The sequence below is a fragment of the Oreochromis niloticus genome, linkage group LG16 (assembly GCF_001858045.2).
Source record: "Oreochromis niloticus isolate F11D_XX linkage group LG16, O_niloticus_UMD_NMBU, whole genome shotgun sequence".
NCBI lineage: Eukaryota > Metazoa > Chordata > Actinopteri > Cichliformes > Cichlidae > Oreochromis > Oreochromis niloticus.
Window position 1 is genome coordinate 11,207,578 of NC_031987.2, and position 62,671 is coordinate 11,270,248.

At 40.5% G+C, this 62,671-nt stretch overlaps 2 protein-coding genes and 1 long non-coding RNA gene across 8 annotated transcripts; 2 read left to right on the plus strand and 1 right to left on the minus strand.

Annotated features, from left to right (window-relative positions):
- The first annotated feature begins 9,709 nt into the window (after window positions 1–9,709).
- LOC109197534 (uncharacterized) lies at window positions 9,710–11,903 on the plus strand. Its single transcript, XR_002058591.2, has 3 exons — window positions 9,710–9,858; window positions 9,956–10,003; window positions 10,115–11,903. It is a non-coding gene; the product is annotated as an uncharacterized LOC109197534 (long non-coding RNA).
- A 2,359-nt stretch (window positions 11,904–14,262) lies between these two features.
- Window positions 14,263–19,530, plus strand: serp2 (stress-associated endoplasmic reticulum protein family member 2). Its single transcript, XM_003445315.5, has 3 exons — window positions 14,263–14,467; window positions 17,683–17,755; window positions 19,046–19,530. The coding sequence occupies exons 1-3, from the start codon at window positions 14,384–14,386 to the stop codon at window positions 19,084–19,086; spliced, it is 198 nt and encodes a 65-aa protein (XP_003445363.1). The 5' UTR covers window positions 14,263–14,383; the 3' UTR covers window positions 19,087–19,530.
- Window positions 19,531–21,221: 1,691 nt separating this feature from the next.
- Window positions 21,222–59,895, minus strand: LOC100693161 (TSC22 domain family protein 1). 6 transcript variants are annotated; one of them, XM_005451985.4, is made up of 3 exons: window positions 56,490–59,889; window positions 24,949–25,000; window positions 21,222–22,869 (listed from the first exon to the last, which is right to left on the minus strand). In XM_005451985.4, exons 1-3 carry the CDS (start codon window positions 59,102–59,104, stop codon window positions 22,600–22,602), a joined length of 2,937 nt encoding a protein of 978 aa, XP_005452042.1. In that variant the 5' UTR covers window positions 59,105–59,889; the 3' UTR covers window positions 21,222–22,599. The 6 variants fall into 6 exon arrangements, with proteins under 6 accessions (XP_005452042.1, XP_019208680.1, XP_019208679.1 ...); XM_019353135.2 differs by lacking the exon at window positions 56,490–59,889 and adding an exon at window positions 32,624–32,976; XM_019353134.2 differs by lacking the exon at window positions 56,490–59,889 and adding an exon at window positions 25,317–25,607 and having other exon boundaries at window positions 21,223–22,869.
- Between the last annotated feature and the right edge of the window lie 2,776 nt (window positions 59,896–62,671).

A 62,671-nucleotide genomic window follows, 5' to 3' on the forward strand; every position in this document is an offset into this window, starting at 1 on the left:
GAAGGTTTTCCCATTTTTTGGCACTGGTCACAAGGCAGAACCTTAAACATATTATATGTTCTTATTTATATTATCCAACAATCTCAATTAATTAAACAACATAATTACAAATATTCTATAAAAATAATACTTGATCAAGCTACAGTGTTAATTACTGTACGTCATCCTGAAATCTGGGACAGGTCTTCAGGATAACTATGCATTCTTTTTGTGCACTATTAACATACTATACATTTGTTTTAGAAATGACAACTTTGGGAATTGGGTATGTATTTTTAATGTCGACTGACATGCTGTACCAGTAAAATCTGGAACACAATGCAGTTCGGGTCTTGAGTACACCAGTGTGTCCACCAATAGGACTTGAATGAAACTCCTGAAATAGTCCCATGGCTTTTTCTTGTTTTTATCACTTTCCTGTTTCCAAAGAAGGGCTCTCCATCTACATTTAAAAAATGTAAATTAATTATAACATGTATTGAACCAATAATGACATCTAGTTATTATTTACATTAAAATACTGACCCTTCAGCTCAAATTTTGCGGCGTATCTCCTAAGGGTTTGCCTCTGGGTAGGACCCATCAGAAAGAAACGTGAGCAGTTCCTGGTATTTGTTCTCCATAACTAAGGAGAAAATCGGACATTTTCAAAATGGTATCGGAATCCATTATGTAAGCAACGCACATACAGTAAATGACACGATTAAACAACGTTATCACTCAGTTAACAAGTATGTGGTGCAATATTACTTTGTTCGACATGACAACGGAGCATGGTGTCCACTAACTGCAGGAGGACTAAAATTAATTGAGAAGGTTTACGCTGTATGCCAGTTTACAGAAGTTTAGAAGCACTAAATCAAGACTTGGAATATGACTTCGGCTGAGACTCAGAATTGGAGTATTTTTGCACAAAAAACAAAACGCATGTTAGCTTGAAAAGTTAACAAATTGACGACAGCTTAAGGAAAACAATTATCAACTGTAATAAAGAAGTAAAACTTTTAATACAAACCTTTTTTCGCACGCAGAAGATCGGCACGAGATCGGGGTAGGATCAAATAATAGGCGTGTACTATAAACACCAGAAACATGGCCGTTTTGAGTTCTGCGCATGCACAGTAACAAGTAGCACAGCTTGATAGGTAGGGTGTTTTGTCAGAACACGGGGACTCCTTGTACTTTCTTCACATTTGAGAGCATTATCCAGTAAGAATGAACATCTGTAGGTGTGATGTTCTCTTGTAGACACACTGCAGTGTCAATTTTGTACAGGAGAGCTGCCACATGTACACATTTCTCTCCCACACCAGCCATGCATGTGCAATGGGCACTCTCAACCTCCCCATTAGATTTAAGGATAACCCAGGGCTGAAGAGGCTTTTGGCTGAGGCGCATAGAGTGATTTACCTGAAACAGTCAATACAGGAAAAACATGTTTTAGAGGATACACTGTACAATAAATCTGCAGTGATTTATAAACAGTGAATTGTCTTGACAGAGTATTGCATTTTACTTTTATTATTACTATGATACTTTGAAAAAAAAAGAAATACTATTCAGTAAAAAGGACTAGATGTTACAGTCCCTGATAATGCATTGCTTTAGATGGAGAGACTCTTGAGGGATGGCTGTTATGAGGAAAGGCAGCCCAGAAACTTTGCCAGCAGCACACATCATTGTGTGCCTCAACTTTCGGTCTTTTACCCAGGCTAATCTGCCATTTTCCTTCCTTGGTTAGGTTTAGGGATTAGAGATCTAATCTAGCTTATCATTTTAAAATTTGGGACACATCGTCAGTAGTGGACCTGGGATTCATTGGGTGTTTCGGCCATTATCACTAGACACCCTCATCCAAGGAGGCCCTGCCAGGGTTGATCAGGCCCTGGAGTGTGTCACTGGTTTATGTTAACTTGTTATTTCTCTTCTTCTTCTTTCTTTTGTTTAGTTTCCTACAGTTTATTTTCTATTTATTCAATGCAACTGAGAAATAATACTTCGGCTCCATAAATGCTAAAGAGGTAACTTCTTCAAAGGGATAGAAAAGGTGATAGAGAGAAGTAAGTCAAAATGGACAAGATAGGAGAGAGCAGAGAGGAGAGCCGGAAGGTGGGCGGCCGATCTGGCTTCCCACACCACCTGTACGCTCTACCTCCCCTCTGCCCACAGAAAAGGGAAGAAGAGAAGAGCGGAATATTTCTTCTCTCGCGCGGTTAGCTGACTGCCTTAGCTGCCCAGGTGAAGTCAGCCCTTTTTAACCATAGCCAGTGACTGGTCCTCTCAGCAATATTAGCTAGTTCTCTTATAGCCTGCCGTTGCACCTGTCCTCTGATCCCAATCTCTCTAAGCAGTTTTGCTGTTGTACTGGCAACAAAGCCCCTGCACCCCACTTCCACCAGGCGCACCTTAATCTTCCAGCCTTTGTCCTCTGCCTCAGCTGCCAAGTTGGCATACCGCAGCTTCTTACGCTCAAACACTTCCTCAATTGCTTCCTCCCATGGTACCGTCAGCTCAATGACGTATGCAAGTTTTTGGGAGTTAGATTAAAGGACGAGGTCTGGTCGCAGAGTTGTTGTTACGATCTCTGTGGGAAAAATTAGCCTCTGATCCAAGTCCACTTGCATCTGCCAATCCCTGGCAACCTTCAGTGGGCCCAGGTCTGGGTTCGAGGGGCTTGTCCTCGGCTTGTCTCCTTCTCGGACAAATGTTGATGAAAACTGATGCTCCTCTTGGTTCGTGAAAGGTTGAGCGTTGATGGATTTTCTTTTGCACTCAACTTTCTCGGCTAGACACCTGAGAACCCGGTTGTGTCTCCATGTGTATCTGCTCTGAGTAAGGCTAGTCTTATAACCAACCAAGCTGTGCTTGAGTGTTGCTGGGACTGTGCACAGGAGGCAGGATGGGTCCTTTCCAAACCACAGCTGCAGATTTATTGGGGAAGGTAGCACATCATATGTCACTTGGATGATGAGTCTATTAGACTAGTCTAGTCTATTAGACTCCATGCCCCAGATTTCACTCCATGAGAGTTTCCTCTTTTTCCACACTCTCCCAATTCACCCAGCGACCCTGTTTGGGCAGTGCCACGGCTCTGGCATGTCTGGCTGTTTCCTCCTGTCGACACACCTCCTCCGCCACCATTTTTCGACGTTCGGTTACAGATGCCTGTTGTTACTGCGCCAAGACCAAATCCTCCTCTGCCCTGTTGGACGGGACCCACCACGCCACAATGCCGAAGAGCGGATTTCGGCTGTAGCACAGATGTGGCTGGGGTCCACTTCCTCCCCGTTGCTAGGGTGGGAGCAATGCCTCTCACTATGGGGTCCCGGGAGTCTGTGAGTGACATCTCAAGCCTCACTTTTGTACATTTAAACTCCTCAACCAGGCTAGGGATAGGCAATGACAGTATCCCGTCGCTGTAGAGTCCAACGCTGCTGAGGCATTGGGAAGTCCGAGCCACTTCTTAACGTAAGAGCTCACTAGCCTCTCTAGTCGATTGGCATGATTGAGTGAGACCTCGTACATTGTCAATGGCCACAGTAGTCTGGGTAATAACCCAAACTGGAAGCACCAGAGCTTCAGTTTCCCTAGGAGTGCAGTGTTGTTAATCCGCTTGAGGTCATCAGCCAAGTTCTGCCTTAGTTGTTCTAGTTGCCACGTGTCATTGAGGTCTGCATTGTACCACTGTCCCAGGCTCTTTATGGGCTTCTCTAAGACTGTTGGAATTGGTTCTCCACTGATATAGAATTGCTCGGCTGTCAGCTTTCCTTTTATGATGGAGATGCTGTGAGATTTACTTGGCTTAAACTCCATTCTTGCCCATTCTGTGTTTTCCTGGAGCTTCTGTAGCAATCGCCTAGTACATGGTTTTGTTGTTGTAATGATGGTCATGTCATCCATGTAGGCCCTAGTGGGAGGAAGACGAAGGCCACTCTTGAGTCTCTCACCTCCCCCTACCCACCGGGATGTTCGCATGACCAACTCCATTGCCATGACAAATGCCAGAGGGGAAATCGTGCAGCCTGCCATAACTCCAACGTACACTATTATTGTCACTGCTACGTTTTCTTAATTCGGACCAGAAATTTATTCCACCACTAATTAATTTCCATTGACCTTAGAGTACTTATTATTCCACGGTTTTCTAATGGGTATTTATGAAGACAATTTGTGAGACTGGTAAACTTACCTTTGTACGGACGATGGTCTTTTGTTCTACTCGGAACATCTCAAGGTCCTGTACCCATCCGCCGGTAAACTGGACCTGGGCTTGTTGCAGGGATCTGAAGTTACTAAACACTTTATGAGTGTATGAACTCACACTTAGGACAATATAATTATAGATATGAGCATGATGAAAGTTGGGCAGCGTGCTAACGTCTTTAGTCCACTCTGTATGCTCGTATGGGTCTAACCCTTTCACTCCTTTGATTTTATTTTTTCCTCATACCTTTTTTTTTTTTTTTTTTTTGCCTTTTCGTCAAGTCTGTCTTTGTACGGACCTGCCGTGTTCTCCTTTGTTTTATACATCACTTTTTTGGGGGGCAAATAAAATGCAAGTAGGGATTAAAACCGCAGAATGGATGGTTACCGGTGCTGGAAATGCTAGCGCTTGATGCAGTGTTTTGATTTTGCTGCCACTCATACCCACAATGCAACACGTGTAAGTCACATGGTCTGTCAATCTCTATTGCCACGTTAACCTTAGAGCTCCGGCTGTCTCTTGTAAGTATTCAAGTGTTGCTTGTTGTTGGCTATGTTTAGCTCCTATCACATGTAATTTATCGGCTATTGGGTCGCGAGAAATAACAAAATTGAGTCGTTTGGCTAGCACTTTCTTTTCAGGTTCAGTGAGATTCTTGTCTGAAAGGTTATTCACAACCAAAGACAGTCAGGAAAAATGGGTGAAGTATTGTGCCGGTATTGACTGAGAGTACAAGTTTTTATTAGCAAAGTATGGAATTTCCAGTGTTGTCTTTCTTTTCCTTTCGAATGTTGGGCTCACTAAGCCTTGTCCACAAACTTGAAAATTGCATCTAAAATAGGGGAGGGTAGAAGTGTTGAGTTCCTGTAGAGTCTGATTAATCTTGTTTTGGAGTGTATGTATAGTGAAATAGACCTGTCTTATCCTTTCACTTAGAAGTTGATTTTGTGCTCTCCATAGAATCAACTCTGCTCCAAGAGTTTGCGCCTTGTGTCCACGGTCAGGGGACACAGAGCAAAGTCTGCTTTGTCTACATCTTAGGTTGAAGTGATGGTGAAGGAGTATGAAAGGGAATCAAAAAAAAACTAGCAGATTATAGGAACCAACTGGAGAGTGTTCCTCTTATCTGAGAAGCTTCTTCAAATCTGGGACTCTCCACCAATTGCTCTTAGAACTGAAGAAGCTTCTCTGATGAGAGGTGAAATGTCTTCAAGAAACTTATAGTACAGATGCTTTTCTTTCAAAGTGTCACGGTCCTGGGTCGGTGACCCAGCGTTTTCTGGTTTGTATTGTTAATCTTTGATTTCTTGATGTCTTTGTTTGTTCCTAGGTTTTGGTTCTATGTCAGTATCGGGTCTGAGGTTTCTCTTTGTCAGTGTCGTGTCATCTGTGTTGCATCCCTCATGTCAATTCAGTTCTGCCTCCTCACCTGTGTCTGCTCCTGGGTCCACCTCTCTCTCTTTCTCCACTCAGTCTGCCCGCAGACCGTGACACAAAGCTCAGACTACAGTGACCTGGAAAAGCGGTCCGTGAGTCTTTTGGTACCAGGGTGCAAGAGTTGAGGCTCAGGTGTGACATTTATGGTTTACAGGGTTTTTGTCACTTTTTATCGTTTTTTTGTTTGTTTGTTTTTTTTATCGGGGAAAAGACCCCGATTAAAAAACGGGGTCTTTTCCCTGTGTGTAATGAATAAATATTCTCTTTTTGGTACTGGTTTTATTTTGTTGTATTTTTCCATGACACCTTAAAGGCCAGTCCCTGAAAATATTGTTAGACATAGACCGGTCCGTGTTGCAACAAAGGTGGGGACCGCTGACCTGGATGACTGAGAACCATCACAGACATCCCCTTTCTGTTTATTTTTCCTCATCATCTTGAAAGCTGCTGTGGTTCAACAACCACAAGAGTCCTTCCCCTGTAACACTCTCCAGGAAGCAGTTTGAGGCTGAAATTGTCCCTTGGCCATTTCCATCTTCCTGGTCATTCTCCCCTAGTGGAGAAGAAACGTGCTGAGGAGATCCCAATGAGTCACCCAGGTTCATCAAGCAGCCAACGTGCAAAAGCCATAGGGGGCTGAAGTGACAAGCCGGTAGGCTCCGCCAGAGCAGACCAATCCACCAGCAAGTGGCATGGAGTGTGATGGGGTGAGACAGGCCTCCACAGTTGTGGGGGGCCTGAGATTGAGTAGAAGACCCGACCCACAGACACAACGGGCACACACAGAAACAAAAATGCATTCCCAAACTCATGCACACACACAAATTTTTACCGTCTAACTGGTGCCTATTGAGACAGTTGTGCTTAGTTCACAGGACATAAATCCAGGAGCAGACAAATCATATGGATAGGTTAATGGTACATTATCAAATAATGGGCAGTTTAAAAAACTAATGGATTAAGTAGACCATTCCCTATAATGAATAAAGAGCTCTCTGGATGTGAGAATGAGGGTTTTTCCACACTTTAACAACAACTCCGGGATGTCCAATGGCTTGTAACTGTAAGTAAATAATTTAATAAACTTGACTGAAGCAATCCATTACAGCTCTTTTTTCTAAATTGTGCCTCACCACAAAGCGTCAGTGAATTTCTTAGTGGCCAAAGGTCAGTTAATTGCAAATACATTCTCAGGTTTGTTGTTCTTCCTTCTTCAGCCCATGAAAAACATTTGGCTGTGCTGAGAGGAAAAAACGCAGATCCGCATTTTTGCTGTGAGACTGCTTGTGTGGCAGGAAGCGTGTAAATGGTGCTTCACATTCATCGCAGCAGCAGTGAGGGACTCGGAGCGTGAGCAGCTGACTGGAATGAGAATGAACATCACTGTTTGCGGACATGAAATGAACGCACCCTCCAGCAGCTCAGTTATGTTAAGTCTGTTTTTCTGTAGCCAAACTTAAACATGGAGCTCTGTTTGCCTGACAGCATCAAGGCCAGTGGGAGTGGGCCAGCAGGGAGGAGGTAAATGAGCCCAGCATTCAAAAGAAGAGGGTGGACTCGTTTAGGATGTAATGAGCTTCAACCCAGCCTCCTGTCTCTGTGTTTTCATACAGACCTTATTTTGTTAATGTCACACCCTCATATGAGCTGACATTGAATATTTCCTTCCCTCCTCCACCGCTCCAGCTGGCTCTGTCTGTAGCTTAATTCATCTCTCATGTTTCAGGTTTATTTTGCTTGGGTTAACTGCTGTTTACCCTCCTCTCGTGACGACTTGGAAGTACATGTTTGTGCTCTACAGGGTGCTTTTGGACTATAATTAGAGTAGCAGGGTTGAGGTAAACAAGTCTGAATTTAGGTCATATATTCCCAGTGTTATGGGTTAATGTTAGTGGTGCTCTTTTACAACACAGATGCTTTGAAGTGAAAAGAGCTCTGAAATTCTCTGAATTTGGATCCTACTTAACAGAGTCTGTTAAGTTTATACTCCTCAAACAATATCTTTTTCCAAAGTGGGTTAAATGTAAAACTTAGTAGCCCCACTCCCCAGTTGGAGTCACCTTTAGCTGTTTCATCCCACATGCACATGTTAAGTCATCTACCTGCTCTCCCTTAGACTTGGGGATAATTATTGTCTAGGAGTTGTAAACGGTCTCAGCTTCCCTCCTGTCTGCTCTAACAAAGAGCAAGAACTCAGTTTTATCTTTACTCTTTAAAATGTACAAAGTTTGCACAGTTTGGGAATAAATGGAAACTTAATGTTTTCATTTGTGTTGGAAGGACAGAAACATGCAGAAATTCTCCAAGCTGTTTTGACAAAAATGGTGCAGAGGTAGAAGTGAATTTCTGGGCTGTAAACACAAGATGGAAACAGTCTCACTCAATGTGCATGAAAGAGTTTCTTTTAATGTCACAGCTTGCATACACTCACCTCTGTGATTGTTCATGGCGTGGTAAATGGACTGGTTCCTATATCTTGCTTTTCTACTCTCAAAGCACTCTCTTTACATGTTAGAACACACAAAAGTAGTGTTTATATAACATTTACATTTCAATGGATGCATCAGGGTTAGCATCTTAAGGACAAGATTTGACATGTAGGAGCAGCTTGGGATCAAGTTTCCAACTTTCCAATTAGATGACCTGCTCTGCTTTCTGAGCTACAGCCACTCCTTATAGATTCAACAGAATGGCACAGATTCAAAAAGGTGCTGGGACTGTTCCTCAGATATTTTAGTCCATGTTGACATGATGGCATCTGCGTCACTGCAGATTCATCGGCTGCACATCATGATGTGACCCTGTTCCACCGCATATCCCAAAGGTGCGCTGTTGCACTGAGATCAGGTGACTGGAGGTCTTAAGGTTTGATATGAGCTTTATGACATAGAGCTTTATCCTGCTGGAGTCTGTAACCACAGTGTACTCATTTCTGGTGGCTAAGGAATGGATGTGGTCAGCAGCAATAACCAGGTAAGCTGTGGTGTTTTAAATGATGATCACCTGCAGCAGCCTGAACAACTGATACAAGGCAGTATGGATTCATGCTTTCATGCTGTTTATGCCAAATTTTGACCCATAATTTTAAAAGTTGCAGCAGAAATCGGGACTCTTCAGACCAGGCAATGCTTGTTTTTGTCTTTGTTGTTTAGGAGGGTTTTTTTTGTGTTGTTTCTGTTTTTTAAAAATTATCTGGCTAATTTTGGTGAGCCAGTGTCACCTCAGTTTCCCGTTATAGCTGCTGCTTTCCTAGCAGCTCAAAGCAGTCTGGCCAGTCTCCTCTGACCTCTGGCATCAACAAGATGTTTTCACCCAGAGAACTGAATATTTTCTTATTCAGACCATTCTGTTCATAGCATTTCAGAAACTGCTGATCTGCTGGAATTTTCCCACACAATGTTACTTGGATTTACAGTGTCTGGCACCGCCAACAACTACCACCATGTTACATTCAACATCACTTTGCTCGTCTCCTCACATTGCAAAATCTGCCATAAAATCCATTGCAGTATAAAACCATGCATTCTGTAATGTCAGCATTTCATTTTGAAGAAAAGTAGTGATATTTGACATTTCTTTACTGTATTCCACCAGATTCAACTATCTTTTTTTTTTTTGATCAAACATCTTTGAGTGATTTATAAAAAAGGGAGAAAAATATTTTTGTATGAGGATTTTATGGCAGATTCTTAAATGCTGAGGATCCACGAAGGTGTCAAAAGGGTGCAAATGCATCAGAGTGTGGACCACATGTAAGAGTAAAGGACACTGATTTCAAAAATTTGATTTGACGATCATTTTTGGCTGTGTTAAGCTTGTGTCATGGATTTTTGCAGGAAATCTTTTTCATCAAAGGAAAAAGTTGGGGGGAAAAAAGTGTACAAAAATGTCTGAAGAGGGCTTAAGGCAGGGGTAGGGAAGGTTTTAGATCTCACCACACCTGAATCAAATGATTAGTTCATTACCAGGCCTCTGGAGAACTTCAAGACATGTTGAGGAGCTAATTTAGCCATTTAAATCAGCTGTGTTGGATCAAGGACACATCTAAAACCTGCAGGACACCGGCTCTCGAGGCCTGGAGTTCCCTACCCCTGGCTTAAGGGTTAAATGACCTTTCTTCCCCTTTCTGATGATCAGCTTAAAGTTCAGTGGCTTAAATGCTGAGTTATTGCCATGTGACTGGGTGACCAAGTGATTTTGGTGCCTAAAGTTACAAAGTACGGTCACTTAGCAAGAATACTTAAATGACCGTATCATTATATTTATAAAAGACTAAAATGTTTTTAATCTCTCTTAAACCAACCAACTGTTCAGGATGATAATGTTTAGGTAACATTGACCAAATATCACCAAAAGCAGCAGGTTTGTCATTGCAGAAAGGGGGCTTATAATTTCTTCCTTTTCGGCATCCAAATCTGTTGTTTATTCATGCCAATTTTGATTTTGGTTCACCAAAACTGTTCATTCTTTCAGAGATGATGGAGACCTCCCAGGATGGAAAAGAAAGAAGCTTCAAATTCAGGTCTTGCATTGATGCCGACTTTGAACACACCAGGACATTTGATCTGAAGTCACAGCCGCAACCTCTGACTTCCTCACAGCGCTTCTGTTTCACACATGAAGGGAAATGTCAAATGTTTGCATTTTCAGAGGGAGCTGGGTGTTATTTTTCTTGGCAGGCCTGAGCTCAGCAGCTGGAGACTTGCAGTCAGGTCAGAGACGCTGACAAGGTTGCTACAACTGCCCCTGAGGCGAGACGTAAACTAAAACAGCTTTTTTTTTCCTTCTTCTTCTTAAATGGGGTAGCAAAGGAGAAAACGGGAGCCTATCAGGAAAGTCTTTGGTTTTGTAAATTCATAAGTATCAATTATAAATTGAGAGGTGGGTCCACAACTATAAGAATATGGCTGATACACCGAAGCACACAATTCAGCGTCATCTTTGCTTACCTTTATTCTAAACACAGCTCATGCCTCTGCTTTCAGCTACATTAGTGATCAGAGGGGGTTAGTTTAGTTAATTGCTTTTTTTTTTTTTTTTTTTTACTGGAAAAGGCCCATTGAGATCAGTCTTTTATTTTCTTTTTTTAATAAAAGAGACCCAGCAAAAGTTGCACTCTGTCTTCTCTTTTGTTTTGAACATTCTTTAACTTCAAATTTTATAAACTCTGTTTAAAGAATTCAGAGGTCCAGAGGCCCTTACATTCATTAAACAGTGCAACCTTGGGTTATTTGGGTATGGACAAGTGCCATGCATGTTAGTTTTCTTTCTGTACATGTTAAAATAAATGGCCTGCTTACATTTTTTTAAAAATGATATAAGCTGAAAGTATTCCTTTTCTTTGTAATTTCACTGTCTGAAATCAAATGTATGCATTGACTCATACTCCCTTAATGAAGCTTTAAAACGTGCAAAAACTGCAGGTTGTTGAGTTAAAGTAACAAAGTTGGTGACTGCTCTCCTAAAAATTATACGAAATGAATCTGATGGCAGAGGGATCTCTTCTGGAAGAAATAAACATGGTGTCCGATTAGTATTAGATGTGATTATAGGACTGATTCTGCCAACAGTTAAACACTTTTCCGTCGTTAACCTGTCTTGGGGTGCACTACAAAAGTAAAAGCAACATGCTGTATTCTGTATGTATTTCAGACTGTACAGTTGGTCAAGCAGTTGATAATCTAACCATTCGAGGCCCTCTGTACAAACACACTTGTAAGTACACAGTGTTTGGACAACCCATCTGTCTCTTCTTCATTGGTGGAGTCCTCTCCAAGTAAACCCTTTGACTCAGTTGCTAGGAAACCTCTGCTCTGCCTCTGCCCTCCTGACTGCGAGCAGCCGGCTCGCTCCTCCTCGTGATGTAAGGACGCTGTAACAGAAACAAACACATGTCATACTAAGTAAAAGCTGAGCTGTTACTCAGTGCGTTGAGATGGGTTTGATGCTTATATTGGTCATTTTGCTGTTGTCTGTGTAACATGAGAGTGGGTACCTTCTTATCACCCTCACCAGGCACTTGTCGCTCCGCTTTAGTCAGACACACAGGCTGTAATTTAACATGGTCTAAACACTGAGTCTATTGACCCTGATTGTGTAGTGTGGTGTCAAACAAGTACCGCCTTACAGCAATAATCCATTCACTCTGATAAATGTTCACAACAAGACCAGCAGTGCGAGTTTCTTCAAGTAGTGTAAACATCTGCTACTATTGCAGCCAGTTAGTTATTTAAAAAAGGCTCTTAAAGGCTTTAATAATTAGCTGTCAAAATGAACAAAAACCCAGTTTCTGATATCAGCAAACCCACTAATCAGCCAGAAGATTGGCCCTTAAAGCCACTGGCTGACATTTTCAAGTTTAATCAGACTCATGGAAGAATTTTAAAATACATTAAGTATTCTATCTATCAGAGTGAGATTTGGAAAAACTTCAGTTCAGTTTTATTTACATAGCACCAAATCACAACAGTCACCTCAAAACACTTTATATTGTAAGCTAAAGACTCTACAGTAATACACAGAGAACCCAAACAATCAGGCAACTCCAGATTAGCTAGCACTTGTGGCATTGAGAAGGAAAAATTCTCTTTTAACAGGAAGAAACCTCCGGCAGAACTAGGCTCAGGGATGGGAAGCCATCTGCAGCGACTGGTTGGGGGTGAGAGGGGGGACATGGGACAGAAAACACACTGTGGTAGAGAGGCAGAGGTTAAAGTAAATACTAAAAGGTTCACTTAGAGCCTTAAAATAATGACATTAGTGAATCTGCAGCTCTAGCGATTAAGTGGAGCAGAAAGGCAGCACCAAAAATCCAGTTTGGTCATTAATCTTTACCAGGTAGCTTTTACTGGCATGGCACATTGACTGAAAGAGTTTACAAAGTACAACAGCATCCAGGGTGTAGGAGCTACAAAAAAAAACAACCTACCAGCTTAATAATGTGTAGGTCCTCTAATACACCTTTGATCCCATCAGGACTTCATGGACTTCTGAGGACATTATGATGTATAGCACCAGTACATGGGCAGTGGATCTCTTAAATGGATGTAGCTTCCTACAATCAGGCACAGAATTTGAATCTTGAAAGAGTCAAAGGTGGGTTATATCCGGACACTACAACACAGAATGAGCACCATCCCAGACGGACACAGCATAAGGAAGCAGAAGAATATCATTTCAATAAGGCCTTGAGTAAATGTGGTTATCCCAGCTGGATCCAGGAACTGGACCAACTGTTGCTTAAGCGAAAGCCTTTAGTGATCCCTTATGTTTTAGGAGTATTATTGCAGAGATGCATTGTCTAAAAACACTGTCTCTGTGGCTTTCAAATCCCAAAGCACGTTCCCCCCAAGGATCGGGTCTCCATTCACAACAACAGTAATATGGTGTATGACAGGAGGCTTCACGGACGGCACGGCACGGCACGGCACAGAAGAGCTACCTCATCAGACCAGGACTCTGCAGTCTTATTTACACCTACAGGCCAGTGGATGAACAATGAAGAGGATATACACATCCTGGACAGGGAGGAACGCTGGTTTGGTCAGGAATGACCATCTCTGAACCAAGAATCAATGCAGTGCTTGCAGCCATCCCCCAACTATCTGTGAATAGTACTCAGTTTCATGATCACTGATCAATGGCCATGACCCCACGGCCTGTTGTTGGTGCTTCTTTAGGTCATTATGCAAATATATGGTTTTTAAGGGTGTGGAATTTGCAGTCAGTCGAGACTGATTAAGTCACTTAAACGAGTGACAAAATATTTCTCCCACTGAAAAGCTACATCCAGATGAATAAAAGCAACTTTGTGAATGTTAGGCAAAAGCACCTGTCTGGATAGGTGAATGAGACTTGTAGTAAATGCTTTGAAATCTCAAAACAAGTATCCCACAAACTGAAATGGATGCATTGAGGATAACTAAGGGTGAGGTAGCTTGGCCAAGGATACTTTGGCATGCACACTGAAGGAGCTAGGGATCAAACCATTGGCCTTCTGACTGGCAACCATTGGCCTTCTGACTGGCAACCACTGGACCAAAGAAACAAAAACAAAAGACAGAAACATTTCAACCTTCTTCGTTAAGGCATTAAGGCAAACAACAAGGTAACTTTTAGGCTGTCTCAAAACACGCATAGCTATATTTAGGTAGATGACAGACATGTAAACCCACAACCTTGATATGGATGAGCAAAAGAGGATGGATGGATAGAAATTAGATTATTTTTAATCATTTCATAATATTTATTACAAAATACGTGTACAGAAAATGAGTCTTACAGTGACGACTCGTTTTCTATTTCATTTATTTTCAATTATAATCTATTATTCAGTCATCGATAGCTGGAGCGCGCCCCTGAACGCGCCAGGTGCATAGGGATGCTGTTTTTAAGCTCAACAACGTACAACATGCAACATCCTGTAGGGCCCTTCAAAGTAAGAGGCACGGTAAACATTTTGTATAATTTCTTACAACTTAAGTCTTACAACGATTTAAACGTACAGTAAATATATATAGATAGTCACGTGTTGGATTTCTAAACTTCGAATAGCATAAAATAGAGCATAAAAACTTGTTATAATAGCTTCGTGCTCGTATTTTGAACGCTATCGCACTTCGCTTCCGGTTTTTTCTTCGCGGGGTTTTGGTGACTTGACGCAGGCGCCGCTGCTGCTGCTGTCGTCAGCCTGCAGCATCAGAAAACAACAGGCTAAAAACAGACTGGCGTATCCCGGTGAAGATGGTGGCCAAACAGAGGATCCGCATGGCCAACGAGAAGCACAGCAAGAACATCACTCAGAGAGGAAACGTAGCCAAGACGCTGGTGAGCCGCTAACGGACACGCAGAGGGACGCCAGCCTGACACGTTAGCCCAGAGAGGTGACGTTCAGCCCGGCGTGAGCGCAGCGGTGATGGTAATGCTGATGGTGCCAGCTGTCAGTTAAAGGTGTCAGATAGGGTGCTGAGCGTGACTCGGGAGCTTCAGCGTGATATGTGCGGTGTGTTTTGTTTCACACGGAGCGGATCGGGGTGTAATTTATTCAGATTGGACTCACTCCGCTCGTGACCGCCGGACACTGCATGTTGCTGTCCGGGTGAAGAGGCTGCCGTTAGGGCAGGAAAATAGCCGAAACCCGTTAATTCTGACATAAAATCAGAGGTAAACGTGAAAGCACGTGTGAAATGCATTGATTTAAAAACAAATAATTGGTTGTCATCAAGGAAAAGGAAAATAAACCCCAATAAATACATCACTTTGTTTTACTTTACATTGTGGGCCACACACAGTCCACTTTGATCCTAAGAGGGTCGGACCGGTGAAACTTTCTGTCATGGTGAAGAAGTTGAACTACACATGTAATTACTGAGATATCATAAAGTAACAGAAAAGACTATTAAGAAATAAATATATTAAAAAAAACTTACAAAAATGATTATAAGTAATGAAACAAAACAAATGATAAAAAGCTTTTTGGTAAATAAAAGAACGTACGATTTATTTATCAGATTTATTTGGTAATTTTTTAGAGATTTTGTTTTTGTTGTTGTTGTTGTTTGTTTTACTGTGGACCAATTGTTTAAAAAAACAATCCTGGGCCTTATGTTGACACCCTATGTAACCAGCTCCCAGTTTGGATTCAGGAGACGGACTTTAAAACTTTCCTTACTTCATGGATTTCACCTATCACAGGTTATTTTTAGAGCATAACTCCCGCGATAAACGAGGGACCACTCTACATTTTTCCTGCCTCCCATAACCCCCAACCAGCCCCTCACTGAGCCTGGTCCTGCTGGAGGTTTCTTCCTGTTAAAAGTGAGGTTTTCCTCTCCACTGTCGCCAAGTCCACTATTGTAGAGTGGTTACCTTACAATATGAAGTGCCTTGAGGCAACAGTTTTTGTGATTTGGCACTATGTAAATAAAGTTGAGTTGAACTGAAAAAACGTGCAATTTCTGCATGCTAGAAAACATTTCTTTCACTTACTACAGCATCAAAACCATTTGGGCTTAAATTGTAAGAAAGAAATTTGCAAAACAATTGTAAAAACAATTTTTGTTAAGTCCAAAATTAAAAGACAAAAAAGAACCAACTGGAGCTTTTCTCTCATTTAATTGTTTTTGAATCAATTAATGTGGTGTAGTATGAATGTAGCAAAAGCTGTAAAATCTAAGAAAAAACAGTTAATGCCAAAATATGTGGCCTGAAGTGGAGTCTTTGCCCTTTTGACATCCCTGCTACTCAACATGTTTGTCTCATCTGCTCCCACCTTTCACTGAGGTCAGTGCAGGTGAATGGCGAGCTGATAATAGACAGAAAATATCACAAAGCAAAACCCCCAAAAATCACTGAATTAAAAAAGTGAAAATAGATGTTAGATGGCTGGTGTGTACACTAAGGGCACCAATAAAATATGAAGAAATTTAAAAGTAGTAATAAAATAGAGGACATGTACTAGGTACTCAGTTTGTTAACTTGATCATTAAATAGTTTGATTATTTTATTTGACATAAGAGCAAAAAACAGAAATAAAATAATGTATTTAATGTTTTTTCCATTATCTGCTCTTCTTGGATTAATCAAATTACACCGCAGCGCTTATGAGTCTATTAGTTACTGTTAATTACTTTTAATAAATGACTGTGGAACTTTTTAAAATATCTTTAATATGTCCTTCACATTTTCATTTTTCTCTGCACTCTTTTCCACTGCTGTGGATTTAAACATTTAGTAACTTTAGTATCTGTTCTCAAGGTCGGTAAAGAGATCGTGGAGGGTTGTCTTCTCCACAGGTTTTCTCTTTTCATTTCTGTCAGTCTCAGTAACTCTATTCAGTGATGTCAACATTAGTTTTCTTCACATATCCTCCTCCTCCTCACACGTTTCACATCCCAACAGCTGACATGTAACACAGCAGTGTCAAACATGCGGTCTGGGGGAGCCACGTCCAGCCATCCAGAGGGTCAGCTTGGTTTCACCTTTTGTAATGGCTTTGTAAATTTTGCTCTAGTTTTCCAATAAAGTTCCCTGATAATCCTTCTCTGGTGATCTCCATGGTACTACACCGGGAGTGGAAGGATTTCTAGACGAAGATGAGCTAAAGACAAGAAGGTTTTGTCTTTTTGCACTGTGACGCCAGCTATAAATTACAATGTACAGACACACTGGCCAATTTATTAGGAAGGCGTTGCAAGAACCGTTGATGAAAGTCAGGATGGAATCATGCTTTCATGTTATTTACACCAAATTTGGATCCTGCCATCTATAGCTGCAGAAATTGAGTTTCATAGACCAGGCCTCGTTTTTCTAATTTTCCAATGATTCTTGTTCTTAGCGGACAGGAGTTTAACCCAGTGTGGTCTTCTGCTGCTGTAGCCCATCTGCTTCTAGGCTCGATGTGTCATGGGTTCATAGATGCTTCTCTGTATGCTTTGGTTGTAATTATCAGGGTTTCTGCTGCTAAGTCCTCGAGCTGGTTGCTGGTGTCTGAATATTTCAGGAACTGCAGATCTGCTGGGATTGGCTGATTAAGATATTTACACGTTGTATGTTTTTTTTTGTTTTTTTTGTTTTTTTTAAAGAATGAATGTCTCATTAAATAAGAAAATAATTTGGAAAGGAATAATTTTTTTTTTAAGTCAAAGTTTTCAGACTATAGAGGTATTTTTAGATATAAACATACAAATTCTCTCCCTTCTTTTAGTTACTGGCAAAGCTTTTACAGGTTGAGCCCACTTGAGATCAAATCAAGCTGCATGTGGCCCATAAAGTCCAGGTTTAACACCTCCAGATGAGCTCATCACGGCTGCTCTCTAAACCTTTGACTGATGAGCCATCGTGTAAGGAGGGAGAGAAAAGTGCTGACCCTGCACCTTTCAGTGTATAATTAGACTCTGAGGTTTATCGCTGCAAACACAGTTGTTGAAGTTTAAGAAACACAGTGACCAGGACAAGGAGCAGGGGAGCTCAGGGAAGCCTCTCTGTGTTTGCTCTGCAGCACGTTTTTGCTGACGTACATGATGTGTGTTTCTCCTCCACAGCGGCCACAAGAAGAGAAATATCCTGTGGGTCCCTGGCTGCTCGCTCTCTTTGTATTTGTTGTGTGTGGATCAGGTACGGACCTTTTCTTTTTTTTTTTAAGTATCTACAGAAGAAAGTGGTTTAAACTGGTCAATGATGCTGGATTTTAAGGACCTAAAGTCCGCTTAGTAACTTAGGATAAAAGGAGAATTACCAGATAAAGATCTCCTAAATTTAAAGTACAGTTATGAGTTTCTTAAGAGCCTCTGATGTATCAGTCTGTGACCTTGGTCAATACCCAGCAGCTCTTTAATGCTTTGATTATCTCACTCGGATGACTGGACCTTCAGTAACTGTTAAATTAAGTGTTTTATATACACATATAAGGCTTATTTCATTTATAAAGGCTCACTCAAATGTTAATTAATTATGCAGTTGACCATTGGAGCTCCACATCCCCTCTCCAGTAGATTTATTAAGCACTCACATTTAATCAGCCTCATTGGAGCAGGGGTGTGTTCACAGGGGGGTGTAGGGTGTCTATTGATGCTTTAAGACTAGAGTGCTGTGAAGTATGAAGTCTCACATCATGTTACTCGTCTCTTTTTGGTAAAACAAAGGTTGAACCGTATTAAGCTCCTCCTCCATTTCTGATGACGGTGGCATCAGAAGATAATTCAGTCTACGGGAGAATCTCAGACGATGGAGGGTGCAGGGTGGAGTAAATTTTTCTCCAAAGTTGAAACAGCATCTTGATTTGCATCACCTTCACATCACGTCATTGGAGCTCGCACCATGTAGCTGTGCCACATGACAACTTCACCAGAAGTCTTACAAATCGCTTAAAATACGCAGTTATTAGATTTACATTTTAACCCCGATCCCATCCATGCTGTCTTCTAAGTACTTTGTGTATTTTGATGGTAAAGCATTTGTGCTACCACTTGAGTATGATTAAGCCCTAAATACTTCTGTTGTCACAATAACGATGAAAAATTTTGGAAACGTCACAAAATTAAAAAGGTCTTGTAAATACTCAGTCACATTCAATTCAAGACTATGAGATTTTCAATGTGTTTCAGTGAGCGACCCACAAACTGATATACTCGGACTTTTTTCGTGTAATGGCAGCGTCATGAAACATTACAGGGACACACACCTGCTGCGTTTTTAAAAAGTGTCACAGAGTTGACAGGACTTCGTGTAATGTTATGTTCTCCATTTGAAAAAAAAAAAAAAAAAGAGAGAGCTGCTGATTGGAGCAGGAAATCGGACACAGGAACGGGATAGAGAATCTAGATGAGAAATGATGTCATGGCTGTTTACTACGCCGTTTTATTTCCCATCAGGGCTTTGACGTCATGTCTCACTGTGTGCTCTCAGCCATATTTCAGATCATCCAGAGCATCCGTATGGGGATGTGATGAAGGAGAAGACTCTGGACCCCTGCCCTCTACCCCCCCACCCTCCTCATGCCCTCACAGAGCCTGGCTAACCCTCACCTGTGCACCCTCCAGAGGTCCAGAGATGAATACCACTCCTTGGAGAGAGAGAGAGAGAGAGAGAAAGGGAGAGAAGCGTCCATAACCAGAGCCTACACCGTCCCGCCGAAGCTGACCCTAAAGACACCACCCTGCCCCGGATCAGCGTTTACAGTGTTGCAGTCTGTGGTACTGACAGCTTTTCTATGGACAGTCTGAGACCACGCCGGCTGGAGATTGTGATTCATTGTGTGTGTGTGTGAGAGCGAGAGAGGTGGTGTGTGACTGTGCGACCAGTGATTCCTGCTAACAATGTGCCATACTTGTGTAATTCACTGTCAGTCTATGAAGAATGTTTTTTCAAATAAATGTTGAGCATTTAGAAAACGTCCACGTTTAATTCTGCTGTCGTAGACTCGGTTTTACCAGAGCACGATACTCACTCCACCCGTCAGAGGTTTCATGTTGTAGGTGGCAGCAGGATGGAGCTAAATGCTTTAAATGTCACCCGGGATACGCATACGGCTCATTTGTAAAGTAGCTATCAGAAGTTTGTGTACATAATCTTGCATTTCCAGTTTAAATATGGTTTCCCTCTAAACAGAGATGGTGGGTATTTTCAGTAATGAGTGGGATCAGGGGGTGATTTAGAAGTTTGAGAATGACAAACAGAAACACTGCTTTGCTCTTTCTATATTTAAGGTTCAGTTCAGCCACCTAAAGGAAACAAATGAGATCCCAGTGCATTAAACCAGTGTGAATATCACCTTGCTTAACTGTGTTACTGCTCTGTGGTTATAATACATATTTTTTGTAATCTGTTAGATTGACCTACTGTGGTAAGTATATGACTTAATTTTATCTTAGCAACAGAAATTATGTGATATGTAAACACTGAATTTAATTACATCTGCAAGTTGATCCAAATTACATATTTATGAGTTTTTTCTAATTTTCAGGAGCTTAAATGCATTTGTTTGGGTTTTTTCTTTTTTTATTAGCGTCACCTTAATGGAAATCTGTAAAATTCCCTGACTCTTAAATACATGCAGAGCCCATTGTGGTTATATGTAATTGCTCATAGGAGGCAGTTTCATATAAAGAAAGAAAGCCATGAGAGGTCTGGCCTCTTTGGATAGTTTTCCCTCCACAGCAACTGAGGAAGGTGAGTTTATTTTATAAGTCATTCACCTGGATATTGGAGATCTTAGAGATTTAAATGGCCTCTCTAACTAATGCTACAGTCACAATGTGCAGCGGTCTCATTCATTTTGTAACAGTTGGAGACGGGCACCTGCAACTACTTGTTTCAAAACGACTTTGTTGTGTAAAGATGGGCATAAAACAGCGAGATGGGCTGCCATCAGGGACAAATGGGCAGTTATGAGCAATCTGTGATAATACTGTGATTAGATGTGAAGTGGCTGGTGAAAATCGCTTCTGTTTGCATATACATACACAGAAATTTACATAAACTCCTTTTTGAGTCCAGTCAGAATTTCAGATGTTAAACTAATATTGATGCAGTTGTCACGCTCCATTCTTCTTTAAAAAAATATATACATATATGTATACACACACAGCTGCCAACCAGCTGAGTCAACTCCCTTACTGCAAAGAGCCGAGTTGCACTAATTGTCTAATGGTTGTCAGTTTAACATTACACTAGTTCCCAGGTTTTTTCAACTGTAGCTCCGAACAGAGAGACCAACCTAACCTAACCTCTTTCATTTGACTTTGTTTTTAATTTAATGCAATTTCAGTTGCTTTGTCTTTTTCATTGTTACTATATGGAGGGGATACGTCGGAGGCAAGTTTTAAGTTAACCAATACTGTGTCACAGTATTGTAGACATGCAGAGCGTCAATCTCTTGTCTTTCAATCACAGAAACATTTTACCAAATTAATCCTAAAATTAAAGCAATTTCCTCTAGTTAGTTTATTTCAAGTTCACAAAATCAGTTTTATTTTAGTTAATGCTCCACTCTTGTCCAAATGTGGTCGATGTCATTCTTTTCATTCATGAGTGCACCGATTGGACAGAAAGACCAGGGGGGAAGGAAAAAAAAAAGGAGTCATTTCTTCCTTAAGCATGTTTATTGAAAGTTGTGAAGTGCAGCTGTCAAGTGCAATTGTGGTATGTATGTTACAATATCTCATCCGGTCATTGCGGAAACATGCACAGAACATGAGCATACAACTGATACACAGAATGAAAAAGAACATCTCTAGAGTTTGTATTTTCCTTTTTTTTTTTTTAAGTTGAACTTTAAGATATTGTTCATCCAAAAGTATTTCACTGTCAAATAAAAAATAAAAAGTGCAAAACTCCAGAAAGAAAAAGAGAACCAAGTGGAAATGGTTTTACAGTCAAGAGTTAATGTTGCAGTAAGGGTTATGGACAACACAGTCAGGCTGCTTGTTGTCAGTTAAATATCCTAAACTCCTCGTCCATCCACAGTCCTGAAAATACAGCATTAAAAATAGATGACACAGGCTGGGCAAGACTCATCTGCATCAATCTGTGTGACCTAGATAGCATCTGTTGTTTTTCTTCACCACCACCTCCTCTCTATTTTACATGATACTTACACTATACAGAAATATACATCATCCTCTGCCCTCTCGAATCTTTTAGGAAAACAAAGAAAAGGGGAAAAAATGCAGCTTAGCCCAAAAGAAGTCTCAAACCTGTCTGATAAGGTTTAAATTACATGCCACTGCGGGGCTGAGAAAACTGCAACGAGGAGCTTTGAGGGCAAAAACGAGGAGGTTGAAATACTGAAAATAGAATATCATCATCTCCATAAGAAACCACGGTTTGTTCATCCCATCAACCCACAGCTAAAAGATCATACCATCATCATCAATGCTGCAACATGCTGCTGTAAAGAACCTCCCCTCCCACCCCAAACTCCCCCATTCCAGATGGGGGAGTCTGTGATGATTCCTCACATTCTTCATTTGTCATTTGGAGAAAGCGTTGTCCTCTTGAGTCCGTCAACCTGGAAACTTCCGAGAGGGAACATCTTTTATTTACATCATTCTGCAAAACAGGAAACTGCCAATCCTGCTGCTCCACCCACTGGTGTAGTCGACATCACTCAGGCACAGTGATTTTTTTTTTTCTTCTTCTATTTAAATCTAAGCATTGCTCCCACTGATGAGCTGTTCCTCTGTAAGACATTCTAGTTGATGACAAGAGGGGGACTTTTTTTTGGCAAATGTTCAAAACAACTTCATGTACAGCATCTCAAGATTGTCGCCCTCCCCCCGCGCCTCCGAGCGCAGCCCGCGCTCGTCCCTCTGTCTGCATCCTTCTGAGATAAAATGTGCAAATTCTCATCTTAACGGCGTAGCCTCCTGCTGTGGAAGGCAAAGTTTGGCTCGGCAGCTGTGCCAGAGCTCAAAAAACAACACAAACAAAAAAAAGTCAAGTTCTCCACCTGGGCCAGGCTACGCCGAGGGGCCGGAGCTGTGTGTGGCGGGCTGGGAGAGGGTGGTGGCGCTTGTGGGTCCCGGCGTGGCGGCCGTTTGAGGGGTAGGTGGCGAGCCGGTCTGAACCTGGGCCTGGAACTGGGCCATCTGTTCGGGGCTTGCCAGCGTCTTCAGTAGCGTGTTCTCCTGCTCCAGCTGGGAGTTGCGCTCGATCAGCTCCTTGATCTGCTCCTTCAGCACCTCCACCTCCTCACGCACGGCGTACATCAGGTGACTCTTCACCAGGTCCTGAAAAAGACAGGAGGTAGAGGTTTAAGACAGGAATCCACAAACATCAGGTAAATCAAGTTGTGCCTTTAGACAAAAATCATTATTGTAACCGTTTGATGTGAATTTAAATTTAAGGATGAGGTTGATAAGGAGAAGGATAAAATAACAGGTAGCATCTGTTAAACCAAATGGAAATTATACATTTTTACATTTAACAGGTATGCACCAATTTGAAACACAGCACCATTACAATACCAATGTTTACTAAATAAGCTGTAGTCCTCACTGTAAGGAAGACACTGGACAAGAGTCACAGGATAATACACACTGTTGTTATTCAGTCCCGCTAAACTCTGAGTACCTTCTTTTGCTGCTTTGCACACACTGAAGTCAGGAGTGAAATTACATTGAATCAAGTTGGTGACGACACATTATGTTAACCTAAAATTAAATTAAATCTGCCAGAGGCTTCTTCCTGTTAATAGGGAGTTTGTCCTTCCTACTGTCAGCAAGTGCTTGCTCACAGGGGTGGGGTGGGGGGGTCGTCTGATTGTTGATGTTTCCTCTATATTATTGGAAGGTCTCTACCTTACCTTACAATATAAAGCACTTTGCAAGGGTTGATCTCCTCAGGGAGGCGAATTTAAGGAAGGAAATGTGATACAGCTATTGCCTTATACAAATAATAATAATAATAACAATAATGATGATAATAATGGATTGCATTTATATAGCGCTTTTCGAGACCCTCAAAGCGCTTTACAATTCCACTATTCATTCACTCTCACATTCACACACTGGTGGAGGCAAGCTACAGTTGTAGCCACAGCTGCCCTGGGAAAATTAAAAACAACTCAAAATTGTGAGTATTTATTTAAAATTTCCTTTTAATTTTATCAATCTTGTTGTGACTAATTAGAAAGTAACATTCTGGATCAGACTTTTAATTTATTATCCTCTTCAGTTGCTTTCTGATTTCCATAAATCAAATGTTCTTAACATTAAGGGGCATTTATTAAAATCTAACTAGACTTTGAAAATGAGCTGGATGTCCTTAATCTCAAACACCAGCTAAAGAAAAAGCTACCTGTCTTATGTCTTCACCTGGACCAGATGCTGATGGCCTTAAGGTGTGACTATTGTGCATCATGAGACTGTACACTGAAAATACTGTTGATCATAGTTTTAATGATCTGGGAAAACAAACATTTAAAGCTGACCTATTTTATTCGGAAAAAGTCAGGAACTTTCATTCAAGCTTAAAGTATCCCTAAATTGAAGCTGTGTGTTATCTTTTCATGGAAAAGCACTGCCAGCCTTAATTATACTGGATTACCTTATGCAAAAACTAATGTGTTTAAAAAAAAAAAAAACCTGCTATAATAACAAGACAACAACAAAATGACAGTTACCTAAAATATTAAACTAACAGTTCATGAAGGTGTAAGCGGAAAGAGATCTTTAGAAGCGAGTCTCTATGTAATCTAATCTGGGATAATACAATAAGAAGATGATAAAAGGAGAAGCGTGAGAGGGAATATTCCCAAGGTGCTACGTCAGCAAGCCGGCCCACGTTTAAGTGCTAGCCAATCAGATGCCGAGATATTTATAACCAGGCTGCCAGCCTTCCAGTTTGCCTAGCAACAAGAACTGACAGCAGGGACAACAGAGACGTTAGATTTTTCTGGAAATAAAGGGCTCGATTTTTTTCACTTTGATTATGTTTTGATCGGTTGTTGTGCTTATAATTTTATATTTATTTTATATTTGAAATCATCGGGATGTTCTTTCAACTTGGAACCAGCGGTTAGTTTTGAGTTAGCTAAACTACTTTCACCTTTACGTCGGTCACTCGTCAGTTCTGAAGTCTCACACTATTGCACTCTATTCTCCGAGTATTAGCGGTTTTATTTCACAATTTGTTAGCATTTTTTCCCCCAGAGATTCAAATAAACACTTAAGTACACTGGGATGACGAATCTCCAGATATAGGTGATTTAAAGAAGTAAAATACATTTAAAAAAAAAAAAAAAAAGGAATACCCTATTAAGACAGCTTATAGCAATTCGAAGACAATAAATGAAAGGAAAAACTCACCATCGCTTGCTCTATCTTGTTGTCTATGGCCACGACGCTGGCTCCGGATGAACTGCAAGAGAAAAGAGAAATAAATCAATTTTAAGCCAAACTGTGCTGCAATGGGAGGGAAAAAAAGAAAAGCAGCAAATAAGATGGATGGAGAGAAATGCAGAGAATAGAGGAGAGCGAACCGCAGAGCCTGAGGAGCTCCCTCTATAGAAATGTAGGTCGCTACTAGAAGTATCTGGAATTTTCTATAAAAGCAGGAACTCTTTATGCTCTTTTTCCCCTTCACAGTGAGCGTTTACAGTCAGCTAAGCTGGATGATACACAGGCATGAGGAAAAGGCACAGCGCTGCAGGTGAAGCAGCTGACGGAGCATTCACCTATTATCGAGCTGGACGTGCGAGCTCTCCGCGCTCAGCAGCGACGACAGGAACGATATGGAAAAATTCCTCAGCTGGCACACGCCTAGATCCATAGCCATGGTGTAGCACGGAGCATTCATGCTGTTCATGATTTACAGGCTCTGCGTAGCACATCCACGCGCTTCTTTCCCTGTGTGTTTTTTTCCCCCTTTCCTTTTATTGTTGTTGGTCCTCTCTCCGGTAAAGCTCGCGCACTGACTGCAGCGGTACGGATGTAAGCCAAGGTCAGTTCATCACAGCGACGCGCATACACACAGATCTGCAGCTCAGGACGAGGCTGGATGATTTATCCACACACGCGCAGAGAGAGGCAGACCTCCGATTGGTGGAGGCTGAGGCTGTTTGCGTAATATATGCAGGGAACGCCCACACCTGCAGCTCTGCCGACTGGTTTCTGCATAAAATTATAGCCCAGCAGCACAAAGGGGGAATATCCGAAAAACAGCCCCCCCCCCCCCGAATCATATATTATTTAATTTAATAATTTTAAATCACTGCTGGATGGCCGTATCTTTATCTATACTCACAGGCCTAGAGACTAGCTGGCAATCCCCTGGCAACTACCAGTCTAGAGGGGGAAAAAAAAAAAAAAAAAATTCCCTGAATGCCTCTTCAAACATGCTTACAGTTGTGAGGCTCAACATTTACATGAAGGTAAACGTTGTACATGTATTTGGTGAGCATTTGCAGAAAATATTCCTTGCAATTGACCGGCAATCGCAGCAGCTTGGAGATTTTTTGGCACAACCTGAGCAATTTAACCTAAAAACAGCAAGCAACCGCTCACCAACCACTCAGTGAATGCACATTTTTCCTCAAAATGGTGAGCACGAAGGTCTATGCAGACATCTGCACACCTGCCAGTCGTTTGTGACCTCCACATTACTATTGCACACGCCCCAAACGGTGGGCTTCAAAGTAGTACAACAGCTTTCTGCACCAGAGAATAATAAAGGCTCGACCCTTTAGGAGCGATGCAACTTTTTGCATGGACCAAAAATTAAAACACCAAAATAACGCTTGAAAAAAAATCTGTTGAATAACAAGTTACTGAAGATTGTAACAATATAGAGTGCAAACTACAAAACCTAATATGGTGGAGCAGAAAGGGAATGAGCATAACTTAAATACTTATAAATGATCAAAACTGTGCTTCAGTAAAGTACCCAAGTAAATGTACTAAGTTGCTTTGCACTACTGGTCCCAGCCACGCTCTCGTCCAAACTAAGGCATTATTTGATTGGCACCCATGAGGGCCAGTGTCCATTATGAGAAAGAGCTTATAATACGGAGAAATGGCTCAGGGACGGATAAGATGCTAAATTATTTAGACAAGACACACAAGGTTGAGGGAAAGGGAATGTATCAGCTACTGCTGCTGTAATCTCCACAGTAAGAAAGACTTTCATCCAAGAAGGTCAAACTTAAAGGTAACATTTGGTTTATTACTTAAATACATTTTCACGTGTGTCTATGGTGCCTGTGGGTAACTTAGATCCACTAAATAACCTATAACATTCATGTCTTTGCAGAACATGCCAACCCCACACAGAACAGCTGAAGTCTGCTCCTCCATGAATCTGGTTGTGCTGGAGGGTTTTTTTCTGTAAAAAGGAAGATCTTCCTCCCTACTGTTGCTGGAGGTATCTCCAATTCTGTAGAAGAAATAAAACTGAACACTGCAGATGACAGTCAACTTGGTCCATGTAATCTGCACTAACAGAACATAATCAAAAGAACAGCTTAGCTTTTATTTTAGGTTACACAGAAATGAACGTATGTAAAATACTTCAGGTGTGCACTTAGTGTCATTTCATGTACATATGTTGCCCCCTTGCGGCCTTGTGAGGTACTGCACTTTGAGGATTATTAAAGGATTCTGGCATTAAAAGACTGAAAACCACCCAACTGCCTTACCAAATGGGAACAGAGATGGTATACACAGAATTAAAAGGTCCTCCACTCCCAGACCATTCACTTTCTCATATATTTGCAGGCCAAACACCATATAAGCACATTTCAGCAAACAATTCAATCACCCCACAAGTCCCTAATTGAGTAGATTTTAAAAGATACATAACTGAGGCAGTTTGTCCTCTGCATAAAACAGTGTTGACTCTCACAGAATATACCATTATGTATATTACAAACAAAATGAGAGAAAGACCTGGGCTTTCCTTTTGAACACAGAGAGTGGGATTTCCAGTGTGAGGGGAGCAGGCTGTTGTAAAACAGCCATTACAAGCTCTGAACCCTCTGAAAAAGATCATGTTCACTTATAACAGCCTTATTAGACAACATATTCAATTTTTCATCTGCCATAAACAGTTTCACTGTTTCAGAGAGCAACAATGTATAAAGAAATCAACATTTGTCTGGCAAATACTGGTCAGACAAATGTGGTTTACACGATTAGTTTTGTGGTTTCGAGCGCATATGGATGATGCATTTCATTTACCGGTAGACATGTATGCTTCTATTATACATGTCTGTATATCATTATGATTTTGTTTGTGTAAATGCTCAGTCCCTCATCATAATATCTGGATTTATTTGTTGGAATTTACAATAATCCAATGAAGAACTTTAATATTTACATTTCAATTTAGTGAAATAGAACAAAGTGAGGAGTTGACTAAGTTCTTTAGTGCCATTTCATAATGTTGTACACCTTTACTTTTTCAGATTGGTTGTTTTTCATATTTTGACTGCTGTAGTACATTAAATTACAGACTTTTGGGATACATACAAGTACATCTGATGTGCAATGGCTGTGTTGGGTTAAAAAAAAAAAGTTAAAACAAAAGTAAATAAAGCAGATGCTCCTCCTTACTGATGCAAGATGATCCATTTCTACATTTTTTGAGGTTTTACTTCAGAGACATATTCGTAATCTTACTTACTTTTTTACGTTATTTTATTTCATCCTATTCAACTGAGCTTTTTTCTTTTATGATTAATTTCACTTCCACTAATTTTGTTTTGTTGTTGGTTGTGTTTACTGTTTTGGTTGCTATAATGTGGAAATTTTGCTACTATTTTCAAACATAAAGACCTCTTATCTTACCTAACTCTACACTGTTATCAAATGTCTGTCTTTAAGGCAGTCATGGTGGGTCACTGCAGCTAATTTGACTCAAATCTACACACCCAAAAGGTTTTTTCACACACTTTACAGATGGGAGTGTCTTTGTCCAACAGACTCAAACAACTCCTACATTTCCAGACGTTTCCACATCAGGCATCCACAGAGCACCACCCTCTCCCATATACCTCCCTACACCCTGTGAAAAGGTCACTCTCACACATTCCCGAAACACACGCAAAGTCCTCAAAAATCTCTTATACAAACTCTTGACATTCACGCCTCTGATCACACCCATGTCCACATTATACAGCAATCAAGCCACATAACTAGTGTGAAGAAACTTAAGGTCCAGTCTTTGTGGTCAGATCGAGTTAATGTTTCATCAGGAGGTCAGAATACAAATTATAACCAGACAGCTGAGAAACGGGCTCGCCAGCAAGCACAGAACAGCTATGAAGACAAATCGGTGGCAAGCAAGCTGGTATAAAACAAAGAGGACTCAACATCCCCATGAATTCAATTCAGGGCCCCAAAAAATAAATGCCTGTATTATTACAATTAAAACCCTGAATTAAGAGCTAAAGAATGAACAGAGCAACGTGTAAAACATTCACTTGGATTTTAATGTTAACACTTTACAACTTCTTTGAACTTCTGTCGTTTCAAGTTTTAATGGTTTCTTTTATGTGCATGTGTACCTTATGTTCAATAAAACTGCTTTTTATATTTCTATGCATTCGTAGGTTTTACAAATAGTCACAAGTGTCAATGATCTTGTGCCTTTGTCCTGCAGTATTACGCCCAAGAATAATTTTCCATCGGGGCCAATAAAGTTGATTTAAAACTGAGGCACTGAGTACTACTGATTGTGGAGCTTAACCCTCAAGGGGCCAAATGATGCACAACTATTGCCTTTTTATTTAATTTTATTTATTTATTTTTTTAAGAAAGACTGGATAAAAACAATGACAATTCTCTACATCTAAGACTTGCACACGGTAGCTAATTATTTTTATTACCGATTAGTTTTGTAGCATCATATTTAAGTTGCATGTTTTACTGAGCCAGCAGTAAAAATGAAACCAAATCTACAAACAAAAAAGCAGTAAAATCTCAGAACTGCAAAACTGGAATGACAAAATTTGGGGCATTTTTACATTTTGATGTATGACGTACTACAGCAGGCTGTGTATAGAGAAGAATGGGAGGGGTCTATTCTTAGTGTTTTCAGGTGAAGTATTCAAAAACAAAGCATCAGCTGGATACCAGAAGTCACCTTTACCAATAGTGGCTTAAGCTAATTTGGGCATCAGTAAGCACCAATACTATGAACAAACTGTTTTTTGTACTCGTGCCCGCCTCCGCACACTCGTCCTCAGTCAAACACTTACCGAAAAGCCAAGTACCTCAATAAGAAGCTCTGAGCCGTGCTTATCTCTTCCGGTCAATTGACTGGAAGAGGGCTTAGCCAATTATCCACACCCCAAATAGCCAGTACAAGAGCAGCTGCTGAGGAGTAACACCCACGCATAAGGTCCAAATTAGACCTACACATATGGAGAGTTACACTGAGGCTTGGTTGGAGCTATACGTGTTTACGCTGAAAAACTTGATGCACTTCCAGGGAAAGCCATGAACAAGCTTTTCAAGGTGCAACTTGCACAAAAACACTACTGAAACTTAGTAACTTAGTTTCCCCACACGTGATTTAAACCTAATAAAGTCCTGAACTAAAGCCCTCGTCAGTGAAGACAGAGGGCTATTTCTTTTTACCTTCTAGGACAAAATTTTAAACTGGTTATAAAATTTTAACTCAAATTATCAAATAAATCCAGAGCTTCTGACGGAAACGTAGTTAAGTCCGGAGGCTGGGAGAAACTGAACTGATGGAAACAGGTTAATAGGCTAACAGCTACAGCACCACTTCTAAAGAAGTTGTGACACTGACAATCTTATAAACCCATATTTCATTCACAGCTAATCAGAAACCATATCAAATGTTTAAACTAAAATAAAATAAAATAAAAAAAAAATATATATATAAAATAATAATAATAATAATAATAATAATAATAATACACCACTAACAAACAAACATCCCCTCAACTTTTAACAACAGTCCATAAACATCTGAGGAGAGCAGCCAAACAGAGGAATGTTGTCCCATTCTTGTCTGATACAGGATTCTCGTTGGTCAGCAGTCCCAGCTCATCTTTGTTGTGTCTTATTAGTTTCATGATTTTCCATTAGTTAAAAAGTTGGAATGCAGGCAGGGCAACTCCTGAAATGTGTTGCTGCCATCAAAATTTAACTGAGTGAATATTCGTAACGAACTAATAAAATGTCGTAGGTTAAACATTTGATAGTTTTCTGTGTTCTACTGAATAAAATATGTTTTTATGAGATTTCAGTCATCTTTTTTTGTAATTGGGTTGTATATTCATTGAGGTGCAGTCGTTTTTGTCTAAATATCCTGGTGCTTGAGCTTGACTGTGGGCCAAATTTGACACACATGTACTGTTTTGCAAATGTGAGTTGTCCAAGTTAATTTAGTAAAACTGCAAGTTGGCATCCTAACCAGCTAGCACCAACTTTTGCCCACAGACTACTACATTTGTATCTACTGCCTCCAGAATTCAAAGAAAACTCGAATAGTTGCCAGTGAAGATCATGCAGCATTTTTGTTTGTGATACCCAGGCCTACTCTGCACAACTTAAGTCGTTCAGAAACCAGAAAAGTCGTCCCCTGCTGGCCATCAGAAAGATGCAGTTCACATTTTCCCACCTTTTGACTGGTATCAGGTAACACAGAAACAACAAATCAAATTTTATTTAATTACAATTGTGGCTTTCAGACATAAAAACAAAGCAAGCATCATTTTTTCCTTTACAGCTGAAGCTTTAGTCGCTCTGTAAAAGCCCAAAGTAACTCCTCACCAGGCTGCAGCATGTTTACGACTATAAACACCCTCCAATGAACTATATACTCCACACTGCACCTTTGGGAAAAAAAAAAAAAAAAAAACACCCCCAAAAAACTAATCCAGAGTTGAAGCACCTCACAAATTCAATTAGACATTAGTACCCATTTTCCAACTCTATTTAAGGCATGTTTTCATTGCTGAGGTCTGTATGAGCGTGTTCTTTGTTTCTATTAAGAAAGGCAGCAATTAAAAGCATCCATCCATCCAAGGCTGGAGCCTATCTCAGCTGTCCCAGTATACCCAGGACAGGACAGCTCACCAGTCCATCACAGTCATTAAAAACATTTCAGTTTATTTCTGCCACCACCATGTGCCACAGATGCGGTGAACCCATTATAATGCTGCTATGAAAGTCACAGGAATTCTTCTTTATTCTGTTCGCTGATGTATTACAGAACACTGTAGTGTTTAAACTATGCATGCAATAACTGGCAGTGTCATACGCAGGTCAGCCAACCAATGAATGGCCTCGCTAGTTTGCTGTGAAACAACACACCAGCCCAGTGACCTAATGAAGAAACTTAGAGAGAAATAACCCAGCTCCTGGATGATGTTCTACTTTTATCTGACCACAATTATTGAGCACTTATTTCATTAAAAACTATGTACATGTAGCTGATACGATTATAAGTATAATGTACTTTATACAACACCAACAACAATGATTTTAACCCATTTTCAGTGCATATTATCAAGAACACCTCAACAGGAAGAACAGAAATGACACTGTGGGCTGCATCTGCTGCGAAAATAGGACAACTTAATGTGAGATGATGGAGGAGATGGGCCCATTTTGTAACAAGAGGCCAATTAAAAAAAATAAAACAGCAGAATTTGAAAAAAAAAAAAAGAAAAAAAAAAAAAAGCAGCATGCTGTAGGTTTTAATTACTCACCCCACCAGAAGATATGAGTAAGCAGCACACATGGACTACACAGTGTATCGTCTACTCTCCATCTGCACATTTACTATACATCAAACACTCCCTACAGTTTATCTGCTGAATTAAAAGAACATGCAGTGCTAATGCACCCCTGAAGCCCTGCATGACTGAACCAAAGGACAATATAGCCATGCAGCCTTTTGTGTGCAGCTACTGTAGTGACTGGTCTATTCACAGCTACCGTATACAGACCCCTTTAGGGAAGGGGGTGAGGTGGTGATGGCGGTGGGGGTTCCCCGTTTTCATTTTACCTTTTGAGATGCTGCTCCAGCTCCCAGAACAAAAGCTTCATTGCCATCTCGTCATGGCCTTGCACTCGTATCCCCCGCACTCTCATGGAGCCGTCCGTCAGCAGCAGCATATACACTCCAGAGTAAGCGCAGCAGCAGTGTGTCCCCGACCTTCTTTGTTTAGTGTGGGGTTTTTTTGTTTAAAAAAAAAAAAAAAAAAAAAAAACACCACTCGTGCCTTATTAAATTCAGCGTGCTTGATCACAGCAAAAGACGCAGCTGTAGCTGGACAGTGAATAAAAGGCAGCGTGCCAGGTTATGACTGTACATGAGCTCCTTATTTTTTCTCCTCGGTCACTCATTTGTGTTTGAATGGCTGACTAGTGAGTGATTTACTGAATACAGCCAGTTACTGAGCTGGTGGTGACGTGTGATCATGTGATACTAGGAGTTACATAAACCATCACCGCAGATTAGCATGTGGACCAATGAGTTCCCTGCTCCTGTGGTCTCTATAGCCTGAGACATATGCAAAAAAATAAAATAAAACAGATCTTAAAAATGATTTTGCGGAGTCTCAGTTTGTAGCATACTTTGGTCTCAAGAACTACAAATCAGTCCTTTAACCTTTAGTGACAGAGATTAATAATGCTACAAAATTCCCTTGAACTCAAAGTCAACAGGATTGTAGGGTTTCCCGTCAAAGACGGTAAGAGCATTCCTGACACTGGTTACTTAACTCGCCACTTCAAACCAAATCATGTCTTTGTCCTTTTACGAGTACATATGCCAGCCCGTTGTGTGACAGACCAGAGACCCTGTGCTTTAGGGTCTTATCTTGTCATATCTCATTGGATGGCAGCTTTAAGACGGCTTAGTGCTTTCCACAGATAGAAAACACAACATGTACTCACAGGGCCTCTGCTGGCTTAGAGACGGCCCGCCAAGAAACAACAGGTAAAGGATGAGCACAATCCAGGGGATATGAATCAGTATCACATGACTTCTGGGCAGCTCATGCCACAACCCGGCATTACATTTTAGATAATAAACCATATTCTTAGAGATTATTTTTATTCTAACGTGTGTGTTGAAGGACTAATTTTTTAGTTTTTGAGTTAATGATGTTTTATATTCAACTATATTTCCAGTGGACAGATTTTTATTTATTTAGAGAAAATAATTAAAACTTAAAAATAAGTAATACTTATTAAAGAAAGCCCCCCCTTTTACAGTACATATGAACTTACATTTTCCTTCTGAGGCTAGTAAGACAAACAATTACTCCATACTTGCTAATAATTGAGCACACAGGTGACCTGCACCTGTCTGCAGCCTAAACACAAGCAAAAGGTTAAACTGCACAAAATCAGATGCACTGCTGGGTTATCATACATTTACTCCCCATAGACCTGAGGTGATCTCTGTTGCTTAATTTCACAGATATGAGGATGATGACTGCATGTTGGAAGTACCCAACTTTTGAAGCTAATCATCATATCATCATCTCAAAGTAACTTTCTGGTTGACCAAAGACTCAACATTTATCTCAGTGGGTGCTTTCCAGACTGAAATCCTTTGGGTGGGGAAGAAATTCTCACAAAGCCACACCACATTTTTAAAAAAGTGCCAGATTTAGCCATACATTAATTTTCACCTATAGTCTCTGACAGGCAAATAGCACAAAAGAAAACATAGAAAAAACATAAGCACAAGAAAAATAGAACAATAATGTTGTATGTAGAAAAATTAATACCACCATTACAACAGATTTCACAGTAAGCTATACATGAATAAGTTGGAATAAAGTATTTGCAGTTTCCTGTCATAACATGCTTTTGATGTAGCTAAAATTTAATATGAGTCATTTTATTCTGATGTTATCTATTTCCTTAACTACTTCTAATTTGTTTTTTGTCCATCCCTAATAAATAGACAGTTTCTGGTTTAACTCACACTTTTATTTTAACATGGCAGCCAGTTCTGCCATGTCTGAAGGGAAAATGTAAACTGTAAATGTTTAAAAAAAAAAAAGAAAAAAAAAAAGAAAGGACCTGGCGCATCCCAGTGATGAGAAAAGAGGCCCATTGAATTGTTGAATTGTAAAGGCTTTTGGCTGTGCTGTAGTTTGATAGTGGGGAGCACACACAGACTTTACCAGTAAGTCCTGGCAGTGGTTTTTCCACTGTGACACCCTGACTATGGAGAATGACAGAGAGCTACTGAGTGAGTCAGTAAGAGAAGCAGGGAGGAATGATGAGTGGTCATTTTGGCATCCATACGTGACAGAGGGATGGGCTTTTCGAACATTTGGGCTGACAGCAGCAAGTCCTCAGTCCTCACTCTAAATTAAAAGTCATACATGAGGGGAGAGGCAAAGGAGGAGGGAGAGAGTCGGCCAGAGACATGGGGACTGGAATGGCCTAGATCCACCGCCTCTGCATTAGTACTGTCTCACTGAGTCATACGGCGAGAAGGGAGAGAGGCACAACCGTATGCACATTTCAAATATAAATCAACCATGAGAATATTCAGTTTGACGATTTGTATTCGCAATGACCTTTTAGCTAAGCATTTAAATTGAATTGTACAATGTCACCTTTACTGCCACCAAACCTGCCCATTAAGTATGATGTCATTACCTATGTTCTTCAGTTCCCAAAGACAAAAGACTGAAAGTTATAAATGGTCTGCAAGATTAAAATCCAGACATCCATGACAAAGAGGACTCGTGAGGTTTAGTTATAGAAAATGGACAGAGATACCACTGACATCATCCACTGTTTCTGAAGTCTCTTTTTGAAACCTTATGTTGAGCATTTTTGCGAGGAATGGATGTGACGAGGAAGAGTGGGTGCTAATGAGCAGACAACCACAAGTTATCAGGGTGGGGTTTACCACGACTGATAATCCTCCATTTTGAAATATGGCATGAACAAAAAACAAAAAACTTAAAAAAAAAAAATAAAAAAAAAGTAATATGATCAAAAATGAATGATTAAGCCAAAAGCATAGCATAGCATAGAATAGAATAGAATGCCTTTATTGTCACTATACAGTTGTACAATGAGATACAGAGCATCTCCTACTCAGTGCAAACATGCTGGGGGGGGGGGGGCACAGTTCTGCAGCACTATATACATATGGACCGTGTTAACAGAGGGAAAAAGAGATATCTATCTCTATCTCTCTATCTCTATATCTATATATAGATATATATATAAAATGTACAAATATACAAGCCGGTTTTAAAAAAAAAGTAATATGTAATAAATAGTGTTGTGTATATACAGTTGGGTTATTGCACATAGAATTGGTATTGCAGAGTGGTGGTCCATAGAGGAAGTGGGAAGAAAAAAAATGGGGGGGGGGGTGTTATCGGTGCATGTGTGACTTCAGGGTGGTTATGGTTTTGGGGAATAAAATCAACAGCGAAGTGTTTACTGAAGTTAAAAAGATGTTTTCACATGGCACATCAGTGATCAGTTACCCATGGATTGCAGGTTAGTTGCTGAATTGTCTGCAAACATTTGCCAAGCCGTAGTGAAACTGTGAAAAGGTGACGCAAACCAGAAAAAGAGAAGATTCGCCTTTAAAGTAAAAGTAAAATGTTTTCCTCACTAAAGTTAAAGTCCCTGATCAGCATAGACACATGCCATCACATGGCAGGGAGAAGACACTGAAAATGGACCAAATCTCAGCCAAGAGAAAGTCTGAGATGATCCCACAGCACGGGTTAGTCATTAATATGTTGCAATGTGGGGCACCACGGTTGTTGTTATGTTGCTTTCACTTTACTTACAATGTTTTTCTGTTTACATATGCAACAGGCTTCAATTTGCATGACTATCCAATAGACAAAGAACAAGAAAATAAATACCTGATGATGTATTTAAGCCATTATTTTTCCACTAGTCTGAAAAAAGACATGTTATAAAAGCAAAATAAACCAGTAACTCATAATTCATTATGAATAAAAACCAGTGAATAAAACCAAACGCATTTTTACCTGAAGTCTCTTGCCATAACACAACATGCATATAGCACAGTTTAAATCAGCCTTGCACCAAATTCAGTTCTTACGAATAAAACAATGCTCTTTTACACATAATTGTAGACACGCATGCACACACACAGTTACGTAAGCTGTGATGGTTTGTGAGCAGCAGGTTTGAATAATGCGGAGTGAAACCTGGCATTAAAAGGATTAGCAGCCAAAGAAAACACAGTGCTCTGAGTCCAGACATCAGAGGACAGAAATGATGCTCACATCAGCAATAAAAGGGGAGGAGAAAAAGGCTGTAAGCATGTCCAAACGATGCACTGATAACTATGGGCCTCTACACAGGATTGATTTTAATGACTGGTAACTTGGTTGTGTGACAAATTTAATTAAAAGAAACTAAAAAAATATTTCTGACATCTGTAATGGTCCTGTAAAGTGACTGATCAATAAATCAGCTGATATTGCCCTATCACAGATATATCAGCACCGTTACCCCACACAGGCGCATTGTATTTGTGGTGGCAGATGGAAAAAGGGCCCTGCATTCACATGGCAAAGGAAGGTCACCCACGCTTTTCCAGTCAAGTAGTAAACAGTATAATTTATGGTGATAATTGATGGTAAAATAAATTGCGATTACAGCTATTTTTACCCATAGTCATCCAATTTTCATTATAGGAACCATTTGCTGTACTTGGAAGAAAATTTGCAGTCAGTAGCTGAATGCCCAAACCACCAAATGCTATGTTTTCACCCTGGAGATGCTCTGCCAAACCTTTATATCAGCCAGTATCAGATGCTGCTTGTTTGTGGGTTTCTCTGCCTTCAGTTTCAGTGTTTCTTTCTGTTAATTTTTAATGCTATGAGGGAACAGGCTGAAAACTGAGTCACACTGATGTCTGGGTTACAAACCTTTACAACTCACACCTTCTAAAGAGTCATCACCTTAAAAGCTAGCACAATGTGTTCTAAGTGTGTTTGTGTTGGCTGGTGGGAGGCTGTTATTCTCATACAGACACACAAGTCTGACTGAGTCATCTGCACCTCTCATGCCCTGCTCTACATCTCAACAAATTTCCCTCTATATTCAGCAGGTTTCTCAGCCAATTCAGGGAAAGCAGTGGGCAGAAGCAGCGGTACTGAAATTCTTTTTGGCCAGCGGCATCAGCACAGTCATATGTTTCTATTTTAGAGCTGATGATGTGCATTAAACAATGGTCTCTCCTAGGGATGGGCATTATTCTAATGAATAGCCAGCAGCTAATAGGATGTAACAGAACAAAAACAGATGACACCACGCTACTAAAAAGCAAGCGCTGTACTCTTTATGCACAATTATAGCTTCTCACAATGAGAACATTTAAGGTGCACTTCCTGTTTGCACTACGAGATATTACATATGTTAATTGAGTAATATGATTAATGCAGGAGTTCAGACATTCTCAGACGACAGAGTGGGAGATAACACGAAATAAAGTGACAACCTCCATGATAAGTTTGTGTCCCCATTTTCACTTTTCCACCACCAGACCTGATGTGGAGGGGTTTTTTCTGAGCTGTGACATCATCATCTTTTAAGGAAAAGACTGCAGCAGTGGTCAGCTGGCTAGTGCAACAATCAAAGCTTTACACATCATCTCTTGGTAACACCAACCCTCACAGTCCATCTACATAATGCCTGAGGAATATTGAGCTCTGAGTCTATACAGCAATTTTCAAAGCTGTGAAAATGAGAAAAGCCTCATATCAACACTGCCAGATTATTATCCATTTCTATAATGTAACAAGCAAGCTAGATATAATTACAACCCGTTACATTTAGTTCACAGAAGTATGATCTTTGTGTTGATCAATATGGTGAGTTTACACAGCGTATTATTACCAAACAGATCAATCACAGGCCTGAGGTCTGTGTAGACACATTTCTGGGAAGGTGCATGAGGTTATGGTAAAGTGTATAGACCTACGCCACGACTTCAATGCAGCACTATAAATAAAGCACAAGCCCCTTAAAAAGGTTAGGGCTTTTTCAGACCAGCAGCTTAAGGGTAGGATAAAACTGTCAATAATCAAGTAAAGCTATTCAGATTAGCATCTCCACTTTCCAGTATTTCCTAAAGTTAACTTTCCCCATCTGTAATGCATCTTGAAAAACATTAGAAATATCCTGAAACACTTGATAAGAGTTTACAGCTTTTAGTTCACATCACAAGTGCAATACTTCCATGTTGCCTACCATTTTATCTCACCATCACCTATCAAACAAAGTATCCTAAGCATTTCCTTTTGATTAATTTGGTTGCCTTCTACATACTGCTGCTTCTCTCCCATCCCCCCCTTTTGCTGCTACCTGCAAAATAATTTGAGCTGTGGAAATACAAATATAGACACTGAAGGTTCAGGGAGCAGCAGAATTGATCAGTGATGGATCACTGAGGAAATTGGGTGCACTAAGATCAATAATGCTTTGCTTTTTCCAAATCTCTTAGGCTTCTTCAGAACAACAAATGCCTACCAACAAAAACACAATGATACAAAAATGTGTCTTTGTATGAGTTTTTTTTGTAATGCAGGAGAAACAAAATGTTGCTATTCCGTTTTTCTTTACCTAGCATCAGCTGATAGAAGAGGAGCAGCAGATCAATAACTGGAAATGTTAAGCGCCAATCCTTGACCCAGTTTCCTCTTTGTACTCATGTAAGATTACAAGTGAAGACACGAGGACGGAGCACTGAGTGGATTAGTCAATGATAGCGCCACCGTCACCGCACCTAAACCCCTGACGACAGCAGAGCTATCATAAGCGCGGCTTACTGACAAACCAAACAACAAAATGTTGTTTCCTGCAAGCTCTGTCACGCCGCTTTCACTGAGACAACCCTTATCTGGATATTTCTGCTTTTGTATCTAGCTTCTTCTCAAATGTTTAACGAATATAAATGTCCAAGCATAGCTACAGTGAGAGTTAAGTCATGTGATAACTATGAGAAGTATTCTCCGACTAATTACAGCTCAACAGTGCCAGCTGGTGATGATGAAACTAGGAGGCGCTGCCATATACTGGTTGGTACATATATTGTTTGTAGCTTGTCAACATGAGGATCAGATAAGTGAGTCTGGGTAGCTGCTTGACTGCTAAACTAGCAAAAAGATGATTCATAAAATACTGTCTGGATTTACCAAAAAAGCTAAACAAACAAGTGATCTGCAGCAAAGTGGAAATAACAGCCAAAGCCCAACACCACCACATACCTTTAACTGTAAACTCAAAAAATGACAATAAAACATCAGCACCATCCTGCGGTGACAACCAGGATGCAATTCAGCTTTTCTCCTGTAACTCCTTGAGAAAACTGGCCTGAAAACACTACGGTCTCATCATTTCTCTCATTTATGCCTCCTCTGTCCTTCTGCTTCTTTGACCGTAACAAGTTGATACTAACAATTTATTTACAATTACACCAAGAGGCACACCATAAGTGACTGTGACAATATACGCTATTCCTACCATTCCTAGCCTTCAGGCCTATTACATTGCATTTCCCTAACACACAGTTATAACAGCATAAAGCATCTGATAAGAAGCTGTAACTTCATTCAAGAGTGTTCTCAGCATTGAGCCTAAAAGGAAATCAATTTCTCTTTGCTTCATCTTTTCCTCCCGTTTTACAAATAAGAAATAAAGTAAATAACTGCTGACGGTCACAGACAGTCACAGACAAGGCAAGGCTATACTACTAATGACACTGCCCGTTTGAGGATGACTAGGAAGTATTAGTTTGCACACACTGCCATCTGCTGGTACAGTCCTGCAGCCAAACTTTCTCTAATTCAGCACACTTCATACTGTACACAACTTTATGGTGAATTTCTCCTCAGAGAAATAATTCAAATTTGGCATCTCACAAACTGACTTGTGAGCTGAAGTTCACCATTCTCAAAAACAAACCTTCTCTGACATTTAAAAAAACAAACAAACAAACAAAAAAAACCCAAAAACACCACACACACACAAAACAAAAAAAAAGGTTTCTTTGATACTCCAGAGAATTAAACTGCCTGTGAAACCTTGATACCTCATTAAAGCAAAGCATCTCAAAAATTACAGGAAAAAAAATAAAATAAATAAATAATCAGCCATAAAGAGATTCTGATGTAATTTAGATTGTGATACACAGTAGGTCTGAGGCATTTTTTCTTCATTATAAATTAGTTTATGTATAAACCTAGTCAAATGATGCTGATTAATTGGTTTAAACTAAACTCTCAGCAAGTTTCCCACACATATACTAAGCCTATTTCCAGACTAAGAAAAGACTAATGAAGGAAAAGTTTATGGTCCTGGCTTAGACCATGTCTTGAACCAACACCTAATGAAGCCTAAAATGAGCTCTTGGCTGCTGAAAACTTATAATAATTTCCCAGATTATATTAACTGCTATGTAGTGTTTAATGTTTTTTAAAGCAACCAATAGATTTGTCTCTTTTGTCTTTGAGGCAGCCTCTGCTTGCATCTGCATTTTCCAATTATAACTAAATGGACTTGATTAACAGCCTTCTACTACAGTTAACAGGGCAGTATATAAGCGAGACTGTGATCTTAAACCGATAACTGCTGCATTTACATGAGAAGGTCACCTATATTCACTTCAAAGGCCTATCATTAATTTAGCATGAGCACATTAATATTAACCAGGTGAGTATATTAACAGCTAATGTCTACCAACTGTTTATATTAGGCCCCATATAGTGTGCTCAGGTACTTACAGGCACTGTGAGAAAATATTAGTGTACCATTTTCACAGCCAACCCTTCTTTTCATCAAGTCTAATCACTCCTTAAAGCATTAAAGCAACCATGCAGTAAAGGTGTGCATTTCTCACATTTCACCACTCATTGTCCTCGGTCACCCCAACGCCAGAGCTTTCCCTGCAAATTAAAATAAAAACAAATCTGGTTCCCACAAAGAAAAGTTACCAGGACTGATTTTTTTTTCCTTGTTTTTCCCCATAAGTGGAGTTAAAATACATGTCAAATAGCCAAAGGGGGGGAGAAAAGACATGAACATGCTTTACTTCTTCCTTCCTTCACCCGTTGCCTACTGGTGGCGCCAGTGTCCGGCAGCCTCGCCTCTGTCAGTGCGCCCCAGGGCAGCTGTGGCTACAATGTAGCTCGCTATCACCAGTGTGTGAATGTGTGTGTGAATGGGTGGATGACTGAATGTAGTGTAAAGCGCTTTGGGCCCTTAGGGACTAAGTAAAGCGCTATACAAATACAGGCCATTTACCATTTAAGGAAAAACCTGTAGTGCTGCTCAATCATCTGACTTTACAGGGCTTTCCTCACATCTTTCATCTAACAGAAGAGTTAAGATTAGTTAAATTAAACTCTTTAATCTACTTTCTGGAAAAACCAGAAAGTGCTATGATTTTCTGTCATCCAGACTTGCCCTTCTGAAAGTGTTAATCCATATATTTAATATGTAATAATACATACATTTAATATGTAATGAATAACAAGTGCTCTGGAAAAAGTGCTGTTAAAGACACATTAAACATAGAAAAAAAAAATAAATGAATGAAGAAAATATAAAAGTAAATGGGCTATGAAACTCAAAAACAAGAACCATTCCTGGACCAGGCAGGTTAAACTGGACATTTCTTACTGTAACGAGAGGAAAAGTTGATCACAGTTTGGAAAACTGGTCTTTAAAACAAAAACAACCTCTGTTTGCTCAAAAATCGGCCATCCTGCATGTGCTGAGGAATTTTTTTTTTTTATTTATTTATTTTTTTTAAAAAAGGATTTTACAGGTTATGAATTTATAGCTCTGCTGCATTGCTTTTTCCTCCCAGCAGGACAGCTAGCATGCCTGAGAAGGAGGACTGAAAGAAGAACGTATTTAGGACTCTTAGGTATAAAATGCGCTAAAAGCAAGACTAGAAGCAGCATTCAGTCCATCCCTTGATAGTCCTAGTCTGCATCCAATAAGATGATCCTGGTGTCTGTTGGCAGTCACCGCTTGTTAACCAGCAGGGGGTAGTACAGCACTGTTTACAGACTGCAAACAAAGACAGTATAGTCAGAGATACTGTGCCAGTAGTTCTCAAAAGTTAAACTAACAGCAGCCCCCCCCCCCCAAAAAAAACCCAAAGAAAAAGTGAATCTGTAGTCTAAAGACACCTGGAGTAAATATAAAGTTTAAAAAAACTCTTGTTTTTTGTTATTATTGTTATTAAGTGTGTGCATCCAAGTGCATGTCAACACAGACACACAAGTAAAATGTATTACATATAAATATTTGCTGATACCTAAATATACCCAGTATTATATGGGAAACTGTTTAGTACAGACACTGAAGTACAGGACAGAGAGAAGTATCTCAGTGCTTTACTCATGTTAATAAGAGAAGCAGCTGCCAGGACTATTTTTTTTTGGGGGGGGGGTAAACCCCCTCCCTCCAGCAGCCTTCCTCATTCAGCCACAGAGCATAGAGAAGGGGATTAGCTCACACAAAGCCAGAGTGAATGAATATTGAAGCCTATGGGAAAGCACCCCGACTGACTGAAACTCTCACATCACCACAGTGAAGCAGACAAAGTATCAGACTGCATTAGCCTGAGATAACCCAACAACTGTTTAGCTTTGGTATTTATAGATAAGCCTTTTATTTTAACCCATTTCCAATCAATAGGATTCTTAAAACATTTCTCTGCTGGCATCCATCCTTTTTCAACTTGTGGCAACTGCCTTAAACCAAGAGTTCAAACAAGTCCAAAAGAATTTCTTGCACATAGTGAGCATGTTTAATAGTAACACCCACCATTGTAACAGTAAATATATGACAGAATACAGAAAAGCACAACAGGTCCATTTAAAGTGACATAGCTCTACTTCAAACCTCCAAAAACCTAAAATGTTTGCTGATTTTCTCATAACAGCAAACTGATTATCTATCATTGTTCTGTCACGATAACAATATTAAGGTTGTTCCTGCTACTACTTCAGTAGTTATCTAAACAGTCCAAAAGGTAAAAAAAAAAAAAAAAAAAAAAAAAAAAAATGCTCACAAAACATTCAAAAAAAACACAGTCAAATGGACAAAGTTAAACACTGGCCAAACAAATATTACATGAACGTGTTTCACAAGGCTTCAGTCACATTGTGATGTCAGTTTACCCTGGACACAGCAGAAATAAAACATTTTCTACATTATATTGCAGAATTGTGTTACTTCTTACAGCTGTCTTTAACCTCACTCATTTGTATCACAGGAGAGACGAGTGGTACTGTCCATCGAACCTGCAGCCCTAGTTGGTGGCAGATAACTTCAACTACCCATTAAGACTTGTAGTAACAACACCACAGCAGCTCTTGCAAATGTCTTTCACTGATACTTAAAAAGACCAAATTAACACTTGTTTTTCAAGCATGCTTAGTCATTCCTTTAGAACAATTTAAAACAATAATAACTGTTGGTGCTGACTAGCATGGGCAGAAACATTTAAATATAAATGAGCTGGGCACGGCCGTGATGACAATCAAGTGATAAATGTAGTGATTAACATCCAACTTGTCTTTTCTCTACACAGGATACAACACCATTTAGATGTGCCATGACTTTTCAAAAATGAAATCCTGATACAGCTTCACTAATTACACCAGATATCGTGAGTAGTTGTATAATTGTTACTTTGGTGTTTACAGACTCCCTCACCACCTCTATTTTAATTTGTTATACGATAGCATCATTGCTATTATTTGTTGGGGGGGGTTTTCCCCCCACATTTTCTCAATACATTGTGATAAAATTCAGTCATTACAATATCATAGTTTTACTTTCACAATAACAGAGAACTTCACATATCTCATAGGATCCAGTAACACTATAGAAAATGGCTTGAAAATAGTCTGCAGGAATGATGAGAGCATCAATCGATCGGGGGGGGGGAACAAAAAAACCCTCACAACTATCAATAACTATGTCTGCGTTATCCTGGGATGACCTTTGGTAGCTGTGCTGTTGGGCGAACAGATACATAATGACAGAAGCAGAACAAACACTATGAAACACATGGAGTACAAAGAGGCAGCAATCCTTACGCCTATAGCAAAGTCAGGCACTGCATTTTTGCTTCTACATGTATGTGTGTGTGTGTGTGTGTGTGTGTGTGTGTGTGTGTGTGTGTGTGTGTGTGTGTGTGTGTGTGTGTTAAACTCCTGCAGCTGACTGGACAGTGCTCTGGCCACAGGAATGCTGGCCATGATTCAGCACATTGCCTGCATGTTTAGGGGGGATGACAGTGGCATCCTACTAAAGCCTAAAAATAAAAATGCGTGACTGAAGATGAAATCAGCAGCATTTTAAAATTTACGCATACGCCAGATAAATGTGTTACGCATGCTGTTCGCAACAGGACATTTAGTGTTTGGTATGTTAATCCTCCTTTTCCTCCATTTTTTTTTTTTTTTTTTTTTTTTTTTAAATACAATAAACTTTTCAAACAAATAACTGTAACAACACAGCGTCTCCGTCACAATTTCCCCTAACAACGTACACATTTAGACAATAAATGTGGCCAGTTTAGCGGAGTTCATATTTATTTTATTTAATTTTTAATTTAATTATAATTAAAGTACAAAGAAATCCAAACATTGTTAGAAAAACAATGTAAATCAAAATCTAACTTGTGTTAAACAATACATAATAGCACCAAGAAAAATAAAATTTATCCTGGGCTTTAATTCAGTCAGGATGAAACAGGATTTTGTTCACCGAATGGCCCAAAGTAACAGGAAAAGGCAGATACATCTGTAATGTAAAATAGATTGCACCACAGCTGAGCTTATATGTGTAGTCACCTCCAGAAATACAATAGGTTTTGCCAGCTTTCATTTAAAACTACGGTAAACATAATCATCAAAAACAACATGGAAAACATTTTTTAAAAATTTATCTGGAAAACGTTCAAATACTCCATCCACAAACGCCAGCACCACCTATGCAACCCAAACCAAAGCAGAGCGTCTGAGAACCAGCTGCATCCCTGAAGTGGTGTTCAATCAGCATCTGTGAACATGCATTTCCATGTCTTTAACAGCCAACCTAGCACGGCGCTTTGCTCTGCTGAACAAGTTAAAAAACGGGTTAGACTTTTTTGGCAAAAAAAAACAAAAAAACAAAAAAAACACGCACTCTTGTGCTGAAACCACTGCTGAGCCAACACAGTGGTCATACTAAAATGAATGAGGATTTTTTTTTTTTTAAAGGGAGCTATTGTTGGTCTGAACAAGTGTGTGAGTGTGTTTCAAAGTGTGAAAGCTTAGGGGAATGTGGGCGGGTTGGCAGCATGATGGCTATCTCTGCTGCTGCTGTTTTGAATGTAATCTTCCCCCTGGCAGTGCAGGGAGCCGGTGTGTGCGTGTCGTGCCTGTTGCTCATTGTGGGGAGATCAACGAGATCCCTAAAATTCACAGCACACAGCGGAAATGACCTGAACTGACCTGACCCAAGTTAGTCAGGTCTACTGGAGCTGGTTCAGACTACTGAGGACACAGCAGACTGGACCAGATGGAACCAAACTGAGCAGAGTCGCTCACTGCTGGCTTTCATCAAATCGATTTCATTTATTATTGGCACTGACATTTAACAGACCTAGTGTTCAGATGTTCTGGTGGGGTTTTACAGAAGAAATCTCTCTTTGTTTAGGATTGTCACAATTACAAAGCAATCTTTTTTCTTTTGTGCATTTTCTGCATTGAAATTTGCTTCTAAGCTCTTGCTTTATGATGGGGGTTTTTTCCCTTCAGTTGCAGAAGCATCATGATAGACAACTATGGGACACTATTCACAGATTTTATTAAATGAAGTATGGCAATTCCTGGGTTCCCTCAATAGGATTTGTCCATATTCTTGGATTAATACAGAGAATAAACTCTGTGGGAAAAATGTTTATGATACCTAAACATTTTTGTTCTGCAAGATAATCTCAGCCAACTTACTTTTACTGATCTCTGAAGTTTAACTGCCACTGCACAAGGTATACCCTTTAGTTACGCATTTTATGCTGCACTTAACTTATAATTCACCAAACTGCACACGCCTACCAGAAGTAGATACATGCAAATTCTTTTGGGTTTTAGGATTCACTCCTGTGACTCTGGGTTTTGTATTTTTTTTTTTAAAGAAAAAAAAAAAAAAAAAAAAGCAGATAAATCTAGCATCAAAGTAGCAACAGGGAGGAACACCGAAAACACATACTTAAGAAGTTAATATCCAAATAGAGTGATGTTTGGCAAGAATCCTATTTCTATTTTGGGGATAACTAAAATGATGCATTTGATCCAAGCCTTACCTGACTTCCTCCGTTTTATCCAGTCCTTTGTTCTTTAGATTTAGGGTCTACATCTTTAGCTGACATTTCAACCACCTACATTTCACCTGTGGATCTTTATTTAATAAATGCCTTTGGTTTTAGACAGCCTGATTGCTTATGCTTCATAAGTAGGGAACATATTTTCTCAAACTGTTACATCTGTAAACTTAGTTACAAGTCAAAAGTAAAGTTAGAATTATAGTGTGTCAGTGGCAAATATTAGTACTGAGGAGTGTATTGACTGTTGAGCCTCCTCACTCACAGTTCTAACTATATGAATACAACATTAATTTAAAAGTTAATGATCCACAGCTATCTGTCCCACAGGACGAACACCAAAGTACATAAAAATTTTTGAAACCAACTTATCTGCACATTATTAAAATTTATACCACTGAACAGCATGTTGGACATAATAATAGCTAGACAGGCAGCATAGCAGCCTGTTAACAGCTGGGAGGAGCTCAAAGCTGCATTCAAGACCAGTGTAGGCAAATGGAGGATGAAGAAAAGAAACCAGAGGTACCAAAATAACTTGTGACCAAAAGAGGAGCTGCATCTGCTGTTTGTCTTGTTCTCAGTTCAAAGAAGGCCCGTCTCATTTTTGGTTGTTTTGTCTATCACCGTGCTCTCACTGGAGGTCAGCTCATCCCACAGGTGAGGAAATGACGATGCATTACACAAGGCTTACAGGTGATTTTCCTCACCACAGGTTAGTTTTTACAGCACACTTTAAATCCAAGTGGCCTTACTCACATTAAGCAGTCCGACTTTTAACGTCTTACTGATAATCCTTGTTACTGGTCCCAATTATGTTTCTGATGGCGTCACTACTCACCTTGGACAACTAATAACCAAACCACAGCAACCTTCTCACAAATAAGGCATTTATCAGTTTCAAAACAGGTCAAAAGCCTAGTTCAGTTTTGCTTTGTACAAACTAGAAATATTGTAAAGGTCAAACCAATACTTTAGAACAATATAACTGAAAACCTCTTTCATTAGATATAAAAGCCTAAGCCCCAGACCTGTCAGATCAGAGAATCAATTACTGTTGCAGGTTTCACCGTCCAGGCTTAAAACAAAAGGGGAAAATGTGCTTTTATTGTTTTAGCCAGACCGCTGTGGAACAAACCTCCTCTTATAAGATTAGCAAAATTAGCTGCTTAACAGGGCTAGGGTCCCAGCGGCAGAGGGCGCTGCGAGCGGTCTAGGCATCTCCCTGGCCACCAACTGGCTCCTTTCAATGTGGAGTAGCAGCATCTGTACTTCGACCTTCGCCCCATCTCTAAGGGAGCGTCCAGCCACCTTTCAGAGGAAGCTCATTTCCACCGCCTGTTTCCACAATCCCATTTTTTCCTCACCCAAAGCTCATGGTCATAGATGCGGGTAGGAATGTTGATCGACTGTTAAGTTTTAGAAACACCTTAAATTTTTACTCTTTCCTTCCCTGTCTTTTACTTGGACATTTTATTTTTCATTAGTTTGATATATTTTGGACCGTTTTTTATCATTATCTTTTCTTTTTTTTTTTTTAAATATAGACTTATTTAAATTAGCACTGATTCAGCAAGATGCTACAGAAGAAGTTTTTGCATTATTCTTAGTATTACAGACAGCCTGTTAAGGACAACTCTATGGCCCTTTGAAAAATACTGTTAACAAAGCCAAAGAGCCATTATTTATGGTTTTGGTTGTGTGGTGGTATTTTTGTCCACTTATAAAGCACTTTCATGCCACTATAAGTCATACACTCATGACAGGGGGAAAAAAGTGTGACTCTAAACCTAAAGACGGATTTGCTTAAATAAAAACTTCATTACTAGTAATAGCGATACAATGTGAAACCACCAGAACCTTAAAAAAAAAACAAAAAACCAGACCATAATACAAACTTTTGATCACGTGTTCCCACACTGCCATATTACATTAATTTCAGTCCAATTGTATTCAAGCTATAATCACTGTTGGTACCAAGTTTTCGTAATTACTATGAATTACACTGTATTACCCCACTATTTGTTATTATCAGGCTGTAATATACAGTGAAAATATCTGTCAAATCTAAAAAAAAATCCACACAGGGGCCAACACCTGGGCAGGTATCCCATTTTTTCGAGCAGTTGGAACAATCTCCGTGACAAAGTGCCGTCACAACAAATGGCCCAAAACTGCTGTAACATTCAGCCGTGCTCTCTTTATATAGCACTAAAGTGTTTCACTACAAGTAAACAGCAATTGTTGTGTGTTATGCTGCTGACACCTCCCTCAATCCTACCACACGTACAGACCGAGCCAGAGAGCACCAGAAAACAACAGAGCAACAACATGCTGTGTATGAGCGACAGAGGCAGCGAGAGGGAGGTCTCGCTGAGTATTTACTATCACTTTTTAAACCAGGCGGTGAAAATATGAATGGCAGAAGGAAACTGAACACTAAGATTGTTTTTTTGGGGGGGGTGAGAACAGAAGTTAGCAGAAACCTCTCAGCGCAGTTTACTGTCTTCTGCTTTGTTAGAGTTCTCTGCTTAGATGCGTCATTGATTTTGTTTGTGTCTGCCCCGTTCTTGCTGATGGTTTATTTTTTCATCAATAAACAGGATTGTTTCACTTAAGAGTGTGTTGGGAAAACTAATGGCCTGTAATGGATGGTAATGGATTGTGTTTTTAGTGTGCCTTTCATCTGAGAAAACTGCCCTCCCAACCTGAACATACTCACACGGGGACAATAGGCTAACCTTCATGACAAACACCTCCATCTATTATTATTTTGTTTCCTCATTATAGAGAAAACAGTCACACTGCTGCCTAATTTCACAGTGGGTGCATTATTATAGAGTGGACTGAGTTAATTGGGCCATAATAAATTTAACAAAAGCTAATACTAAATTTAACAAAAGCTAATTCTTGCCATTCTTGCTAGTTAAATATTAACTAGCTTTAGCTTATATATCTATATTCTTGCTAGCTTTGCAAGAATATAAATATATAAGTTGCCTCACATGCTGGATTCATAAGGGGTCTCATTTTTCCCCTCTTCAATCCAAAACATTTCATACCTCTAGCAAATATCTTTTCATAGCCCAAGTATCACAAGTGTTGTTATCAACCTTAAAAAAAATGAATAAAATAACAAAATGAAATGAATCCCTACCACTCCATTTAAATAAATAAACCAAGCATCTGGAATAACATCAGAATGTGCAGAATCTCCAAAGACGTCACCATAAAATTAAGGATGCACTGACAGTGTCGCATTCTTGTAATTTTGGGAAAGTTTTAAGGTTTCAAAATAGGACTTAAGAAAATAATAGATGGCATTGCAGCAGCTATGTCCACCTTTAAACACTGCAAAGATCTAGTGAATAGATAGATATGAAAAGTCCCAACCTTGATGCCCTCACTCTTCCTACATTTGACCTTCTGGGAAACTTATTGCATCATTACTATAACATGTGATGGTTATCATCATCTGCCCGTTATCAGCTAAACCCAACATGTATTAGTGGGTTTATATATTTAAACAAAAAAAAAACAACTGCATTCTCAATGAAAAAGTAGAAATATAAAAAACTAGCATGACTGTCTTTAGGATAAAACATCTGAGTATCTGTCACACAGTAAATCACACAGTCATCTGCCCAAACACTGCTGATTGGATATCCTTTACATTAATGTACCAAGATCAAGCCTAACCACTATCATCTGACTACCCATCGGTAGGGTCAGTGCCAACCAGGAAACCAGAGAAAGAACAAATCTATATCTATCTATATATATCTATATATATCTATATCTATATCTATCTCTCTATCTATATAAAACTTTTTTTGTGCTTCTCCTGTGTTATAGTGTCACACTAATTTGTCTCCTCTCCTTTGCTCACCGTTAGCATAATAGAGAAGCAGACAGGTAAAGTGAAGATTAACACTACTCCACTTGACATACACTTGTGTACATCATTACCGTAGGTGCAATGAAAGCTTCCCCACAGATGTTAATCATTCTAAAACCAAAAGAGACATTGACCTTAACGTCTGACATTATAACAATCCCTAAAGCTTTGCAGCCTTGGCAGGGAACCTAGTACAGACCCAAGTATTAGTTCCCCACCAACTTTATGTTACAGCACATAGGACAAAATTTCACTCATATTCACTGCCTGAGAGAAAAAGCACCTTTGTAGACTATGAGGGCCAAATTTGGCACTTTTAGATTCTCAAAACACTCTGGCCTGGCTGGTACCATATGCAGGTTGCATATGCCAAACTACACAGACAGGGGTACCTCTATCGCAAATTCTAGCTAACAGAGACTGGTATAATTGACCATAAAATAATCTCTGTCTTCAAGAAATATAACTTGCCTTTTCATTTTGATGGTTGCATCCACAGACAAGCAGAGATATGGGGCAATTGAGAGGGGAAAAGAGGCAGACATGTCGAGAGCCAAATCTCAAAGTGCTAAAGCTGTAAAGCAAGTTTGATAAATGAAGAGGAAATACCAAGACGGATTTTCAGAGAAACTGCAAAGTTTAGCTGCAATTTTTAAGCTTTTATGTCCTTTTTACATTACATGCATTACACGTGGGACATGAATTTTACATTAAATTAAAGCAGGTCGATAAACTGTATATCCAGGCATTGATGGGATTCTCATTTCTCAGTGGGTCCTTTAGTGAAATTACAAGCAATACTGCTGAGTTGAGACAAAGGCACAAGAGGAATGCCAATAATAGTTAATAAACTGGCCATTTTTAATCTCAAAAAAGCAAGAAAATTAAAAAAATAAAACAAATAAATAAAAACAAGGGTAAAATAGTTAGAGCAAAGTGTAATTGATGAATCGCCTCATTAAAGCTAAAACAACAACAACAAGTAAGTGTGCTATTACATAGGCACACTTAAAAATGGTGTTACAGTGGTGTGAAAAAGTGATTGCCCGCCAGAAAACATCTTGATTATCACCGAGACTTGGGAAAATAATCTGGACTGACAAGACAAAAGTTGAACTTTTTGGAAAGTGTGTGTAGCATTATATCTGGCATAAAAGTAAGAGCATTTCAGAAAAGGAACATCATATCAACAGTAAAATATGGTGGTGGTAGTGTGATGGTCTGGGGCTGTTTTGCCGCCTTAGGACCTGTAAGACTTGCTGTGGTCTGCTGTCTACAAAAACATCCTGAAGGACAATGTCTGGCCATGTTTTTGTGACCTCAACCTGAAGCGCACTTGTTTTCTGCAGCAGGACAATGATCCAAAACAAACCAACAAATCCACCTCTGAATGGTTTAAAAAAAATAAAATAAAAGACTTTGGAGTGGCTTAGTCAAAATCCTGAGATGCTGTGGCATGACCTTAAAAAGGCGTTTCATGCTCAAAAACTCTCCAATGTGGCTGAATTACAACAATTCTGCAAAGATACTCTACAGCGCTGTAAAAAACTCATTGCCACTTATCACAAACACGTAATTGCAGTTGTTGCTGCCAAGGGTGGCCCAACCAGTTATCCCCCCCCCCCCCCCACATAGGACCATGTAGGTTTGGATTTTTGTTTTTCCCTTAATAAACACCTTCATTTAAAAACTGCATTTTTTTTTTATTACTTGTGTTATCTTTGTGTAATATTTAAATCTGTTTGATGATCTGAAATATTTAAGTGTGATATATCCCCCCCAAAAGAAAAAAAAAAAAAAAAAAAAAATCAGGAAGGGGGCTAACTTTTTCCACACCACTGTATATTCATTTCTGATCAAACTTGTACAGCTTGCCAATCTACAAAACCTCTGGTCACAAGACTCAAATACACACAAATGTGAAGTCTCACCTCACGAAACCACTTCCTCGCATACAGAACGAGCCATGAGCGTGGGAGCATGTCAGGTTTTACTTAACATTCTGCACACAGGAACATTTGACATTCTATTTTTAATCACTATTAGCTGCCAGTAAACCCCAGCAGTGGCATCCTCACACACACACACACACACACACACACACACACACACACACCTCATTAATAACTCTCAGGACAGATCCAGGATATGTACAACAGACAAGCTCCCTCATTCAAAGAGACACATGCAGACAGATGAACTGGCACTCTGAGGACACCTAACTGTTAGCTTTGCCTCTGGAGGGGTTTTGTGAGGACAGGGTCATCCCACATAACAAAAACTGAAAATATGGTCATCGACAGTCACAGAGAAGACCACAGGAACTGTACAACCCCAAATACAGCTCAAAGATTCCCCATTCACAACATACTTGTACACATATTTCTACCAGACAGGGAAAATTAAGAAAAAAAACATCTCAGTGACAGCCTCTGCACAAAATTACCATAATGTTTCAGCAGAAATTAAAGTTAGGACAGTCATTCCTCTGTTACTGCAACTAAAGTTAGGACAACAATTCAATAACAGTGGGTAGGAACTGTTAAAAACATGAGTGTTTCAAAACTATGTGTCCAAAACACACAGAAGGGCACGATGCCACAATGTTAAGCCAGACCAATGAGCAAAGCAGCTCCTGTGTTATCTGACATGTGGTCAGTTCCTCTTTCGATTGCAGTTAAACAAAGGGCACTTCTGACAGCCCATTTCTTTCCAAATGACCACTAAGACCACCTCAAGTATTTTGTTGTTTAAAACTAAGGATAAATTTTAAATTCTATTTTGAGAATGAAGTCTAAATGCTAAGAATAAGGTCAGCTTCCACAGTGCTTACTCTTGATACCACTCTGTATTTATGTTCCAAAACAGAACTGAATTTCTTGTTGCCAAAAGACATTTTCAAGTATGATGTCACTAATTCATCTGCATAAGGCTTTTTGTAGAGGGTCTATATCTTGGGGTAACCTTTCTCAAAAGTCCAGCTAAGATACCTAGCTCCTGTAAAACTGACCATACAACCATTTTTCTTTAGGTGGAGAGCCGTGTGCACTGGCGGCAAAGCTGCTCAATCATTGTGGTCATTATTGTAATCTTGACTATTCATTAATTTAAAAACCATGCAGTTGATCATAACAGCTATTCATTGTTTGTCTTGGGAATAAGTGATGCTTTTAAATTAAGTTTTATTTCAACCCAAGAGGATTGTCATTTAACATAACTTTATATAGCAGTTTATGATTATTAGATTAATTTACAGTGTTGTTTTGTCTGCACAAGTCCAAATTTAGAATCACAAGGAAAATACCTTTCTTGAAGTATGCCTGTTATGCTGTCACGGAAGTGCATTACTTTTGTCAGTGAACATCAAAGAGAGGCAGAGATATCAGTCAAGAAAAAAAAAAAAAAAATCTCAAATTGTGCACAAATAATTGCTTAGATGATTAAAAGCTGCTGCCTTCAGTCATTTGCAGCAGAAACACTATAAATTAAGAAACAATAATCATCGGATTTCGAAATTACTCTTTTGCATTCATTTTCACACCACCACTTTTGAGCTTTTAGGGAGGAGCCATGAAAACGAAACTATGTGGGGGAAAGGAATACTGCAACGTTTTCATAGGTGTACAAGTGAAAAGATTATCATCAGTTGCCTGTAACTGCCTCCTTCACCAGGTCTCACCTTGTAGCTACCATGAAGGCCTCTTGAGCTGTGCGAGGTAGCTAAGCTGATGCATGGGCTTCTTTGTGGCAGCTACCCTTGTTACACAGGCTTTAGAGTCAAAAACACCTGTTAGCCCGGGTCTAAAACTCTCTCTCAGACTCCATGTCTCCTACCAAGCTCACATCTTTTATCAACCTATCAATTTTTTTTCCCCATCTTCAAGGAAACTTCCTGTAAAAAGTCATGTTTTCTGTGACTGTACAGTGTTGAAATTACTGACAATAACAAGCAGCATGTTAAATAACTGAGCTTAACCAACAATTCGGATTATTATTTTTTTTTCCAAATCAAACAGCCTTAGGTTAAACTAATTTCTCATGTTGCATTAATGTACAGTGCCAGTTATCTGTTGGGTTGAAGTTGTTGCCAAGGTACCTGTCGATTGCCAGGGCCAGCGTCCTGGACCCACTCTTTGTCTCACTTTAAGTTGTAAAGAAGCACAATGTTAGACAGGGCAGGTAACAGCCCTGCAAACCAGCACAGTTCTGTTTTATTTTCATCTGCAAAATGTAGGCCACATCAAAGTAAACTCGCTTAAAACCACCTGACCGGAGACATGTTTATTTACATTATGCACAGGTGTTTGCGAGCACAGAAGGTAGCTCATCCTAGCACTGTTAATGTTAGCCACAGAAACCACTGTATGGTGCAGACTGACTAGTCTAAAAGTAAGAAAACACAGTCTGATCCATGAAATTAGTCACAAGGAACATCCCGATACAAAATATTACCACTACCACTGACAGCAGGTAAACTAGACAGAATGAGCATAATTCACAGAGATAATCTGTAAGCAGGGCTTTGGTTTGAGTGCTGATCAAAGACAATCCACCTGATCCCACATAGATTTCACATTCCTCAGAGTTAAACATCATGTGATAAAAAACAGTCACCCTTTAGTATCTACCCAGCTGACCCATAAAGGCAACCCCCCCAAAAAAACAAACTAACATAACTTCCATGTTACCCTCCACATTCCCAGCTGTACTTAACACCACTTCGCTAAGCGCTGACTGAGACTCAGGTATGCTAAACACCCCTAAAGCTAAGAGGGCAAGGGATGACAGTAACGCCAACATATTCATAAGACTTCAGATTGTTAGGTGTGACGGAAATGAAAGCAAGTCCCTCGTGCTGCACAGTGATTAAAATTCCTGTCTAACCTCAAAATATGTTCTTAAAACTTCTTGTGAGAAATTTCCAAAGGATTTCAAGTTTTCCAGTAACAGAGAGAGAGAGAGAGAGAGAAAAGGCTCTTAATGAAATCAATAAGCTTTCACTGAGGAAAAAAAGGAGTCATGTGCCTTCATTTTCATGTGAACAAGCAACCTGGCAACTCTTGTTTCTTTCCTAAAGGAGAAAGAGCATTTCAAGACTTGCTTTGACTACAAAACAAAATTGACAATGGCTGTCAGTTTATTTCATACCTGTCTTATTCTATTGCTCATTAAGTCATCAAAAACTGCTACTGTAATTTCTGCTTTTCAACAACAAAATGTGCTGAGAGCCTCTACAGGGAACTGTGCGCCCAGCAGAAAATGTGCTCTGTAAGGCAGACAGCCGGGATTTCAAGCAGGCGGGCGGGTGAGGTAAAATGTTGAATCACTGCAGCCACTTGATAAAGACAAGAAATGTCACATCCAGCTGAGCCCTGCGCTGTATCCCACTGACAGAGGACAGAGAGAGTGCAGCAGCTTGGCCTCTGTCGGCTGGTTATCTAGGATAACAACAACACTTTTCTTCCCTCACAGCTGCAACATTAAACAGTGAACTCATTCAGCTTCAAACAGACTCAAAATGCTGAGTAAAAAAAAAAAGCCATAAACTGTTTGCAGATAATCAAACAAATATAAGAAAAGTGAGAAAAGTATAAAAATGAAGTCTCTTACCCATCCTCTTCTCCATCTACAGCCTTGAGACCAGCTGGTGCTGTTAAGGCACTGGCGGTGGCAGCGTTGCCCTCAGTTTCCTGACCATGGCCAGTGTTGGATCCAGCCTCTCCTCCAGACAGCTTGGGCAGCCCCAACAAACCCGACTGATGCTGGAGGAGCAGCCGCTGGGCATCCTGCAGCTGAGTGGTGGTGAAGCTCGGCAGACTGGCATACAGGGCGCTGGCCTGTGCAGCGTGAGCCAGGGCCTGGGCACTGCTGTGGTCATGGGTCAAGCTCACAGAAGACGGCTGGCTATGGGGAACTCCCTGCGGGGGCATCCGAGCAGTATTCCCAGTGTTGTGAGCTTGGGGTTGGGCCTGGGCCTGGTGATCGCTCTGAGGGTTTGGGGGGGGCACACTTTGTGCAGACGCCTGGCTCTGGTGGGCTGCAGTTGGCAGCTGGGTGCTCAGCCCTTGGTTTTGGATTTGTGTTGGGAGTGACTGCGGCTTTTGCTGCTGGCAATCCAAATGGCCTGGATGGCTCTGAGGCTGCTGGCCAACACCTGCTACCCCGACATGAGAGGGCATACTAGAGGTGGTAGACTGAAGAGAGTGGGGCTGCTGAGGACCTCCCATCATATGGCAGGCTCCGTTAGCCATCCCAGCAGATGTGGATCCAGCTTGGTTGGACAAAGGCTGGGAAGCAGCAGCAGAATGAGGGATGCTTTGCTGCGGCTGTGTGTACTCAGGTGGCCTCATCGACATCGTGGGTGCTTGAGGGGCAGCAGCTGGCTGTTGTGGTAGGGTGGCGTAACCCAACTTCTGCTGCTGAACACCTACTGGGGGTTGATTAGCAACTGCCTGGGCATATGTGAGCTGCTGCTGGGGCACAGCAGTGAGTCCCATGGTGGTCTGGTGACTCGGCATGGATGGAGGCTGATGAATGTTTGTAGGTGCCGAGGGGGCCGCAGTAGTTTTATCATGCTGTTGGGGTTGGGTGTGAGATACTCCCATGCTTAAACCGCTGGGGAGGATTCCTTGAAAGCCCTGAGGAGGGGAGTTGTAATCCTGTGCATGCTGTGGTCCACCAACATCTCCACTGCACACATTCTCGACATAATGGCTCAATGTACTCATAGTACTACTCACAGAACTCCCACTTGTGCTTTCTCTCTCCGACCCCCCAGCAAAGCTCTCAGAGACAAACTGCCGTATGCTGTGGGACCCAGGGTCAGAAGAAGAAGAGGGGGCAGGAGCTGGGGTCTCCTTATCATAGAAATCAGTGCAAGTCCATCTGCCCTTTTTGAAGGGCTCAGAGCTAGAGTCCAGCTTCACCACTCTAAAGCGAGAGCTTGTGGTGGTGGCCACCACAGGGGCCGCAGGAACAGATGATACAGGAGCTGTGGTCGCAGCTGTAGCAATTGCACTCACAGGCTGCTGCACAGCTGATCCAACTCTTCCATGGAGCCCGCTGGGGAGCCCTACGCCTCCAGTGGCACTCACAGCAACAGTAGTTGTAGCAGTCATAGCAATGTTGGAGTTTAAGTTTTGGTGTTGCTGGATCATGCTAGCGGGGGCCATAAGGTTGCTCCCAGCTGGAGCAGCAGCACTTCCTCCTCCACTCCCTCCACTGCTGCTCATCACATTGAGAGGATAGCCGCCACTGCTAGTGCTAGCACTCGTGCTGATCCCCCCTCTCACAGGCACGTTGGCAGAGCTCAACATATTCACATTACTAACACTGCTGGTCTGGGGATTAACTATGCTAACTGTATTGCCAGCAGCAGAGCTGTGCATTCCAGGGATAGATCCCGGGACTGCAGTCCCTGTAGGCTGAGTGGGGATACTTGAAGGAACAGCCTGGGAAACACTCTCTTGAGGGCCGCCCATATTAGAAGGCATTTTCTGAGTGACACAAGGTAAAGCTCCAGAGGTGAGACCAGACGGGGTGCTCCCGGAGCCAGAGGACAGAGGGTAGACCTGGGCATGGTTAGGATGTGGAGGATGTTGATGGTGTACAGTCCCATTCACCATGGCTCCACCGTGCTGCTTCTGTGCCTGGTTCAAGGTGTGGGGGTGTGAAGGCTGATTTGGAGAGACCGCTCCAGGGGTCTCCGCCTCATGGAAATTATTCAACGTCTCCTCTGAGGAGCTTCTCTCCGCTCCAACTACATCATTAGCTCGGGAGAGGGACACATCCAGAATCTCAGAAGATGACAGATCCTCAGTGTGGGACTCATCCAGGTCGTCGTAGCTCTCAGTATCCTCTGCGATGCTGTTATTGGTACTAACAGATACCTGTGCTGGAGTCACACTTGTGATCTGGAAACCACTCTTCTTCTTTATCTGAGCTCCAGTGGACTGTGTGGGCTGGGGCTGGGAGAGCAGATTTAGGCTGTGGGGGGGAGGAGGATGATGGGGACCCGGGGAGGATGAGCCAGCAGGAGGTTGAATCAACAGGGAGGGCGGGTAGTCATCGGCTGGTACGTGGCTGTTATTAACCACCGGGTTAGCTGATGTTGACAGCCCAGGGCCGCTCCCGCTGCCAGTGTTGCTCCCCCTTCTGTGAAAGACAGCCTGATGCGCCATCTTTCTAACACTGCCAGAGTCTCCTGCAGGGTCCGGATGATGCATTTCGAGAAGATCCGGGCGGTAGTTGGTCTCTGACAGTATGCAATAAGGCTGCAGCTCGTTAAAGGCGCCGTTTTGACAAAACTACGCTCAACAGACAAACGACCAAAAAATTATCTAGAAAAAAACAATAGATATTTCAACGAAGTGCGCAGATATGAGGCAAAAGTTGTGCCGATATTTACACCCTTGTCTTCTTTCACTCGCTTCGGCGTTATCCTAGCGAGGCAAAAGAAGCTAGTGGCCGCTAGCGTCAGCTGATGCCAGTTCGCCGGTTAACTACCCGAGTTGTCCGTCTGCGTCTTTGTTAAACACAAGCTAACATTTCTGTATGTTTTGTTGAAGAGAAAAAGACGCCACGCTGCAATGAACACAAAAAGCGGGCAAAAAAAGCTGCCGAGTAAGTTAGCGTTATATTAAAAGCTAGCTAGCTGCCACTCTCCATCACCGGCTAGCTAAACACAAACTCGGCTGTTTAAACTGCTGGGTTTTTTTATTCTTATTCTTTTAACAAGAGGAAACGAAGCGAAAGAGAGCCACCTTTAATCCGCAGCACGAAGCTTTAAAAGGCGAAACACTTCTAATAAAAGCGCCGTAGACGGGTTAAATCCATTCCTCTGGGTCCTCGTTTGGGTTTTGCTGTATCACTGGTCCTCCCCGGCGGTAGCGTCGTTCAGTATGGAGCCTCCCGCACCGCTGCCGTGGTTTGCGCTGTCTGTGACGGGGCCGGAGGGGAGGGGTGAGCAGTAATATGGCGACCGCGCATGGCCGCTGCTGCCAGACATAAAGCAGTCTGGGAGAGGCGGCCACGAGCTCACGTCAATATCCACGAAGCGTGCCGGAAAGTGCCGAGCCCAGCCGCTCCCTCCGAAAACCAGTTTAGGGCTATCACAATAGGTTTTGTTGGTCTTTTTGAACCAGAGGAAATCAGTATGGAGTCATTATAGTTTTGTAGTTTCTCATTACTTTAAAAGTTTATTCAATTTTGAGTTTTTTGTTTTTCATTCAGTTTAGTTTCGGTTAGTTTTCAGATCGGATTTTCTTGTTTTTTTATTTTTATTCTATGGAGGGTACAGAGAGTACACGTTTTTACAATAAAAATAACTTTTACAAAGTCTTATAGACATCCGAAGTCTCAATTAACATCAACAGTCTTATCAGACAAGTTATAATAACATTTTATACCAAACTAACATATTAAACTAAGCTAATTTCCTTTTTGTTTTTATAGTTTTCCAAGTTCACACAATTATTTCAGTTAGGTTTTATTTTGTTTTAGAATCAGAATCAGAGAAACTTTATTAAGCCCAGAAGGAAATTGAGTTGTCATAGCAGCATACATAAAACAGACGATAAACCAGTCTTATAAAAAGTGGAAGTAGCATTACACCAATGGTACACTCTAATAACCTTAGTCAAAAGATCCAGTATGGCTCACTCTAATATTCTTTGTAGAGTGGAAAAACCTGCAGGAAATACTCCAGTTTTATAAATAAAATGCATTACAGTTTCTGACACAGGGGATGCCAACATAACACAGGAGTGAAAATGGAAGTAAATTTAAACATATTTCTAAATCAAGGCAAGTTGTTTGAATTACAAAAACACAAAATACTCTTCTTTAGTTGAAAAAAAAGTATTTAGACCCTTAACTGAAAATCAACATCCACCGTAAGTGATGGATTACATACCTGTGGAGGTAAAGAGATGTCTAGGAGAGAGGGCAAGGGACTTTTTCACCAGACTAAATCCTAGAGAGAGAGTGTCTGTGAAGAATGGAGCAGAAGTGTGCTGGTACTAGTTTTCAAGAACAAGGGTGATGTGAAGAGCTGCTGAGCCATACCATAAAGCTATGGAGGAGATCAGGAAGGAGTCTTTGTGGACTATAATATTTGCAGATGATGTTGTGGTCTTAGTGCAAGCAGGGAACAGGTGAGAGAGAGTCCAGAGAGGTGGAGGTATGCTCTGGAGAGGAGAGGAATGAAAGTGAGAAAAAGCAAGACAGTATGTGAGTGAGTATTAGTAAGATCTGCTATGATGTATCTCTTGGAGATGGTGGAAGTAACAAAAAGACTTTTTTGGGGGACGTATAATAACTCAGTTACCTACATTAATACTAGTTTAAAGAGAGGCATTCGTTAAAAACAAAGGCTTGTAGTTTCAGCCACTAACTTGAAAACAATACAATGATAAACTAAATAATATAAACCTGAATTCTGTGTAATGATTAATTTTATGTCTATTTTAACATACAGGGGAAAATGATAAGTAATTCCATTGTTAGGTAATCATGTTTCCCTTTTATTGTACTCATTTAAAGAAAAATCTGATTTATTTTGACAGTGAAAAATACTGAAAAGAAGAGGAAAAATGATGGAGGGTGTAAACATTTATTGTGGTATGAGCAAAACATCCCTACAGCAGTGTTTGTGAAACAAAGGTAGACAGAGAGCTGCTAGATCTCTCTGCAGACACAGGTGTCAACCACACTGAAGGATTATTCTACGCGCAGGTGCTGTTTGGGGCCTCTCTCGCCCTCACTCTCTCCCTTTTAAACACAGGAGAGAGAGAAATGTACACATTTGTTGGTTGGTAATGTTGCCACAGCAGGTCAACGAACTCTGGTCTCAAACTCGAGCTTCTCTATTTTCTGTGTTCTGGTGTTTTCTGTTCATCACTGGATATACAGAACCAGTTCTAGCTCTTCTCAATCAGTCTCTTCTTTTCTCTTGTCTTTGCGCTGAAAAGTTTAAATAATATGTTAAATTCAATTAATAAAGGCATAGAATTACAGTGCATATGTTTATTTTGCATGTAATTTGATCATCATAAGCATGCTTTAAGGGAAATTGCATTTCTTTCACATCTAACCAGAGGTCAGAGTTCATGATCCACACAGGTAGATGCTCTAAACATGACCCAGGTTTCAAATAATGAGGTCAGCATATGTGCATATGTTTGTGTTGAGCAGCCAGTCACAAGGAATTTGGGTTAAAGCAGTGGCTTTCAAACTGTGGGGTGGGACACTGCCACTGTAGGTTGGACGAAGAGTTAAAATATGGAGAGAGCAAAGTCGAATGATGTCGATGCTGACATGTGGATTATATCTTTTTAAAAAAGGGTCATAATTGGGGGAAACAGTGGTGTTAAAATTAATGCTGGTGGTTAGAGAACCACTAGATTAACTCAGAATACAGAAGATAAATTGACTGATTGCATCAATATACAGAGCAAATAATTGACTTGAACTGTGAATCATGTAAGAGTAAAAATACTGGAAAAAACCACAATAGGTCCCCATGTAAGAAAAAATAGATGTCTTGTAGAGTTTGAGCAACACTGGTTGTCTGAGCTACTGTGAAATCATACATCATGATGACATCTGTGAGAAAAAACAAAACAAAACAGGGGAGGTAATGCAAGAAATAGAAAGAGGAGGAGTTGTGGTGGCTCACAGAGAGAAAGGACAGAGCAATAGTTAGTGAAGGAGGAGGAGGAAAGAGAAGAGAAGAAGAGATTAACTGTCAGGCAAGCAGACAGGCTATACCCATCGATACAAATGATAGAGGA

Excerpts from the sequence above, each read along its gene's own strand:
- serp2 (XM_003445315.5), top strand. The coding sequence starts at position 14,384 with ATGGTGGCCAAACAGAGGATCCGCATGGCCAACGAGAAGCACAGCAAG. Across the intron at positions 14,468-17,682 it reads GAAACGTAGCCAAGACGCTG|CGGCCACAAGAAGAGAAATA; the intron begins GTGAGCCGCTAA and ends TCTCCTCCACAG. Across the intron at positions 17,756-19,045 it reads ATTTGTTGTGTGTGGATCAG|CCATATTTCAGATCATCCAG; the intron begins GTACGGACCTTT and ends GTGTGCTCTCAG.
- LOC100693161 (XM_005451985.4), bottom strand. The coding sequence starts at position 59,104 with ATGCATCATCCGGACCCTGCAGGAGACTCTGGCAGTGTTAGAAAGATG. Across the intron at positions 25,001-56,489 it reads GTAGATGGAGAAGAGGATGG|TTCATCCGGAGCCAGCGTCG; the intron begins GTAAGAGACTTC and ends TTTCTCTTGCAG. Across the intron at positions 22,870-24,948 it reads ACAAGATAGAGCAAGCGATG|GACCTGGTGAAGAGTCACCT; the intron begins GTGAGTTTTTCC and ends TGTCTTTTTCAG.